Source organism: Thalassophryne amazonica, chromosome 7 (assembly GCF_902500255.1).
Source record: "Thalassophryne amazonica chromosome 7, fThaAma1.1, whole genome shotgun sequence".
Classification (NCBI taxonomy): domain Eukaryota; kingdom Metazoa; phylum Chordata; class Actinopteri; order Batrachoidiformes; family Batrachoididae; genus Thalassophryne; species Thalassophryne amazonica.
Genome location: NC_047109.1, coordinates 110,836,879 through 110,908,967, shown reverse-complemented (window position 1 = coordinate 110,908,967; position 72,089 = coordinate 110,836,879). Strand labels below are relative to the sequence as shown.

Genomic DNA, 72,089 nt, shown 5'->3' with positions numbered 1-72,089 from the left:
GGAAAGTGGTTGATGTCCAGCTCTTGTGATAACCAGAGAAAGTGAACACGACGGTCCCGGCTCCACAGAGCCATCCATTTAGAAATGATCCAGTGGTCTGTGGCTCTCGATGGCGGCACGGAGCGCGGTGTGCTGAGCGTCCTTAAAGCTGTAGTAACAGTCCTTATTCTCTGTGAAGCCCGTAAAATTTTCACCGAAAGCCAGATAAATTTTTCGAATGGATTCCAGCTGCCAGTCTCTAACAGTTTCTGAAAAAATTCTGATGGAAAAAAGCCCAAATCATTCCGCCATTTCCTGACAATGAAAATCCGCCGAGGGGGCTGGACCAATCCTCACTCAAAGCCTGCTCACAGGCGAATGACGTAACCGACAGGTGCGGAAAAACTCACGCATGCGCATGGGGGTTCAAGCTTGTCTGACGCAATCACACGTGATTCAAATCCATATGGTTTTTGAAAAAAATAATAAGGTCAGATACTTTTCTAATAGACCTCGTATATGCATTCTGATAAAGGAAAACCAACAAAATAAGAACATTATACAAATGTAACATTGACATGTGCTACAAAAAGGTTCGTTAACACAAAAAAATGTACCATATTTCAAACTTAATGTCCCCAAAAAAAAAAAAGCCCAACTGGTGGTCCAGGAAACAGTAACTGGCCCTGCTGGCCAATGGGTGCAAAAGGTTAATGTCAATCTGTGATGAGTACATAAAGTTGTCACTGTAGGCAAATAAAAAAATTACTACATGGGAGGACAGAAAAATAATTCACATTTTCTGTCTATCTTTCAGTGTGTCTCTCTCTTATGAGAAACTGTATGTGTAAACACATCATGAAAACCATCATTAAACAAAATGCATTGAAGAAAAAAAAATTGCATCAGGAGCCATTTCACCTCCGTACACTTTCATGATGATATGACAGCAGTGTGTGCCTGGCACATTCCAGTTTCAAGTTAAGGACAGGTGCCTTTCTGATTGGTTGATATATTACAGTGGGGTAAAAAAGTATTTAGTCAGTCACTGATTGTGCAAGGTCTCCTACTTAGAAAGATGAGAGAGGTCTGTAATTTTCATCATAGGTACACTTCAACTATAAGAGACAAAATGAGGGAAAAAAAATCCAGGAAATCACATTGTAGGATTTTTAAAGAATTTATTTGTAAATTATGGTGGAAAATAAGTATTTGGTCAATAACAAAAGTCCAACTCAATACTTTGTAACATAATCTTTGTTGGCAATGACAAATATCAAACGTATCTCAGACAAGCCCAGCACAGTGTCACAATGGGTTTCAAAACATGGATCTAACAACAGATTTTGTCCTTTCCTTTCATGTGGCCATGAGAAAATCTTAACAAAGCATGTTTCCTCTCCTGAAAGCGTGGAACCGGCTGTCTTTGTGGATTGTGTCTCAGCATTGCATCGCACTAAGTTAAGCTAAGATGCTATATGTGGGACACTATCTCGCTGAGGAAGCTGCTTCTGTGATCATGGAGTCGGACAGAATGTGATGATGAGTGACTGCTGTTAACAGGACAGCCATAATGTGACCCAGCTCACCACCCTTTGGGTTATTGGCTAAGCTGAGTTAAACTGATGGCTTAGCTAAGACCCAGTAACACCAGCAAGTCTGTAGAAGTCTGTTTATGTTGTTGTTTTCCCACTTCACTTTTGTCTTAGGTGACATGACTAAAGGTCACATCAACAGGGGGAGTTGTTGGGGCAGTATGTCTCGTGGCTAATTTGCTAACATCATATAATACTAATAATAACTTCATATCTCCTCACACAGATAATGATAGTAATAATAATAACTTTACATTATATGCCATGATGCATACTGTTGTTCTGCTTACCATGCTACATAGACAGAACACCGTTTTACTGTTTACAGGGCTGGATCCAGAGTGAAAATCTGACAGATGCATTTTTGCCCAATGATAAAATAAAAATCGTACGCGTCTTGTTATTCAATAATCTTCATTCTTTTATTCGTGTGCAACATACACTGTCACACTTCATTTAATATATTTATTATACTTCATGGACCATAGGGAACACTTCTTATTTGTATAAATATGATGTCCTAAAAAAACACGATAACAAAAATTGACTGTAAACAGGATAAAATTTATTGCCCAAATCTTTCAATTACGAGGGCTGTCCGTAAAGTATAGGTCCTTTTTATTTTTTTTCAAAAACTATATGGATTTGTCTTTGTGGGTCGTCTTTAATCCGGTTGTAATGGTCCTTAATCTGTGTGACGCCCAGAGTATCCTCACCGAAAGCTGTCTGAATCTTCCGAATGGTTTCCACCTGGCTGTCTCTCACAGTTTCTGGAAAAATTTGATTCAGCGCTCCGCCAATCGCTCAGCCATTTCCCTGACAATGAAAATCCAACGAGGGGGTTGGACCAGTGCTCACTCAAAGCCTGCCCACAGGCGAATGACGCAACCGACAGGCGTGAAAAAACTCACGCATGCGCACGAAGGTTCAAGCTTGGCTGATGCAAGCACACATGATTCAAATCCATTTTTTTTTTTTTTTTAAATAAAAAGGTCGGATAGTTTTCTAACAGACCTTGTAAAATCCTTCTGAATGTAGTAAAGTAAATCTGCAAGTCCAGATCTGTCATGCAACAGAGAAACTTAGTTTAAAAATGACAAATTTACAGCTAAAATTTAGCCCTCCGCAAAACTGTCAGCACATCCGGCACGCTGCCAAGACGTCAGAGAGAACACCCTATCCCAGCATGCATTGCGCGCACCAACTGTAATTTGTGGATTTACGTCAGTTTGCATCTCTTACAAAAGCACCTTTTTATTGTCTTATACAGAAGGATCAACTTTTTTTTAAACTTCATATTGTCTTGCGGTATGTTTGTTGAGTACCGTTGCGGGGTACGGATGCGGGACCCACAAAGAATCCAAGTCACTGAAAGGATACAAATGTCTCTCAGCGGCCACGGAGCTCTGCGGCTGCGATTACCGAGACTGTGCGGCGCTGTGGATTTTTCCGCAAGAAGTTTATCCTTGCGGGCGAGCGGCCAGAGTGCTCTGCATCAAAACAGTGAGTGTAGTTTCTGGACTTGTCTCTAACCGTTTTTCCCCACTCGACGATACACTCGCCGAGGATCAAACTCTGGTTATTGGCGACTCTGTTTTGAGAAATGTGAAGTTAGCGACACCAGCAACCATTGTCAATTGTCTTCCGGGGGCCAGAGCAGGCGACATCGAAGGACATTTGAAATTGCTGGCTAAGGCTAAGCGTAAATTTGGTAAGATTGTAATTCACGTCGGCAGTAATGACACTCGGTTACGCCAATCGGAGGTCACTAAAATTAATATTAAATCGGTGTGTAACTTTGCAAAAACAATGTCGGACTCTGTTGTTTTCTCTGGGCCCCTCCCCAATCAGACCGGGAGTGACATGTTTAGCCGCATGTTCTCCTTGAATTGCTGGCTGTCTGAGTGGTGTCCAAAAAATGAGGTGGGCTTCATAGATAATTGGCAAAGCTTCTGGGGAAAACCTGGTCTTGTTAGGAGAGACGGCATCCATCCCACTTTGGATGGAGCAGCTCTCATTTCTAGAAATCTGGCCAATTTTCTTGGATCCTCCAAACTGTGACTGTCCAGCGTTGGGACCAGGAGGCAGAACTGTGGTCTTATACACCTCTCTGCAGCTTCTTTCCCCCTGCCATCCCCTCATTACCCCATCCCCGTAGAGACGGTGCCTGCTCCCAGACCACCAATAACCAGCAAAAATCTATTTAAGCATAAAAATTCAAAAAGAAAAAATAATATAGCACCTTCAATTGCACCACAGACTAAAACAGTTAAATGTGGTCTATTAAACATTAGGTCTCTCTCTTCTAAGTCCCTGTTGGTAAATGATATAATAATTGATCAACATATTGATTTATTCTGCCTAACAGAAACCTGGTTACAGCAGGATGAATATGTTTGTTTAAATGAGTCAACACCCCCGAGTCACACTAACTGTCAGAATGCTCGTAGCACGGGCCGGGGCGGAGGATTAGCAGCAATCTTCCATTCCAGCTTATTAATTAATCAAAATCCTAGACAGAGCTTTAATTCATTTGAAAGCTTGTCTCTTAGTCTTGTCCATCCAAATTGGAAGTCCCAAAAAACAGTTTTATTTGTTATTATCTATCGTCCACCTGGTCGTTACTGTGAGTTTCTCTGTGAATTTTCAGACCTTTTGTCTGACTTAGTGCTTAGCTCAGATAAGATAATTATAGTGGGCGATTTTAACATCCACACAGATGCTGAGAATGACAGCCTCAACACTGCATTTAATCTATTATTAGACTCTATTGGCTTTGCTCAAAAAGTAAATGAGTCCACCCACCACTTTAATCATATCTTAGATCTTGTTCTGACTTATGGTATGGAAATAGAAGACTTAACAGTATTCCCTGAAAACTCCCTTCTGTCTGATCATTTTTTAATAACATTTACATTTACCCTGATGGACTACCCAGCAGTGGGGAATAAGTTTCATTACACTAGTCTTTCAGAAAGCGCTGTAACTAGGTTTAAGGATATGATTTCTTCTTTATGTTCTCTAATGTCATATACCAACACAGTGCAGAGTAGCTACCTAAACTCTGTAAGGGAGTTAGAGTATCTCGTCAATAGTTTTACATCCTCATTGAAGACAACTTTGGATGCTGTAGCTCCTCTGAAAAAGAGAGCTTTAAATCAGAAGTGTCTGACTCCGTGGTATAACTCACAAACTCGTAGCTTAAAGCAGATAACCCGTAAGTTGGAGAGGAAATGGCGTCTCACTAATTTAGAAGATCTTCACTTAGCCTGGAAAAAGAGTTTGTTGCTCTATAAAAAAGCCCTCCGTAAAGCTAGGACATCTTTCTACTCATTACTAATTGAAGAAAATAAGAACAACCCCAGGTTTCTTTTCAGCACTGTAGCCAGGCTGACAAAGAGTCAGAGCTCTATTGAGCTGAGTATTCCATTAACTTTAACTAGTAATGACTTCATGACTTTCTTTGCTAACAAAATTTTGACTATTAGAGAAAAAATTACTCATAACCATCCCAAAGATGTATCGTTATCTTTGGCTGCTTCCAGTGATGCCGGTATTTGGTTAGACTCTTTCTCTCCGATTGTTCTGTCTGAGTTATTTTCATTAGTTACTTCATCCAAACCATCAACATGTTTATTAGACCCCATTCCTGCCAGGCTGCTCAAGGAAGTCCTACCATTATTTAATGCTTTAATCTTAAATATGATCAATCTATCTTTGTTAGTTGGTTATGTACCACAGGCTTTTAAGGTGGCAGTAATTAAACCATTACTTAAAAAGCCATCACTTGACCCAGCTATCTTAGCTAATTATAGGCCAATCTCCAACCTTCCTTTTCTCTCAAAGATTCTTGAGAGGGTAGTTGTAAAACAGCTAACTGATCACCTGCAGAGGAATGGTCTATTTGAAGAGTTTCAGTCAGGTTTTAGAATTCATCATAGTACAGAAGGTTACAAATGATCTTCTTATGGCTTCGGACAGTGGACTTATCTCTGTGCTTGTTCTGTTGGACCTCAGTGCTGCTTTTGATACTGTTGACCATAAAATTTTATTACAGAGATTAGAGCATGTCATAGGTATTAAAGGCACTGCGCTGCGGTGGTTTGAATCATATTTGTCTAATAGATTACAGTTTGTTCATGTAAATGGGGAATCTTCTTCACAGACTAAAGTTAATTATGGAGTTCCACAAGGTTCTGTGCTAGGACCAATTTTATTCACTTTATACATGCTTCCCTTAGGCAGTATTATTAGACGGTATTGCTTAAATTTTCATTGTTACGCAGATGATACCCAGCTTTATCTATCCATGAAGCCAGAGGATACACACCAATTAGCTAAACTGCAGGATTGTCTTACAGACATAAAGACATGGATGACCTCTAATTTCCTGCTTTTAAACTCAGATATAACTGAAGTTATTGTACTTGGCCCCACAAATCTTAGAAGCATGGTGTCTAACCAGATCTTTACTCTGGATGGCATTTCCCTGACCTCTAGTAATATTGTGAGAAATCTTGGAGTCATTTTTGATCAGGATATGTCATTCAAAGCGCATATTAAACAAATATGTAGGACTGCCTTTTTGCATTTACGCAATATCTCTAAAATCAGAAAGGTCTTGTCTCAGAGTGATGCTGAAAAACTAATTCATGCATTTTATTTCCTCTAGGCTGGACTATTGTAATTCATTATTATCAGGTTGTCCTAAAAGTTCCCTAAAAAGCCTTCAGTTGGTTCAGAATGCTGCAGCTAGAGTACTGACGGGGACTAGCAGGAGAGAGCATATCTCACCCGTGTTGGCCTCTCTTCATTGGCTTCCTGTTAATTCTAGAATAGAATTTAAAATTCTTCTTCTTACTTATAAGGTTTTGAATAATCAGGTCCCACCTTATCTTAGGGACCTCGTAGTACCATATTACCCCATTAGAGCGCTTCGCTCTCAGACTGCAGGCTTACTTGTAGTTCCTAGGGTTTGTAAGAGTAGAATGGGAGGCAGAGCCTTCAGCTTTCAGGCTCCTCTCCTGTGGAACCAGCTCCCAATTCAGATCAGGGAGACAGACACCCTCTCTACTTTTAAGATTAGGCTTAAAACTTTCCTTTTCGCTAAGGCTTATAGTTAGGGCTGGATCAGGTGACCCTGAACCATCCCTTGGTTATGCTGCTTTAGACGTAGACTGTGGGGGGGTTCCCATGATGCACTGTTTCTTTCTCTTTTTGCTCCGTATGCATTACTCTGCATTTAATCATTAGTGATCGATCTCTGCCCCCCTCCACAGCATGTCTTTTTCCTGGTTCTTTCCCTCAGCCCCAACCAGTCTCAGCAGAAGACTGCCCCTCCCTGAGCCTGGTTCTGCTGGAGGTTTCTTCCTGTTAAAAGGGAGTTTTTCCTTCCCACTGTAGCCAAGTGCTTGCTCATAGGGGGTCGTTTTGACCGTTGGGGTTTTTCATAATTATTGTATGGCCTTGCCTTACAATATAGAGCGCCTTGGGGCAACTGTTTGTTGTGATTTGGCGCTATATAAAAAAAAAGTTGATTGATTGATTGAAGTTGGCCGCACCTCCATTCAGTAGACAGGGAGGTGGTGCCAGAGTTGGCTGCAGCTCTGCACAGCAGACACGGGGGCAGCATGAGTGGCCCGCTGCGGCGTTTACCGAGCCTGCAGACTCAGTAAGCGCATCGGAGGCAGTGAGAGCAAGGCGTAAGGGTTGGGGAAGAACGTCGCCCGCTGTCGATGTCGCTGCTGATCTGAGCATTATCTCGCATTCATTGCAACTTACTTTTGGATGTTGAAACCAGGATGTGTGTAATAGTAACATTAGTAACAGATAAAATCAATTTCAATGTGGGATCGGACTGAAGGCGCTAGCGCTCCGTCCTCTCCCTCACGTCACGGCAATGTCCCGGATGTACAAACAGTTTTCACTGAGGGCCAAATTTTAAAAAATTTCCGCTGAATTACAAATTTGGGCTTGCAGATTTACTTTACTGCATTCATAAGGGTCCTATAAATACATATCAGCTATTTCTTTCTGAGATCTGACCACATTTATTTCAATGCAGGTCTACTTTAAGGGGAACAGCCTGCCCGTCTGGGGGCAGAGCTGAGTGCTGAGTGAGGAGGTGAGGATGCAGCCTGCATGTTCTCTGCACAGAGATGTCAGAGTGCACAGTTTGGCTGCAGACAGACTGTGCACTCTGACTTCTCTTCTACTTTATATGTGTTCTTCTGCTGAGCTGCAGGTCTGCGCTCTGAGTTCTGTTATAGTTTATCTTTCCTCCTTTGACCGCGAGAAGCGCACGCACATGAACGAACCATCTGTGAGTAAATGTGGAGGTGTCTGGAGTTCTACTTGATGTTGACATGTCCTGTGTCTGGCAATCAGTCTGTGAGCAGGACTAATGTCCTTTTTTGTCCTTTTTTTAACTGTGATGAGAGAGTTTGAGCGGAAAACAAGGAACTAATTGCCTGAATCCAGACAGTTTTATTTTCTTTCTTTTTTTTTAAGTTCACATGTGCACGCGTGAACGAATCGTCCGTGAGTGGACTGGAGATGTCCGGACTTTTACTGGATGAGGACATTTCCTGTCTCTGGAAATCAGTCTGTGAGCAGGACTTATGGATTTTATGTAAACACCTTTGTGAGAGTCTTCTCACAAAAGTGTTTAAACATGTTTGCTCCTGCTCCTTTGTGAAAAGGAGCAGCAAGGAGGAGCAGCTGCTGTAATCAGCATTTTTTTTTTCTGTGTTTTATGAGCGTGTAGTTTAACTGCATTGTGTACACGGTATAAAAACAATCCTGCGTGATTTATACTGCGGGAACAATGGAACACAGCAGGAATCATAAATTGGCATTGGGTAACGTTGTCTTGTGAGGGTGTGGCTTTCAGTCACGCTGAGTACCGTCCTGTTGCTCTGACTTGCGCTGAAACCACTTAATTCTGCGTCGAGCAGAAGACGCAAAAAAATTAAACATGTTTAATTTTCGTTTGCGGCCCTCGTGCAGTTGTGGCGCCGAGCTGCATCGTCTCGGCACTGAGTTGCTTCCACGCGGCGTCGTCATAACGACGCACGACGCAACCGGGAGCAACTGGGAGCAGCCCCGGTGTGAAAGGGGTTGGAGTACACTCCCCGTCATCTCGGAAAAAATTGGAAATTATAACCCAACAGACAACAGTGGGACATTGTTTTTCTGTGGACGAAACACAGCACCACACGGGGGAACAATAATTCTACATGGCTCTGTGTGTGAACAAAACAGGAGTGAAATCAGTTGTACATGCCGATAACTGCGGGAAATCTCACTCCCATAAAATCCCTGGAGGACTGTCTTCTATCAGTGAGAAGTTGGATGACTAGTAACTTCCTACTTTTAAACTTTGATAAGACTGAAATGATGGTTCTTGGTCCAGCGAGACATCGGCATCAGTTTGACCAGCTGGCACTCAGTCTGGGTTCCTGTGTCATACATCATACGGACAAAATAAGGAACCATGGGATAATTTTTGATCCCACGTTGTCTTTTGACCTCCACATCAGGGATCTTACTAGGACTGCTTTTTTCCATCTGAGAAATATAGCGAGGATCCGCCCCATCCTGTCCATGGCTGATGCTGAAACCCTGATTCATGCTTTTGTTTCTTCTAGACTAGATTATTGTAATGTTCTATTTTCAGGGTTACACAGTCCAGCATTAGGGATCTTCGGCTGGTTCAGAATGCTGCCGCCAGAATTCTGACACGTAGCAGAAGGTCTGAACATATCACACCCATTTTGGCATCTTTGCACTGGCTCCCTGTCTCTGTGAGAGCAGATTTTAAGGTTTTGTTATTGACTTAAAAGGTTGTTCATGGACTGGCGCCATCTTATCTGGCTGATCTGGTGCAACTCTACGTGCCGGCCCGGGCTTTGCGGTCGCAGGATGCAGGACTTCTCTGTGTTCCCAGGGTGAAGAAGAAGTCAGCAGGTCAAAGAGCCTTTTCGTATCGTGCACCCACCCTGTGGAACAGTCTTCCTGCGACCGTGAGGCAGTCTAAGTCTGTGGACATTTTTAAGTCAAGACTCAAAACCTATTTTTATTCTCTTTCTTTTCTTTTCTTTTTTTATTTTTATTTGTTTTATTCTTTTACTTCTGTTTTTATTTATGTGTTTGAATTTTTTATTCATTTTTAATTATTTATTCAATTTTATGTTGACTTGTTTTATGTAAGGCGCCTTGAGATGGCTTTTGCTGTGATTTGGTGCATTATAAGCTAATTAAATTTAATTAAATCAGCGACACTACTTTCATGCATGCAATCATTATTATTCAGTCTTATTGAGACGTATGCGATGTTGTTTTTTTTTTTTTTTAATACACCGTGGGTTACAAGAGACGGACATATGTTGATCACAAAATACAAGAATTTGATTTAAAAGCCAAATTAAAGCCATATTACATTTGGACACAAAAAACATTGAATCAGTGGTTGCCCCCTGCAGACTGTTTGCTATTTGCTAGTGCAGACCAGTGGCGGGCACACTTCCGATAATCCGATAACAGATAATTATCGAAGATAATGTTTTCATTATCGGATTACCTTTTTAGATACCTTTAAAAACCATTATCGGACCAATTATCTTCCGATTAATTTTTGTCCGATAACTTTTAAACCGATAAAGTAAACTAAGCTGAACAGCGACAAGCATTTTTAAAATCAGTTCAGCACCCACCTGTTAAAAGTTTTGTAACAGACACACAGTTATAACCTCTGCAAACAGAAGAGAACTGCTTGTATGAAAAGCATCTCAATCCTCTGCAGACAAAGGAGAAATGACCAAAAAAAAAAGAAAAAAAAATTTTCCTTTAACACCATACCGCTGGCAATATCACCTAAGTCATCCAGAGGCATACATTTTTAACTTATGGTTCAAATTTTAATTTTGGACAAGTTATTTAAAATTACTGTCATGTCTGAAGTTTTATAAAGTAAAAATATCAGATATATGTTTTAGTTTTAAAGTAATGTGCTAATTTTTAAGGTTTTGTGAGCACATGTTGTGCCCCGCAGTGCATTATGGGTACGATGATGTAATCTCAGTACGTCACAACAGGACAAATGCATTTCAGACACTCCACGGACAACAGCATTAAACTCTAGTGCCTAAAACTCTCTTGAATATATTCTCTGTGTTTATAGACATTGGTTTTGTATTTGCGTTTGTTAAATTCCACGCATTTTAAATGTAGCAGACAGGGATTATCTGGAATTTTGTTTTCAAGGCCTCTACTGCCATCTACTGCCAGTAGTGTTCATGGCAGTATCCGCCCTAAGTACTAAGCATCTGGGAACCAGTAGATGGCAGTGTTCTATTTATTTTGACCCGGGTTATATCAGATGATTGTCAAATCAACTTTTTGGCTTTGCAAATGGCTTTTTTTTTTTTTTTTTTACAAATGAAGTTTAAAAACAAAACAACGGCAAAATAATAATAATAATAATAATAATAACATTACAAGCCAGCTCTGCAGTGTTTGCACAGGCACAGCGCAAGCGTTTGGATGCTTGTAGCTTTTCAGCAGCAGGAAACCCTCACGACGGCCGCCGACCACAATAATATATCAAACAGGTTTGATTCTCATTCGACCATACGATCGGCGATCAGGAGGTGGTCGTCAGATGTTGACCGCAGCTTGATACTCCATGTACACTACACGATGCAGGATGCACGATTAACCTGAAACTCGGTTCAAAAAATTCCTGCATGAAAAATCATCTCGCACAGTGTAAAGCACGTTTTACAACATCATAAAACGTGTGCACATTCTCTCCACATGCAAAACATTTTGCGATGACACTTCCAGGGCTCTGTAATGCCTGTTTTTACAAATAAAAAAATGGAATATTTTACAAAAGCACATTTATCTTTAAGCACCAACACATGACAGACGTCACATTAACGTGTTGGTTTACATAATGAATGACTGAACCAATCAGTGTTTAGCAGAGGCACTTTTACTCAGAATCCTTTGCGATCTGTCTGTTTGTTACAAAACCTCAGAATTAGTGCATTATTCAACATTAAAAGATATATGTTATATTTTAACTTTGTACAAATGACAGAATTGACGTTAATGGAGTTATTCTATCGGTATTAATGTTATTTATAAATGACAACCATAACTCAGCATGACTTTATTTTTCAAGACCTCCACCTAGCGTTGTAATTGAGAGAGAGCTGGCTTTATGGCTGCCCTGCCCCGCCCCCTGTGCTGGGAGTGCTGTAGTAAACAAGAGCTTCCAGCAGGGGTAGAATGTTGAAAGAAAAAAGTATGGTCTTATTGTTTGGGTCTGTTGTCATTTTTAATTTTACTAGAAGCTATTAAATTTGTTTTACTCGTAGTTGTAAATGTACCAGAGATAATATTGGAATTTATCGGTTATCTGTAACTTCTGATACATTTTTGGGTGGTTTATTGTTTTATCTTTATCGAAGATAACTTTTCAGTTATCTGATTATCTGTTATCGAAGTTAATTTTTTGGTTATCTGTGCCCACCACTGGTGCAGACTAACAACTTTGAAAACCCTCATTATTGTGAAATGAAGGATCATACACAGTGAAGGCAAGAGTGCATGAATCCTCCCTGTCAAAAAAAAAAAAAAGCAAAACTACGAAGGGGCTTGGTTTCAGTATGGAAGGTTCGGGGTTCAAACCCCACTCCTGCCATATTTCTCCATATGATGTGTAGGTGCGTCAAGAAGGGCATCCAATGTAAAATGTGCCAAATTAACATGCAGATCCACCTTGGATCTGCTATGGCAACCCCAAGTGAAAACAAGGGAGCAGCCAAAGGGTCTCACTATGAAGGAAACAAAATCATGACTGGTGAAGACAAAAGTCAGTCTCACCACTAGACAACACTAAATCCTGAACACTGCAGATGTAAGGCTGTAAACTCATTATTTGGACCTTGCCAGAGATGTATACATTGGGGGCCTTTTAAGTTTTCATTGGAACAAGCATTTTCTGGAACTTTCCTGAACAGTAAACGCCTCAAAATATTTTTAACACAAGCTAAGCTTTGAAGCATGTTTCATCACTCATCACTGATATCTAAGATGATAAATCGACGATTAAAGATCCAAAGATATATGAATTTTTTTAGCTTGCACCCACATGATACTGACAGACAAGTCTGCTTCTCTCTGCACCAAATATTAAATACATCAATGCATTACGAACAATATTAACTTGAATGTTGTTTTGTACCAGTTGTAACAACACACGAAATACAGTATGGTCAACGACCCCTTTTGTGCAATCATTTGCCTGGCATGTGGAAAACTCTCAGACCACAAAGAATAACATGTTACACCTTGACTCAAATCTAACCCAAATAAAACAGAGTGGAGGTTTGAGACTACCAGGTTCAGCTGCCCAGTTATTTCATGGTTCTGACAGGTGGGAGGTCAGCGCAGCTCGAAGGAAAAAGTGCAAGCAAAGAGAGATGTTCTGGAAAATCCCACTGACCTAAACGCCACACACACACACACACACACACACACACACACACACACACACACACACACACACACACACACACACACACACACACACACACACACACACACACACACACACACAGACCTGTGAGCGTGCACACAACTACATACAGTGCAGGAGGTTACACAAACATTTATTTACATTCATAAAACCCCAAAATGTTCAACAAATGAAATGCAAGAAACTGTTCACTCTGCAACATCCAAACACAAACATAACAAATAAAACCATCTTTCAACAAATAAAACCCTGCTCATATTGCACACATTCTTTCACATAAAAGGCTTTTTAATTGTCCCCCACCCCACCCATGATTGCATATTATTCATCATTCCTTCCACAATAAAGTGCACAAAAAAGTCAGTTGACTGCAGGTACTGTGTATGAGTGACACTCGAACCAGCACACCCACAGCCACCACAATATCTTTTGCGGCCTGCAAATTGTTTATGGTAGCCGAGGTTTCCATAGCAACATTGTATATAAGAGAAAAGACCAAAAACAAACACTTCTTGTGGTTTGGTGTAGGATGGTTTTATGTGCGCCAACACTTAATTTTTATCAGCCATTTAAACCTTCTCCTGCAGCGCTGTGGTTACTGAGGGAGGAAAATAAGCAACCTTTTTCTCCAAATACTTGTGTTGGATTTCAGCGTCATTCCCTTCAAAACATTAGGACTAAAAAGACTTTTTATTTTATTTTCTCAAATACACTGGGCTTATGGTTTTCCTTGCTGCTTTGCAGTGTTCTACACGGTGATCCCGTTCTGCGCCAGGTCGAAAAGCTGTATCAACACGAGCAGCGGTTCCGATGTGTGGTGATTTATTTGGTTTAAGTTTCACAGTGTCAGACGCTGGCAGCAGCCACACAGCACAGCAGAGAGGAAAAGAAAGGTAGACTTTCACTGGATTTTAAAGAAAGAACCAGGAGCTTCACCCTGTGACATTTTCACATCGGGCACATGGCGTTAACAACTTACGGTAACACGCAAACTGATGCCAGGAGCTTAAGGTTCTGCTCTTCGCTCAAGGACACTATTTACTATAAGACATACATTTATTAGGTACACCTTGTTGGTACTGGGTTTGACCCCTTTTTGCCTTCAGAACTGCCTTAATTCTTCATGGCATAGATTCAACAAGGTGTTGGAACCGTTCCTCAGCGATGTTGGTCCATGTTGACGTGATGGCATCACGCAATCACCCATTTAACCAGTCTGTCCATTGTACTCTGACCTCAGACATCAACAAGGCATTTTCGTCCACGCATCAGCCGCTCACTGGATATCTTCTGTTTTTTGGACCATTCTCTGTAAACCCTACTGTATGAAAATCCCAATAGATCAGCAGTTTCTGAAACACTCAGACCAGCCTGTCTAGCACCAACCATGCCATGGTCAAAGTCACTTAAATCTCTTAGTGGGGCAGCATAACTTTTTTTTCCATAGGTATTGTGCATTTGGTCGGCAGGGGTGGTGGCTATGGTTAATGCGCTTGGTTTCAGTGCAGAAGGTTCCGGGTTCAAATCCCACCCCTGCCACATTTCTTCATGTAATGTGGAGTTGCGTCAGGAAGGGCATCCAGCATAAAACCTGTGCCACTTCAACATGCAGATCCACCTTGGATTTGCTGTGGCGACCCCGAGTGCAAACAAGGGAGCAGCCGAAGGGACTTACTATTGTGCATTTGGTGATAAATGCACCAAATTTGGCACAGATGTAGCCAAACATAGTACAAAAAAAAAAAAAAAAACACAACACAATGCAATATTGCGCTCTTGCCATCACACTGTTTTGCCAAGTTGTCTGGATGTTGAACCATCAGAATTTTCATCATGGTTTCCATGGTGAACAGTTTTCAAAATGAAAATTGAAAAATGCACCAGTCGTATTGAAAAATATACCACATTATTTGTCTGATCACAATGACTACAAAAAAGTATAGTTTGGACAATTTATGACTGAGTGTTATGGAGTTAAGTGGTAAAAACAGCAAAAAGGTAAATTTCAGTTTGTACTGGGGTCAAGAGTTAAAGTTGCTCCAATTTTGGTAAAAAAAAAAAAAGTGATGCAAATTATTGGTTGAGTTAATAGAGTTTTAAAAAAGAATAGTTTGCACCATGTGTCATGGTTAGTTATCAAGTTACAGGGTAACATATGTCACACATCATAGAATCCAATGGGCGTCAACCTTGTTTGATCTTTACTTTGGAGACGAAAGATTCAAAACTATTCCATTCATTAATCCTAATAGCTCAACCAAGAATTTGCATCTCTTTTTTTCTTTTTCTTTTTTAACAAAATTGGAGAAACTTTAACTTTTGACCCCTGTACAAACAGGGGTTTGTACAAACAGGGTACTGACCCAGACCTGATTGATTGCAAGCCACCATGAGGGATGGAAACAGATTTTTCTTCAAACCATTGGCATCGCATACCTCAGACACAATCTATTCCTCTTATCAAGGACTGATTTTTTTCTGAAAGTTTGACATCACATCTGACATCCTGGTGCCAAACTCTGCAGCAAGTAATCAATCAATCAACTTTTTTCTTATATAGCGCCAAATCACAACAAACAGTTGCTCCAAGGCGCTCCACATTGTAAGGCAAGGCCATACAATAATTATGAAAAACCCCAACGGTCAAAACGACCCCCTATGAGCAAGCACTTGGCCACAGTGGGAAGGAAAAACTCCCCTTTTAACAGGAAGAAACCTCCAGCAGAACCAGGCTCAGGGAGGGGCAGTCTTCTGCTGAGACTGGTTGGGGCTGAGGGAGAGAACCAGGAAAAAGACATGCCGAGAAGGGGGGCAGAGATCGATCACTAATGATTAAATGCAGAGTGATGCATACGGAGTAACACAGAAAACATCTGTAATGATCCTGAAAACCTGTGCAGGCCCACATTTTTCCACAGAGAAAATGGATAAGGCAGCAGTATTGACATCACTGAAGTTTATCAATTCCCATTCCTACGCAGCATCTTGCTCAATTAAGAGACAAGATAAGACTTTATTGATCTCACAGTGGAGCGATTCACATGTTACTTCAGCTCTTAAAAAAGACTTCAAAGCACTTCATGTTTTCACCCTGTGCCTTAATTTGCATTCAGATTATATACCAAACAGTGACGTGAAGTTGATCATGCACCAAATGTACATGTGCTACGTGCCAGGTCGAAACTAACTCCATATGTAGCTCAGTGATAGCAAACACAGTTGTGGTAAAGTTTACATAACCTGGCAGATTTTTTTGATATATTTTGGCCATTTTTCAGAGAATATGAATGATAACACAAAAACCTTTTTTTTCATTCATGGTTAGTGGTTGTGTGAAGCCAGTTATTGTCAAACAACTGTGTTTACTCTTTTAAAATCATAAACATAAACTAATTAAATGACCTTGATCAGTTTACATGCCCTGGTGATTTTGGCCTGATAACACGCACACAAGTTGACACAAACAGGTTTGAATGGCCGCAAAAGGTAACCATCCTCACCTGTGAGCTGACTGCTTGTAATCAGTGTGAGCATGTGTATATAAAAGGTTAGTGAGATTCTGGGCTCCTGACAGACCCTTGCATCTTTCATCCAGTGCTGCACTGACGTTTCTGGTTTCTGAGTCATAGGGAAAGCAAAAGACTTGTCAAAGAAAAGGTAATTGAACTTTATAAAACAGGAAAGGGATATAAAAAGATATCCAAGGGACTGAGAATGCCAACATTCAAAATCTAATTAAGAAGTGGAAAATGAGGAATTCTGTTGGAACCAAACCACGGTCAGGCAGACCAACAACAATTTTAGCAATAACTGCCAGGAAAATTGTTCGGGATGCAAATAAAAACCCACAAATAACTTCAGCTGAAACACAGGACTCTGTAAAAAAAGTGGTGTGGCTGTTTCAAGATGCACAATAAGGAGGCACTTGATGAAAAATGAGCTGCTTGGTTGAGCTGCCAAAAGAAAGCCATTATTACACAAAAGTACAAACACACAAAGTATCTTGCTTACAATACACCAAACAGCACAGACAACAAAGTTATTTGGAGTGATGAGACCAAAATTGAACTTTTTGGCCACAACCATAAATGTTAGATTTGGAGAGGAGTCAACAAGGCCTATGATGAAAGTTACACCATTCCTACTGTGAAAAACGAAGGTGGATCGCTGATGTTTGGGGGTTGTGTAAGCTACAAAGGCACAGGAAACCGTCAAAATTGATGGCAGGATGAATGCAGCATCTTATAAGAAAATACTGGAGGAAAATTTGCACTCATCAGCCCAGAAGTTGCTCATGGGATGAATCTGGATATTCCAACATGACAACAATCCAAAACACAAGGCCAAGTCAACCTGTTATTGGCTACAGAAGAATAAAGTGAAGGTTCTGGAGTGGTCATCTCAGTCTCCTGACTTCAATAGCATTGAGCCACTCTGGGGAGACAGATCAGGGAGACAGATACCCTCTCTACTTTTAAGATTAGGCTTAAAACTTTCCTTTTCGCTAAGGCTTATAGTTAGGGCTGGATCGGGTGACCCTGGACCATCCCTTGGTTATGTTGCTTTAGACGTAGACTGTGTTTCATAATTATTGTATGGCCTTGCCTTGCAATGTGGAGCGCCTTGGGGCAACTGTTTGTTGTGATTTGGCGCTATACAAGAAAAAAGTTGATTGATTGAGTTGGGGAGATCTCAAACCTGCAGTTCATTCAAGACAGCCCAGGAATTTACAGGAACTGGAGGCTTTTTGCCAAGAAGAATGGGCAGCTTTACCATTAGAGAAAATAAAGAGCCTAAAGAGCCTTCTCCAAATTCTCACTGGCTACATTTACATGCCGTTAATATTTGGGATAAGGTCAATATTCCGGTTTCTGAATCATTAGGAATAACCCATTTACATGCTTAAGCAGACAGAGTTACTCCTGCATACATGGTCATTGGTATCATTTGGAATATCCCCATCTAAACAGCGACACACATCTTCCACCGGTGCTTGATTTGGTCTGGCGTTCATGCAAATCCTGCTTCACGTAACTTTTCAGCCACCTTCTTGTAAATGGTACTTTCTACTGTCAATAAAAGACATTATATTCATGTCTTTCATGATACTAATGAAGTACTCGGTTTCCTCCTCGCTCCAAAAGTGTGGTGCTGTGCTGCCGCGCCTGGATTTCCCCATATATTCCGGGTATGAAAGGGTTATGAAAGGGTTACTGGCTGCATGTAAACGTAGTAACTTATGTTAAAGGGGGCAATACACGATATTACGAATTGGGGTATGTAAACGTTTGATCAGGGTAGTTTCTGTTGTTATTATGATTTAACAAGAGTAAGCACAGTTGTATGACAATAAATGGTTTCATACAACTACTAACCATGAGTGCAAAAATCATTTTGTGTTATCAAAAAAAAAATGGTTCAAAAAATGGCAGGGTATGTAAATTTTTCAGCACACCTATATATATATATATATAATACAAATAATGGATGGTAAGGAGTCCAATATTTCTCTATGTTGGACGACTTGCCATCCATCAATTGTTATGTTCTCCACCCCCTTCCCAAATTAAGCAAACAACAAAGAGTCAAGTAAATTAGATCAATTTATTTTGTGTGAACAGCATATGATTGATTCTGATGTGATGATGCTTCTAAAACATCAGTAGCGTGCTTGTCTACCTTCTTAGTGTTTTTGGTATCCTTGGAGTTCAATATTTCCACCAGTTCCTCCTCTGTGAACTCAGCAAACCTCGCTGGCAGACGATTTTCTGCTGTTGTTGACATGTTTCTTGCCATTTTTTCAACCAGCGTCTGTCAGCTAGTTCCTGACCTTCGTTGGCAGTAAGCTCTAATGCTATTGGTCAGTGGGAACCGATCCAATATAACTTTTGGTCCTAATTTTCTGGCGCCAAGCATGCCAAAATACAGGCAAATGATGGACAGAAAGGCTAATCTGTGATTGGGGGGGGGCAGAGTGCCACCTGTGCGCCTGGACTAAACCATTGTACAACCATGCAGGGGTGGAAGGGCCCTCAGAGATCTTTCAATATTATTGTTAGAGCAGAATTATGTTTTGCAACATTTATACATTCATTCTAATTATATTCTTTTACAACATGAATTGTATGGACATTAATAACATACAACACAAAAATGTATTTAATGCCAGTTTTTTGTGGGCCCTCCCATGCTCTGGGCCCTGGGTACATAGTACCCTTTACCCCCCCGCCCCCAGTCCAACGCCCCTGACTGCACCATGCCCGCTTTGACACATATGGCGTGAGTCCGGCCCATATGTTGGTTGGTTGTCCAGTACCGGCAGGGACTGTGCAAAGGGAGGAACACAGCGCTCCCTCCCACTCCGGTCCCGTGTCTGCCATCCAGACCTTTGAACATCGGGCAGTCTGACAGCAGTATGCGTCATCTACCTGTTGTCCATATACACTTTGGATGCCATCGTGCAGGTGTGGACAAGATAATCTGGATGCATTTTGACACTGCTGACCACGCCTCTTTTCCTCCCGACTGTGCCGGATTATGGCAATATTGACCGTGTCGGGCTGGTTCCTGCATCCTTCCTATGTGTGACGGGGACACAATGCAGATACAGTATCTGACATTTTCAGATATTTCTTTTAAATCAGTGTAAACTATGCCATATTTTCAACTTCCATGTCCCTTTTACTCTTTGGCAAGTGAAACTGGATGCCATGTTTAAATCTGACAAAACATACCAATATTTCGTGGACATCTTGGCAGATATTATATTTCTGGGGAAAAAACACTGTATTTCATATATACTTAAAGGACCAAGATACGGATTGTGTGGCTCGCAAATATGGGAGTGAGGTAAATAAACGAGATGTAAGAAGGTAAGAAGGATATGCATAAACATTTTGACGGCCCACCTTCAAATTGCTGGGTTTCAAGTATTAATAAGAGGGTCACCCCCCCACCATCAGTAACCCACACAATTCAAACTATGCTCAAGTCTGCAGAGTAATGGAGAATGCATGACTCCAAAATGCACTTTTAAAGGCCTCCATGTGAAGCGGTGTTTCATATTAGCTTTTTATGATCCTTTCAAGAGCAGGAAAGGAAACGTGTCACAGCTGCAGGGTTTGCCATCGAGGCTGTGCGAGCGAGCCCGTTTGGCAGTTAAGCGTCATTAAGGATTTGGAGCGTTCCAACATTATTATTTTCATTTTATTTTTCTGCAAAGAATAAGAAATGGAACTCACACGCATAAACACAAACACTAATAAAATCAACTGCACACATCAAAACACGCTGTTCTTGGCCCCTCCGTTAGCGCGTGCTTTTTTCTTTCCTCCTTTCCGGTACTGTTAAGCGTGACGACCCCGTAAACACACACAAACATGCAATTATACAACAACACCCACGCATGTGTCAAATCATCGGAGGACGACTTTAGGGTCACAAGCTGGACTAATAAGGAAATAAGGAGCTGCATGAACCGCTCAGCGGAACAAATGTTTTTTAGAACTTTGGCTTCTTCCGGCTTATCAACGGGATGATACGACTTCAAACGCGGCCATGGATAGGTGGTAGGAAGCCGTGTGACAGGCCGTTCAGTCACCCCTTTTACTTCCTGGGTCAACGGCCTTCACCGCTTCCAGACGAGGATCTTAAAGAGGATGTTGTGTGTTCGAAGATGTTCTGTACTTTCTCAACCAAAGCTCAAAGCTAAGTCCACAACCTTTTCTGTTTACAAGCCTGAACCTTCTGTGTGAGGGCACGGGTCCCAAACTACTGGCCCAGGGTGAAGATCTTGGTTGCAAAATGATTGTAGCTCTCCGATGTGCTTACAAAATGTTTTATTCTCACATTTTTGGAGTACTACTTTGATTTTTCTTAAAAGACAGGGATTTATTCTTTCACCGTGTTTGGTTGTTTTTTGTTTGTTTGTTTGTTTTTGATCCAGTGACAGGAGAACCGGGCCCTTGGTGTCCAGGTCACTGGAGTTTGAGACTTCAGCTTTTGGGACTCCTGTGAATGTTTTCTTTGCTCAAGACTGCCATCTAGAGGTACCAAATTCTGAGGTTCTGAAATGACAAATAGTATGTGGAGTTTTACCTGGAAAAAAGAATCCAAATGCTCTCTGCTGATTAATAGAAATGTATCAATACAGTTACAGTTTAATTTGATGTACTTTTTAGCATAATGAACTACATTTTTTATCAGTGGCTGATTCCCTGTATATGGATTGATTGATTATCATGTTCACTGGATTAAATTGATGATTTGACATGATTCCAGTTTTCCCAGTTCTTCAAAACAGTTGAACTGGTTGCCACAGCAACATATCTCTAAATTCATACCTGTTGAGAAGCAGAATTATTCAGTTAGAGTAAGATGACATTAAAAGAGTCATTTCAGATCTCTGTTCTCATATGACTGACAATAAAACCTGTGTTGCGAGACAGTCCTGATCCTTTAGTGTAACCTGCGTTATTGCTTTTGCAGTGGTATAGCTTCAGTTGGCAGGGGAACATTACAACATGTAACTGCTATGATGCCATATTCAGACCTATCTCCAGTTCCTTGGTGTGTTGCACTTGTTTTTAATATTGAGAAATAAATGACAACCCTGTATACGTGATGAGATTGTTAATCTGAGTAATAATGATTGCTGACTACTGTCTGTAGGTGCCTCCCAGTTCTGTACCATCCCTACAGGGACACAGGGTTCAAACTTTCTGTCACTACCCATCATGTCCCAGAGTGGCCAGAGGGCATTTAGATCTCAATGCTCACCTCTCTTCCTCCTGTGGAAAGAGAAGGATTTTCCTCCCATGCATAAGATTGTTGTTTACCACAGAGAAAACTGGAAAACAGCATGTAACTGCTGATATATTACAGCTTACAGGCCTTTATTGCTTTGGACAGGACCTGCACCTGGATAGTACCCATGGCATGGAGCAGTGCATGTTGAAATCGCAAGTTTCTGTGGCCTTATAGACACTATCTCCATGCTATAAACCAAGGTGAGTCTCTATGATAAGGCTGTGCAACCACACCAAAGTGATTTACCTGCACAACAAACTGAAAGAATGAAATGTGCTTGTGCAGTGTTTATTGTCCAGTTAGTGAGCACAGCGAAAAGGTGGCCACTTGTGCAGTAAGAGACACAAAGGTTACAAACTATAAAGGACACACGTCACGTTTCATTGTTTCCTGGTTTTCAAACTCTCATTCGTAGTAAAATGTCATCATCAGTTTTAAACTGAATTGGTGCTGGAATTCCAAACCATCAAGCAGATGAGAATCTGTGATTCCTCCTGGACAGGACACCAGTCAGACAGAGGTTACTTCCCAAGCCGAGACGGCACCCATTTACAGATGGGTGGACTGAGACAGTGCAGGAGACTTGTCTCGTCCAAGGACACAAACAGGTATCGTAACTGTGAATCCATCCTGTCTACATATTGGCACATGAGGACAAACATTCAAATCCAGTGAATTTGATGTAGTAGGTCAATAGTAAAATCAACTTGGTTTTGCACATGTAATATGCCATAGATGTGTCTGCTACCTGCTGGGTGGTTAGTGGATGATGGATTGATGTATTAGGAGCAGGTGTGGTTGTTAGTGAGAGAGAATATATTAAAATTCTATCAAATCAAATCATTGATTGTTTAACAGTAGTTACTTACTAAAACTCATAACACGCACAACCCTGCAGAAAGGATTATGTGTGAATGAAGCTGAAGCACACTTCTTTCTTCACTCTGTCTCTCTCAGTATATGTATGTTTTTGAATTTACATGCAGCTTGAAATGAGCTTCATCACACATCACTGCTGCTTATTCAGCAATTTGTAGAAAAGGGGATTTACATAAAATGAGGGAACAGATCACTCAGGTGCTCAATTGTTAACTACATCTCAGTATGAAGGAAAATCTGTTCTTTAACGGCACTGTGTTGACGTCACAATCACCATCTTTTGAAGGTGGAAAGGGAAGCATCACCAGACATTAGGGGGTCAGAATCCAGCCCCTCGATCGTGTCGTGACACCTGGGTAATGGATTAAATAGGGGACTGCCTGATGGGATGAAATAGGGTGGAAACCCTGTGTGTCATCAGGCCACTGTGGTAACCATGAAGGCCCAGCAGGAACCCTAAATACAAGACAGATAACAGGGCTCTGGCGAAACAAGAAATCCTCAATTGCAGATCAGGCAGGAGATGATGGCTTTTAAACCAATGACTGTGAAGGCAGATGAAGGCCCTGATCATGTGGGATTTCCCAGCCATCAGGGCAGGCTAAGGATTTGTCAAGTTGGCGAGCAACAACATTCCTACATTAAACAAACTCTTGCACAGGTGTCTGTAAGAAGCAGTGCACCTCATGACTGGCCGTGTTCAGTCATCTGCGTGTCCACCACCCTGTCCGGAAATCAATCAAGAGACAATCTTCCTCAACACTAAGGGATTTCCATGACGAAACACAAATCATCTCAAGACTTTCAAGTGCTCTGCATTTCACCTTCTTTCTTCGTTCTCCGCACTTTTTTTTAACCTTGATTCTGTACAGTTTGGGTTTCATGCAGCTGTGTGAGGTGGGACTCCTGGTGGTGATTTGTAGCACTTTAATGGTTCTTCCTCTGCTGTGCGTCTCCTCCCACAGTGTGAGACAGCAGCTCCTCTTACATCAATTTAACACTCAGAGGGGCTCTGGGGGCTTCCCATTGTGGATGAGGGCACTGAGGTGGCCTGAGGGCAGAGGAGGCAGGGTGGGAAACGGTGCAGGTGTCCAAACTCCGCTGGCTCCAAACAAGTGCGCTGCACCTGTGCCACGTGTTCAGATGTTCACATGTGTTTGTGTGAAGCCTGGACACTCCTGGGTGCACAGCAGTGTGGTTTCTCCCTTGCCTTCAAGCACTTTCCAAAACACACCCAGTTTTCATTCATACTCCAATTCAGCCGGGTGCAACATTCGCTCATACGTACACATTCCATCATGCACACCACACACCTCAGTGAAAACAGATCACAGCGTTTGCTGGGGTCACAGGTCAGCAGACCTCTAATCACCTACAGTCCATCAGTGGTGAACAGATATGGTAAACATCGATCATTCAGGTCTATTCAGGACTGATTCTGAAGAAATTTGTGATGGATTTACTCCATCAAGGCCCGAGAAGATCTGCTTGTGTGAGCTGTTGTTCCGCCGCTAATGACGCCAGTGTGGTGGAGTTATTTTTGGTTTGGTTTAGCCTGTAATGTTGCCAATCATCTTGAATGTTTTTGTGTTAGAGCTTTATGGTTTTGAAGGCTTTGAACCAGCTCTGAAACTTTTTTTTTCATGTTTCCGAAACAGAAACGGTATTTTGAAATAATGGTCACCATCAGTAACATTTTCTCATTTATTATGCATATGACCGACAGAGAACTGATCTGGGCCAGTGCACATGGATTCAGTGCTTTCACCAAATGACACTAATATGCACTCATTGGCCACTTTATTAGTTACACCATGCTAGTACCGGGTTGAATCCCCTTTTGCCTTCAGAACTGCCTTCATTCTTTGTGACATAGATTCAACAAGGGGTTGGAAACATTCCTCAGAGATGCTGGTCCATATTGACATGATAGCATCATGCAATCTGTACATTCTCCTCTGACATCAACAAAGCATTTTCATTCACACAGCTGCTGCTCACTGGATGTTTCTCTTTTTCGGACCATCCTCTGTAAACCCTAGATATGGTCGTGTGTGAAAACACTCAGCCCGTCTGGCACCAACAACCATGCCATGTTTAAAGTTACTTAAATCCCTTCTTTACCATTCTAATGCTCAGTTTGAACTTCAGCAAGTTGTCTTCACCACGTCTGGATGCCTAAATGTATTGAGTTGCTGCCATTTCATTAGTTGATTAGCCATTTGTGTTACAAAGCAACTGAACAGGTGTACCTAATAAAGCAGCCGGTGAGTGTAGTAGTTCCTGATGTGTGTAGTTGCATATCGGAAAAAACTGCAATAATGCCCAAAACACCAGTATCACCCAGTCAAAGCTCATTGCTGGTGTGACGCACTACATTATCACAGCCTGTTTGACAAACAGTAACAATAATAATGATGTCACTAAGGCTGGTGTGCAACATCTTGGCGCTGTACAAGTCATCTGTGTAAGTTAAACGTCTTGCGCTGTCCCGTCTGATTTAACAGTCTGAAGGTCACTTTCATACAGGGGAGTTTAATCAGGGGCCATCGTTCCAAATCGGTGGCTCTCACCTCCTACATGGAGTTCCCCTTTGAGAGTGGAGACACCTGGAATGACAGCAGGACTTTCCTCCCTTTTAAACACTATCCATGGATAAAAAAAAAACCTGTCCAGGCAAAGGAAGCATGTCCACGTCCCATATGGTTCCCTTGAACAGATGTATAGAACTCTATGATTCCTTCAGGTCTTTCCCAGACATAATAATTGCAGCGTGCATGACTCCGCCCAAATGTCTTTTTTGAAAACCTCTATTCATGGACGTTTTGATCGATTTAAGCAGGATGAGTGATGATGCAAAACCCAGAGACGGACGTCGTGTAGAGATAAGGTATATTTTGTTTCTGCCTGCTATTATTATGAGGATTAGAAATGTTACCTCAAAAAAAAAAAAAAAAAAAAGGTTTTTCACTCTTGTCAGTTTGCTAGTTTGTTAGAAAGATAATTAACCAAGTTTCAATCAACCTAATTACAGGGTCAAGTCTGACTCAGAATAGAAATTAATGATGTTTGGGCCCTCATCAAGTCACCTCAAAACTTTTTATTATTATTATTATTACTAGAGAGTGCATGTTCACACAGATTTTTTTTTAGGAAACCAACTAGTTGAGCTTTTTTGGCAATAGATTCCATGTTTGATTTGTTTGGATAATAATGTGGAGATGAGATTACCCAAGAAAGGTGATTTTATTAACGACCACATTTAAAAACAACAAAAAATACACAAGCTTTAAAATGGATGTGTTTAGTTCAGAAAAAAGTAAAAATGTAAAATAAAAAATTGAGACCGATTTTTATGAATTGGCAGAACCAAGGGCCCCCCCCCCCTTTTTTCTTTGTAAATTGTGACATACTCTGGACTCAAGTGTCATTAGAAGCGTGTTGTAGAATGTTGATGAGGGGCTTGCTCTTCTGCTGACAACAGAAGACCAACAACTGTCCACTATCATCATTTGACTTAAATATGACAATCATATGACTTAAATAATTAATTTGCATTTTATTGCATGAATAAGTATTTGATCCACTAGAAAAACAGAGCTTAACAATTGGTACAGAAACATTTGTCTGCCATTACAGAGGTCAGATGTTTCCTGTAGTTCTTGACCAAGTATTCACACACTGCAGCAGGGATTTTGGTCCACTCCTCCACACAGATTTTGTCCAGATTTTTCAGGTTTGGAGTTTCAGCTCCCTCCAAAGATTTTCTACTCAGTTCAGGTCTGTAGACTGACTCGGCCACTCCAGAACCTTGAAATGCTTCTTACGGAGCCCCTCCTTAGTTGCCCTGGCTGTGTGTTTGGGGTCATTGTCATGCTGGAAGACCCAGCGATGACCCATCTTCAATGCTCTTACTGAGGGAAGGCAGTTGTTTGCCAAAATCTCGCAATACATGACCCCATCCATCCTCCCTTCAATACTGTGCAGTCGTCCTGTCCCCTTTGCAGAAGAGCACCCCCAGAGTATGATGTTTCCACCCCCATGCCTCACTGTTGGGATGGTTTTCTTGGGGTTGTTCTCATCCTCCAAACATGGCAAGTGGAGTTGATTCCAAAAAGTTCTACTTTGGTCTCATCTGACCACATGACCTTCTCCCGTGCCTCCTTTGGATAATACAGATGGTCACTGATGAACTTCAAATGGACCTGGACATGTGCTGGCTTGAGCAGGGGGACCTTGCTGCCCTGCAGGATTTTAAACCATGACGGCATCATGTGTTACTAACGTAATCTTTGCAAATGTGGTCCCAGCTCTCTTCAGGTCATTGACCAGGTCCTCCTGTGTAGTTCTGAGCTTTCTCAGAATCATTCTTACCCCACAAAGTGAGATGTTGCATGGAATCCCAGACCAAGGGAGATTGACAGGCATCTTGTGTTTCTTCCACTTTCTAATAAATAATCATATCAGTTATGGTCTTCTCACCAAGCTGCTTGCCTGTTGTCCTGTAGTCCATCACAGTCTTGTGCAGGTCTACAGTTTTGTCCCTGGTGTCCTTAGACAACTCTTTGGTCTTGGCTATGGTGGACAGGTTGCAGTGTGACTGATTGTGTGAACAGGTGTCTTTTATACAGGTAACAAGTTCAAACAGGTGCAATTAATACAGGTAAAGAGTGCAGAATAAGAGGGCTTCTTAAAGAAAATCTAACAGGTCTGTGAGAGCAATAAAATGCAATAAAATGCAAATTAATTATTTAAAAATCATAAAATGTGATTTTCTGGATTTTCTTTTTTAGATTCTGTCTCTCACAGTTGAAGTGTACCTACGATAAAAATTACAGACCTCTCCATTCTTTGTAGGTGGGAAAACCTGCAAAATTGACAGTGGATCAAATACTTATTTCCCCCAATGTAAGTGAAGAGCGAAGCAGTTTTTGTCTTGTGGAATCATTTGATTTTTCCTGATGATGCACGACAAAATGGCACTGTGGGAACTGTAAACAATGCACGCCGCAAACGACGGCGAGGCGGGTATCGTGTGATTGTCCTTGGAAGTCTTCCCCTGTGAAGACGGGTGATTTGGGAAGTGCGGTGAAAAGCAAAAGGGAGAGGCGTGCTTCATAAACACAGCCAGGGACCAACGTTGATGCAGGCCTGAAGCGTGGCTCTCAGGAGATGAATAATGAGACCGGGCTGGATGTAAACTGTGGCTGGTAAACAAGAAGAGCTGCTGACTAACTATAGCAGCGTGTGGCGAGGTGGGGATGTCCTGCCATCTGGTTTCGAGGCATCGCTCTCGCTTAAACACACTGCATTTGTGCATCTGAAGCAGTTTTTGCACTCCCGAGTCTGACAGGCAACATCTTGAACCTCACAGGATGATATCAATGACAAGAAATCAGTATATTAAAAGTCGGTCTGGCGTAACGAGGCCTTTCGTTTTTTCTCAGGCAGTCGCACAAACTGACACTTACACTGAACCCATTTATTTGAATACAAATACAAACAATTATTTAAAAATGGAAATCTTATAAAAAGGCAGGACTTCTTTCTTTCTTTTCTTATAAGTCAACTGAGACCTAACCGGACCATTTCTGTCTGGCTTTACCTTTTCACTGAGGTTCTGAAGGGATTTCATCTCATCTTCCTCTTGAGTCGTACTTCATTCAGTCTAAAATTTGGCCATTTGGTTTATCTTCTTTGCCAAACCTTTTGTTAACTCCACTAAAATACTTTTCTCTAAAGGCGTTGAGCTTATGGTAGGCACTGAAGTGCGGCTCAGACAGGCGATCCAGGCTGTCTAATTCCTGCAGAGACATAAATGTACAGGTTACGATGTCAATAAACACCAGCTCGTTCAAAAACACTTGTCAGAAAATGTTTCCAAACTCAATACATTAAAATAGAGACGAGCAGGCAGAATCCTCTCCAGATGCCCGAACCACCTCTGCTGGCTCTTTTCAATGTGAAGAAGCAGCAGCTTGAGTCAGAGTTCCTCCTGGATATTCAAACTTCTCACCCTGTAAACCTGGACACCGTACAGAGAAAACTCACTTCTGCCACTTGTATCGGCAACCTTGTTCTTTTGGCCACTACCAAAAGTTCATGATCATAGGTGAGGACAGCAGCGTAAATCAAGACTACACCTTCCGGCTCAACTCTGTCTTCACCATGAAGGTCTGGTACAGTTTCGACAGGACCTCAGGGGAGGTGATGGTCTAGTGGTTAAAGCGTTGGGCTTGAGACCAGAGCATCCTCGGTTCAAATCCCAGCCTGACCGGAAAATCACTAAGGGCCCTTGGGCAAGGTCCTTAATCCTAGCTGCTCCCGGTGTGTAGCGAGTACCTTATATGGCAGCACCCTCACATCAGGGTGAATGTAAGGCATTATTTGTAAAAGCACTTTGAGCATCTGATGCAGATGGAAAAGTGCTATATAAATGCATTTACCTCATTCGCTGCACCATCTACTGATGTCATGCTCCATCTTACCCCTACTCTTGAACAAGATCCCGAGTCACTTGAACACATTCACTTTGGGCAACAACTTCCCTTGACCCAGAGGGGACAACTCACCTTTTTCTTAAAGAGGCCAGTACTCTCAGATATTGGAGGTGCTGATCCTCATCCCAGTCACTTCACACTTGTTCTCAAACCTACTCAGTGCACATCAGAGGTCACTGACTGGTGACGTCACATCATCTGCAAAAAAGCAGAGATGCTATGCTGAGGCCACCAAACTGGACACCCTCACAAACAGGATCGGCGACAAGGTGCAGCCCCAGAGTCCAACATCCACAGAGAACATGTCTAATGAAAGGGCGAGAACATGGACACAGCTCTAACTTTGGTTGTCTGGAGACCTGAATGCGCAATGCAGTGGACCCAATACCCCCATACTCCCATGACACCTCAGAAGACCTGGGCATACGCCTTTTCCAAGTTCATAAAACATATGTAAACTGGTTGAGCATACAACAAAGTACTCTCCAATATCCACGTCAGGGTAAAGAGAAGGTCTATTGTTCCATGACTAGGACGGAGGTTCAAGTATCTGTCAGAATGACCTCTCTAGCACACCTGGCATAGGCTTCTCTGGGGAGGCTGAGAACTGTGATTCCTCAATCATTGGAACACACTCTCTGGTCCCCTTTTTATAAAAATGGGAACCACCACCCCAGTTTTCCAGTCCAGAGGTACTGTCTCAGGCTTCAATGAAACATCGTATAGGAGAGTCAGCCATGACAGCCCAACAACATCCAGAAACTTCAGCATCTCAGGGCGAATGTCAACCAGCCTGGCAACTTGGCACTGTGGAGTTCTTTGACTACCACAGTGAAGTCCGGCCAGATCCGCCCAAGCCTTCATCCCTGCCTAGCATGTGAGTAGGGTTGTGGACATCCTCAAATTGCTGAAAACAGCTTGGGCTAAGAATTTCCTTCCTTTCTCGAGTCATCTCACAATTTGCCAAAATCACTCTGAGGCTGAACAAACGTCATTCTCCATGGCCTTGCCAAACTCCTCCCACACCCAAGGTTTTGCCTCAGCCAACCACTGAGGCTTTTAGGGACATTTGGACAAATCCACAAACTGAAAACAGAGGGGAAAAAACACTCAGCCTGCACCAATAACCAGGTGGAGGCCTAAGAATGTGTGTTGAATTACCCCAAAAACAAGAAATGTATGACAAACACATTATGTCACACCCTATAAATGAGAAAAGGGTTTTTAAGTATTGTTCAAGTGGAAAATGTTTATGTGCACTCAGCAATTAGGCTGCCTTTTTATTCTCCTTAAACAACACAACAGTAACATGGGGCACATGCATGTACCACACACACGCACGCACGCACGCACGCACGCACGCACGCAGCGTTAAGCTGTGAATTGTGTTGAATGAGAAAGTGGGATTGTATTGAATGCTAGAGAGGGAGATGGAAGACAGGGCGAAAAAACCCTGTGATCTGTGTATCTGTGTTTTGTACGATCAAATAATCGTGTGGGTGCATGCAGGAGTGTTTGTGCATGTCATTTGCAACCCTTTATGGGAGTAATTTGAGGTTTTGAAGTGGAATGAATGTCAAACCCAAAGATGGACTGTTTTCCACACGACATGTGATTAAGCCATTTATGCAGAATCCCATTTGAAAAGAAAGGATCCAATCACAGCCAGATGGTGAGAGTTTATCCCAGACAGACACGGAGACACCATCAGTGTTGACGTCTAAGTGACATGTCAAAAAAAACATACATATGTTGTATACACAGACATGACACGCAAAGTTGTGGCTACATACACAAACGCACATGTAATTACATATGAAAAACACGCAGGGGCATACACGTTCTGGATTTAGCATGAATTTGGGTCATTTGAGATTTGACAAAAAGCTCATACTGGTCAGTAAAATATGTCATCGATTGGTATAAGTGACATCATGATGAATTGACTATATATATAGTTAAAAAAAAAAAAAAAAAAAATCAACTCATACCTCATTAAATGTACTGCTGACAATGACAATAGTAAGATTTTTCAGCTTCTCCCTTTTTGCTTGGGGTCACCACTGCAGATTTGATATGGATCCACATGTTGATTTGGCAAGTTGTATGCCAGATGCCCTTCCTGACTAACACCACATTACATGGAGAATGGGCAGGGGTGGTTTTGAACTGGGAACCTTCTATTTTGGGAACACGTTCACTAACTACTTGGCCACCAAATTTATGCATAGGATTTATTTATTGATTTTTTTTTAACTCTTACTGGTGAATTCATATCAGTGTCTCATTATGTTTCTAACACCATAAGGGTTCAATGGTGTTTTTCACTGGAGGGTGCACAAGACAATGCCAATCCCAAGTAAGTATGGAAATTAAATTTATTACTGCAGCACCTTTCAACATCCAAAGTCACAAATTAAAAGAAAATACAGACATTAATTAATTATCTTCATGGCATCGATCCACAGACACCTATGCGTGGATTTGCTTCACGTGGGAATGTCGTTGCATGCCGACAAGCACACAGTCATCGACAGATCATTAGCCTGGTCCAACAGCTGAGAAATCACATACGATCAGGGTCTGAAGACCTGCTGCATCCTTCATCCACCTTCACAGGGGTTACAGGCCATCACCTCCTCTGCCTGGTCTGCCATTGTGGACTTCCTGTTTTCACCAGAGCCCCATTAGCTGTCTGGTATTCAGGGTTCCTGCTGGGCCTTGATGGTTACCACAGTGGCCCCAGGACACACAGGGTCTACACCCCATTTCACCCTAACAGGCAATTCCTTACCAGGTGTCATGCACGGTTGAGGGGTTGGATTTTGACACCCTTAGTGTCTAGTGATGCTTCACTTTCTACCTTCAGAAGGTCTGCCACTGAGGACTTCTTGTTTCACCAAAGCCCTGTTAACTGTCTCATGTTCAGAGATCCTGTAGGCCTTCAGGTTACCGTTGTGGGCATGGGGCACACAAGATCCAAATTTCACCCCATTGACAATCCCCAACTTGATCAGTTACTCAGGTGTCATGACGCAGACAAGGGGTTGGATTTTGACCAAGACATTAATACAGCAGTTAAAACATAACAGAAATACATAAAACCAAATAAAACTGCTGGTAAACCCTTGGAGATGGATGAAGAAATGGGTTACATCAGGAACGGCATCAAATATGCAGGTCACAGATTGGATTCACACGCCAGAGCAGCTGACGCCCGGTTTAACAACATACTTTAGTCCAAAAGGGTACTGGCAGAAACTATCCTACCCTTGTGCACTGGAGGAGACAGAGAGGGGGAAGGCGTGTTCAGAGCCAGCAGGAGATGAGGAAGGGCAAAAGTGTGTATGTGAGAGTCAAAACTTTGAATACTGGGATTATGACATGAAAAAGTAGAGCGGAAGGTAACACGATGGGCAGGAGAAAGGTCAACATACTGAGTGTACAAGAGACCAACTGGAAGGGGAGTAAAGCCTGAAGCAATGACATTGGGTTCAACTTCATCTGTCATGGTATGAACTGGGTGGAGAAATGGCATTGGGAAAATCATGAAGGAAGACTATATTAAGAATATACTGGAAGAGAGTGTCTAAAAGAGATAAATGTGAAACTGAAGAGGTGATGATATAATAGTGTCTAAAGTTAGAATGTCTTTGTCTTTACTGAAAGTAAATCCAAATTGATAAATACTTGGTGAAGGTGATGGAAGCTCTCATTCGTACAGTGTTTGTATAGTTGGAAGTTTGCTTGAATCAACATTAGACACCAATAAATATATACACAGAGTAAAATAAAAAGATGTCTAATGTAATTGCTTGAAAAAGACCAGAAATGGTCCTTGTTGCAAACACATGCAGGTGCATTCAGCACTCCCACACACATCAACACACACCTCAGGCTCCTTGATCTTCTCCATGGTGATGAGGCGTCTTGACATATGACTGGACAGTTCCTGCTCGCAGTTACTGATCAGCCTAAGACATGGGTGAGAGGGAATGATCTCCTCACAGTACCTGCAGAGATAACACACACACACACACACACACAATAAGTGGTCAGACGAAAATGTGAGCTGTACAAAGACAACGGGTGAGTTTTCTTCAACAGAACTCTATCACCTAAAATCATGAGAAGATGCAACCATTGAGACACAAACACCTGTTGGTATCTACTTCATCCATACACATTTGTTTGACCAACTGGAACGCTGGACAGTCAATTAAATGTGTGTATCCTCAGCTGTCCACATCTATAAAAAATGAAAGTGGAACAACTGACAGGTCTGTGGCAGACTGTGTTATCGCAGCCCAGATGAGTTCAGGGCTTGTTAACAGCTGATTATCTAGGCAGATGGAACTACCAAAGCAGCAAGTCCTCACTCAAAGGCAGATTTGCACATCACTGTTTGTCTGCTCTGTAGCCATGACTGCATTTGAGCCACGATCCTTGGTCATCATGGTGTCATTCGCTCTTAGCAAAAAGGAGACATTATCAGAGAGTCCAACCAGTTCACCTTTTCCCAAGAGATTATTCACAATAAAATGTCAAAATTGCTTAATATTTTCTTCCATGCAATTGTGTTAAGACCGAGTCATCACAGCACATTTTAGTATCTCAGTATCTTGTACGTCAGATTGTTATACAAAATAATTAAGTAGAAGAAATGCTGATATTGGATCTGAGGCTCACTTGTGTTGGTGTTTATTCCCAGATTCTGTACTGTGAAGCACTGGTCCACTGTAGGTTACTTCCAAAGTGAAGACCAGTCCCATGTACAGCTAGGTGGATAGAGATGACACAGATGAAGTGTAATTAAATGCTGGTAATCCCTGCAACTCAACAGTGCAAGACTGAGCATTTAAATAACCTGGGAGGCAAGTCCTTTCCTAGCGGAGGGACTCCTCACACAGCTTCTCAAGTGTTGCAATCAGAGCATCAACTGTGAAGTCAAGGTCAGTGAACCTTTCCTCAATGACAAAGCCACTAAAACTGCTGGTCTCCACAACCCTGTTAACCCAGTCCATGTAATGAACAGTGTAGGAACCAGAACATATCCCTGATGAATGCCAGAATCCACTCGGAATAAGTCAGATACTCTGTCCCCACTCCGCGCACTCAAAGTACCAGCTATAACATCCACTTACTGGGGATTGTGTGAATATTTAGGATGCCCCACAGAGCAGTCTGGTCAACTGAATCAAATTTTTGCAAACATCAACAGAAGTTGCAAAGAAGCACTGCCGATATTCACCTTTGCATTAATAGAGTAAAAGTAAGCCATTTTTAATACAATGTTTCCAACATGGTTAACAAAATAGAGGAACCTGAACTGGTATTTTTATAGAGCTTTTCCATCCAATGCAACAGCTCAAAGTGCTTTAAAATGATGTATCACACACTGACCCCAAGAAGCCTGTTGAATTTGGAGTCAAACAGTCAAAGCTCAAAGTCACTGGAGTGTACGTCACAACAATCTTGTGAGCACAGTAACTTCTTTCCTAATTGCCTGGTTGCCACCAAACCTGATATGCATGTTAGGCATAGTGACCCCAAGACGCCTATTGTTTGGAGGGTCTAAAGGTCTGAACCATTGACCTGTACTGTGCAAAAGCCTTCTGCAGAAAAGCATCACTCGTCAATGGTAAACATTTGCTCAGGGCACCGTGGGTTAATGCAGACTATGCGCTTGTTTTATCAAAGAAAGGGAAGAGTTTGAAAAGCCTACGTTTTCCCGCGACAGTATTTTTGCAGACCGGATTTTAGATTACCAGTCATCACACATGCACACACAAGCACCTACAAACAAGCAATCCTCACCGTTTCTAACACTGCCAAGGCCAGAGATACCCACGTGTGTGTGTGTGTGCATATGTATTGGGGGGGTGTGTGTGTGACAGAAACCAAACACCTCCCCTGTACAGCCCCAGATTAGGCCCAGGAGACAGTGAACGTCTGGGCTGCAGGTCAGCTTGTTAGCCGGTGGAGACAGACAGCTCACATATCTAACTGGTCTGGCCTCAGACGTTTATTTTGGCACAGCGCTCTGACAGGCACAGTCGAGCACTGGTCGATGAGCAGCAAAGACAAATGTGTGAACATGATGATACATGTATGCATGCGATCACGCGTGAGACCACACACGTTCACACTTACACTGATGGATATATGTACATAAACACATGGGGACCTCAACGACATGGAGGCCGTCCAAAACCTAGTCAAGTTTTTCCACTTATACACTTTTAAAAAAAGATGACACAGAAATATACCATCCCCTTCCAGCCTTAAAATCAGTGACCAAAGGGAGTTCTATCCCCAAACGTCTGTTGTGATTCACACATTACAAACACCTGCACCCAGAGTCAGCACTTCTGTTTCTGCTAACGTACGGCTCATTGCACAATGCCCAACTTTGTTTCAGAAGGTTTGGCGTTTTTTTTTTTTTTTTTTAATGTGGCCAACTTGTAAAGAAGCTTCATGCTGTCAGTTGTGGTTTATTGTGTGCCAGCTGTATGGGCAGGAAAACCTCAACACACCTGCACAACACGGTCATTCAGACAGGTGAGTGTTTTATGGGAGGAGGAATGGAAGCACGCTAAATGGAAATGCCAGGAGGGCAAAAAAATGCAAATGGAAAGTGTGGCGGCATAACGTCTTGTGTGTCAGTCCAGTTTTCGGAATCTGAAAGAAACTCCATTAAAGCTTTCAGCAGCTCATCAACTAACCTGAAAAGAACGATTTTACTGTGGACTACATCAGGCCCTCCCAAAAATATTTCATATAGCAAGGGAGAGCATTATGATAATTTCAGGTGGGGGAGAGGGCAGAATCAGACTGCATATTCAATTACACAAACATTCTTAACAACAAACACCACATATTCTTGTCAGTTGAACAACACAACACTTCCACATAATCAAATACAACAATGGGTGAAACAAGAGACAATATGGCTTGGCATTGGTAATGAGCGCCCTCTGCTGATGGATTATATTAATAATCTGCCATCAAATAAATCACATTCTGTTGAATATTTTAAATCTATTCTTAAAATACACCTTCATACTATTGTTTTAGAATTGTCCTGTATTTAAATTTATAAATATTTTAAGTTTATAGTTTGTATATACAGGGTGTTTGGGGTTTGTTTTTGTTACCTATTTTTTTACCTTGTACACCAGCAGCACCACAGGGTTTTATAAAATCACCTGTGTGTCTCTGTGAAAAATAAGTGGGAAACGTGAGTACATTTTCATCAAAGTTGGTAGCAATATTCCTTGGGAGAGTCTCTAGATCAGGGCTCTTCAACTCATTCCAGAAAGGGCCAAGAGGTTGCAGGTTTTCTTTGCAACCACCCACTCCACCAGGTGATTTCACTGATTAACTGGTTCCATCTGCTCAAAGTGATGTTAATCACTGAAGTCACCTGGTGGAGTGGGTGGTTGCAAAGAAAACAACACACCCTCTCGGCCCTTTCTGGAATGAGTTGAAGACCCCTGCTCTAGATGATTAACGTTTGGAGCAGATTTGTCAAAGATCAGTATCAACACAACAGTAGACAGAAAAAAAATGTCCAAAAACACATTTTCCTGCATATCTCCACAATCAGTGGGGCTAAAAACACAATTTGAAGCTCACAATAATCAGTAAATCATTTGCAATCAAATGATGTAAGTGACACGATGATAATGTCACAAAGATAATAATAATAACCTTTATTTAACCAGATAAACCTCACTGAGATCAAAATCTCCTTTACAAGGGTAACCTGGCCAAGACAGGCAGCAGCACACGTCATAATAAACAGGTTAACATCATCATGAGAATGTTGTTAATGAATAAGATACAATCATCTTCATCACTGTAAATTGTAATAATGTATAATGATGTAGCAAAAAACAAATCTGAATTTAGAAACAGTCACTGTGCACAAGAATTCTGTTTGTGATTTCTTAAAATAGTGCGGAAGGCATTCAAAGAAATCAACCCTGGCAGTTTCAATTCAGATTGGAGGACATTCCAAACAGAGGGAGCAGATTATATTACAAAAAGTTGTAAGAGGAAATGACTGCGTAGCAGCCGGCTTATCATGCTGAAGGTCATCACGATGACATGATGATCCGGTCAGTCTCTACACTCACTCGGGTCTGAAGACGGGCAGCCAGTAGACGAGCCTCCCGCCCATGAGCAAGTGATAGGCGGAGAACTGTAACAAATCCATGAACATGTTACTCAGGTGGTACTCCTGCGAGACAGGAACGTGAGACTCTGTGTAGCTGCGGAACGAAAAAATGCACCAATATGGAATACATTTTGCAACTTTGGAAAATTTGTTGAGACTGTACAAGTGCATTTAAATTTTTACTCAACGATTTCAAAATAATAATAATAATAGCACACAATAGTACACACAAATTAAGATCACATATGCACACAGAAACACTTCATAAGGACCAACATTTATGGCCCCTTCACACATAGAGCGAAGTTTGGACGGTGTTCGGACGAAAACGGTGAAACAGTTCGAAATGAACGCACGAAACATCGCCCACAAAACATCACGCCGACGGGCAGGCGTGCACAAACCCAGTGCGAGAGTTTGTGCATGCGCCGGTGTCTGTAGAGCAGGAACAGTGCCAGGTGCACCACATGGCGTCGCTTATGTGGAAGGAAGAAGAAAAAAAAAAAAAAACACCACCTGGGACGCGAACTCATGCCTTTCAAAACCTCTGATTGCCAGTCAGAGTCTTTACTACTGAGATACCGAGCTGTTTTTGAAAGCTGCCTCAAATCAGGAAGGACATGGAAGTATTACAAAAAAAAAAAAAAAAAATTAAAAACATCATAAAAAACACCGCATTTATCAAACGAGCAATACAAATATGATCCGTCTATTCCTCTGGTGATGACCCATGGTCACAGATATACAGTTGTGAAATGACATGAATGAGAAGCAGTGTGCTCTGATGTCCACATCTACTGGTCAGGTTCAGTCGGCCGCGTATGTGTTCTGTCCAGCACGGTGTCACAGCACAGAAACCGTGTCATGTGGAACAGAGCTCACGTGGGTGACATGACGGTCAGATCACCCGCTGCCGTGTTCTGATCTGACGGTCCGTTTCAAATTGGTGGGCTGTCAGTGTCCCCTCCGTGCGTGCGCTGGCTTACTGCAGCTTGTCACCACCACAGCGATATATGTTTTTATTTATGTCCACATAAATATAGCAATCAGACACACGCGCCTCACAGTGGACAGTTGGTAGTCCATGACTGTCCAAACACAGTAGGTGTTGTGTAGCTGGAATGGCCAGAATGACAGATCACCACAGCTGCTTCTGTCAGAAGCAACGCCTCCCGTGAGTGGAGCGCACACACCCATGTGTGTGTTTGCAAAGTCACACTTGTGGGGAACTTAGACAAATTTCACAGCAGTACGACAGTGGTTGTCTGCAGTCTGTTGTCGTGCCAAGAGTGTGACTGGCAGACAAATTTCACAGCAGTACGACAGTGGCTATTTGCAGTCTGTTGTTGTGCCAAGAGTGCGACTGGCCACAAATTTTCTAAGTGCCATGCGAGCGGTGTTAGATGTTCATGTGTGTCACCTGGAATTTATTTGGCCGACATCTGCCGTGAGAGGGTGCGATGGGTTCACACAGTGTATACTTTGTCTTTCAGGCACTTGTGTGTGCAAATAGTTGTAGCAACAGGTGTACGAGACATTGGAGGCAGCGACGACATTACACGGTTTGCACACGATTTCTGCATCATGCACACTAAGTGTGCACTTCATCCAAACTTCGTACTATGTGTGAAGGTGCCCTTAGTAAAGTCTAAAAACTCACAAGTGCAAATTTAACTTTGATCTACAGTGAAATTTGTTTTTTACTTATACTATTGTTGATTAGTAATTAATCTTTGTAACAAATTATGCAGACATTTCAGCAATGTAGAACTACAGCTGACAAAGTACAGCAGAATTTAGTAGAACTTACGTGCCATCCGGTGGTTTAGTTATGTCTTTGTGGGAGCCTGTTCTTCTTGTGGATTCACGGATACCGTATGGCGCTGACAGCACAAACAGCAAATATGAATCAGAAGAAAGAAGAACTGTAAATACAATCTCTCAGAAATATATTTAAATAGGTGGTATTATGATTAAAGCCGGTGCAGTGGTGGTGGCCAAGTGGTTAATGCGCTTGGTTTAAGTTCAGAAGGCTCCGGGTTCAAATCCCACCCCTGCCACATTTCTCGATGTAATGTGGAGTCACGTCAGGAAGGGCATCCGGCGTAAAACCTGTGCCAATTCAATATGCAGATCCACCTTGGATTTGCTGTGGCGACCCCGAGTGCAAACAAGGGAGCAGCCGAAGGGACTTACTTTATTATGATTAAAGCCGGTCTCACATTGCCCATTTGTGGACAAGATTGCCTTCCCAACTCCAAAAATTAGGAAATTGGGTCAGATTGTCCAGATTAATGTGTCATCTCACTCATCTTCAACCGCTTATCCGGGATCAGGTCACGGGGGCAACAGCTCTAGCAGGGGACCCCAGACTTCACTTTCCCAGGCCACATTGACCACCTCTTACTGGGGGATCCCGAGGCATTCATAAGGCCAGTGTGGAGATATAATCCCTCTACCTAGTCCTGGGTCTTCCCCAGGGTCTCCTCCCAGATGGACGTGCCTGGAACACCTCCCTAGGGAGGCGCCCAGAGGGCATCCTTACCAGATGCCCGAACCACCTCAGCTGGCTCCTTTCAACGCGAAGGAGCAGCGGCTCTACCCTGAGGCCCTTAGGAATGAATGAGCTTCTCACCTTATCTCTAAGGGACACACCAGCCACCCTCCTGAAGAAAATAATTTTGGCCATTTGTACCCCTGATCTAGTTCTTTCGGTCATGACCCAACCCTCATGACCATAGGTGAGAGTAGGAACGAAGACTGACCAGTAGATTGAGAGCTACACCTTTTGGCTCAGCTACCTTTTCGTAACAACAGTACGGTAGAGCGAATGCAATACCGCCCCTGCTGCCCCGATTCTCTGGCCAATCTTACGCTCCATTGTCCCCACACTCGTGAGCAAGACCCCGAGGTGCTTGAAATCTTTCACTTGGGGCAAGACTTCATTCCCTACCCGGAGTAGGCAATCCATCCGTTTCCTGCTGAGAACCACGGACTCAAATTTAGAGGTGCTGATCCTCATCCCAGCCGCTTCACACTCGGCTGTGAACCGACCCAGTGAGTGTTGGAGGTCACCGGTTGATGAAGCCAACAGGACCACATCATCTGCAAAAAGTAGTGCTGAGACCCTGAGCCCAACAATCCGAACACCCTTCTTCCCCCCGACTACGCCTTGATATGCTGTCCATGAATATTACAAACAGGATTCATGACAAAGCGCAGCCATGGCGGAGGCCAACCCCTACCGGAAACATGTCCGCCTTACTGCCGAGCACCCAAACCCAGCTCTCGCTTTGTGAGTACAGAGATTGGATGGCCCTGAGAAGGGACCCTCTCATTCCATACTCCCGCAGCACCTCCCACAGTATCTCCTGGGGTACCCAATCATAAGCCTTCTCCAAGTCCACAAAACACATGTAGACCGGATGGGCATACTCCCAGGCACTCTCCAGGATCCTTGTGAGAGTGAAGTCGCTAGTCGGTTGTTCCACGACCAGGACGGAACCCGCATTGTCCCTCTTCAATCAGAGGTTCGTCTATCAGCCGAACCCTCCTTTCCGGCACCCTGGAGTAGACTTTACCAGGGAGGCTGAGTAGTGTGATGCCCCTGTAATTGGCAAACACTCTCATACTATTATATACCAATGATAGCTGGTTAGTGCACACTACAGGTGAATATGAACGTGGCCCACGACACAAGCACTTGTGCACACAAAACACGTGTGCCCAGAAGATCGAGCCAAATGCACAAAAAATATTCCATACAGCCTGTGCACTAACCTGGTGATCATTACCACACTTTAACACAAAGTTAAAATGTTAATATCTCAAAACTGTCAAATGCTGAAGAGCGCAATATGCATTTCATGGGATGTATGTTGCAGAGGAGATGCAGAAGATCCCAAGTGGATATGTTGGGGTGACCCAGAGTGAAACAAACAAGAAGCCGAAGGGTTCTTACTACTTACTAATTGTAGACTGGCATCAAAATAACTGAGCAGTCAAATCCACATTCAAGCAGAAATGATTTATTTCAAGATGCATTAATGAAATAAAAACCAAAACCATCTGTAAAATTACAGTAAAAGGTGCATATTATCCCTGATCTGCACAAACTGCATCCAATTATTCATTCCTGCTTGGTCACACCAATCTACAACAGTATTACTATCAGAAATTACACACATTTTCATGCACTGACTGGATGTCCAACTGTATTTTGTGTACACCTTTAGGTGTTAAAAAAAAAAATCAGTAATGGAAGATTATCTTAAGATGTTATGTCCAGTTATGAAGCAAGGACCTACGATCTGTGATGATGGCATCAAAGAGAGGTGCCTTCCTCCACACAGGCTTGGATGCATCAGACACCATCACGTCCACATAGGACTTCTCTGTTCCGTACTGCCGTAGATTAGCTCTAATATTCTCATCGGGCCCTCGCCACTTCTGGTTTTTGCGGCTTGACCTACCTGGATTATTAAAGTTTTTACACAGCTTGAAGCATACTTGAAAGTGGAAATATTATGGCATTTCATCAAATAGAAATGATAAGCAGTGAGTGGACAAGAAGCACCTTTTCCATGAATCGTGTTGTAATCAATATCAGTCCCACAGACATAGGCTCCAAAATGTGAGCATGCGACTAACACACTGCCTAAAAAAAGAGAGACAAAAACCTGAAAACGCAAACTTTCACACATTTCCATAAGCACGTGAGAGCACGAGACAGACCTGTACCAACAAACGGGTCAAAGACAAGGTCGTTTGCTTTGACTTTAGCCTGGTTGGCCATGATGAATGACAGACCAGCATCCATACTGGTGTTGCCTATAAAGTGCCTGTTCTTCACACTGTGGGAGCGAATCAGTTCTCTTTGTCCATCTGCTATCTGATGAAAGATGAGAAGACCATAGTACTGGATGGTTTTAACAAACACAAACCGCTTTCTTCAAAATGGTGTAAGGAATAATGCAACATACCTAAATGAAGTTTGGTTTTACTTTTGTTTCTTGTATTCTACTTCTTTTAGAGCATTCTATTTAATTTTATTTATGTACAAATCACAGCATCGTCCTCAAAAATAAGGTGAGCAAACTTTTTATCACCAACAAAGGCATATAAGCTGCTGGTTTCCACAACAGGATCCCGGCACCCAGTGACGTATGCATTTATTCCATTTGCAGACTCAATGGATACTGACCAATACAGCTTGGGACTCGAAGGCAGCACAGTTTTCACTGCTGCAGCCTTCAACCCCCAAGCTGGGCGGCACAGGCCCCTCCTGCTGCGGCCTTCACCAACTTTGCCTCAATTCTGAGGTAATTGGAGTGTTGGTAAATGGATTGTCTGAAATCTGCAGCACTTGAGGAGCTGAGTGAGGAATCTGAGTGTCTGAGTTTGTGACTGTCCTGGACCAAGACTGATATCCAGCCTTCCACTGACTTCCTGGATTCAGCCATCAGAGGTCTATTGTAGGGCTGTCACAACTACGCTGACTATTGAAACAATCGACAACTAATTTAGTAGTCGACAAGTCATTTGCTTTGAACCTTGAACCAATGAAGCAGTGCTTCGATCCACTGCTTCACTAGATATTTGCTTCACTCCTCTTCAGAAGTGGCAACTCTGCTTCTTATCCCCTCACAAAGCCATTAAAATATGTCAATCGTGAGTCACTTTTGTGCTGATTAAAGGGACTAACTGGGACTCCTGTCTTGTGAGAACAAAACAAGAATCTTCCTCCGTTCTGTTGCTCCAAATGCTGCGCCGCCGAGTCAAGTTAGAAAGATAGAGTCCGCTCGGAATTAATAGCTTCAAAGCAAATTGGCATTTAAATCAAATGACACCTCTTTCCAAACATTGTAATACAAACAATAAACTGCAATCGATCATAATGGGTTTTTTCCTCCCAAAATGAGATGTCCTGGCTGATGTGCAGCAGCCCAAGACTGCATGGCTGCAGACCTACAGAGTCCAGCAGCAAGCTGAGCTCAGCTCAGATGTATGGAGTGACATCCATGCCGTTAAGGTCTGAAAGGAAATGCTTTTGACCAAAACTACAGATTTTTTTCTACCTATGTCCAGACATCAAGGATCCAGTGACCAATTTCATATTTATTTACTTTAAGACTCAATAAAATGTTGTTGACACAGAAAACCTGTAAAGCCTATGTGTAGCACGCAGAAGATTCACAGGAGGTATTGATAAGGGATTGGACTGATAAGCGGAATCGATATTGATAAAATGTGATAAGCCGCAATTTCCGTATGATCCGACTAGTCGCAAAAATAATGATGTTGTTGTGTGTCAGTTTCTGGGCTCTTGCTTGCCTCTACTGGTGGTTGGCTCTCACTGCGGTATTGTATCACTTCCTGTTCCAGAGCACAGCAGTGTTTTGCTGTATCTGTTAGCTGTTTAATCTGCGTAGTTAGATTGATCTAGATAACTAGATAACGATTTGTTTCACAGTGTAATCTTCACGTGCCTTAACTAAAGCACTCCCTCTGCTGAATCACCTCTAAATTATTTACACATTATTCACTTTGTGTGTTTTTAGGAATCCGCTAGCATAGCGCAGCTACTAGCTCTTAGCCGATTTAGCATGGTGGCTTCTCCTGTCTCTCCCGCACTTTTCTGCTCTGGGTGTGAAATGTTTAGTTATTCCTCGGCCTCCTTTAGCAGTAATGGTACTTGTAATAAGTGTAGCTTATTTGTAGCTTTGGAGGCCAGGCTGGGCGAATTGGAGACTCGGCTCCGCACCGTGGAAAATTCTACAGCTAGCCAGGCCCCTGTAGTCGGTGCGGACCAAGGTAGCCATTAGTTCCCTTCCAGCAGATCCCGAGCAGAGGGGAAAGCAGGCCGACTGGGTGACTGTGAGGAGGAAGCGTAGCCCTAAACAGAAGCCCCGTGTACACCGCCAACCCGTTCACATTTCTAACCGTTTTTCCCCACTCGGCGACACACCGTAGAGGATCAAACTCTGGTTATTGGCGACTCAGTTTTTAGAAATGTGAAGTTAGCGACACCAGCAACCATAGTCAATTGTCTTCCCGGGGCCAGAGCAGGCGACAGTGAAGGAAATTTGAAACTGCTGGCTAAGGCTAAGCGTAAATTTAGTAAGATTGTAATTCACGTCGGCAGTAATGACACCCGGTTACGCCAAATCAGAGGTCACTAAAATTAACATTGAATCGGTGTGTAACTTTGCAAAAACAATGTCGGACTCTATAGTTTTCTCTGGGCCCCTCCCCAATCGGACTGGGAGTGACATGTTTAGCTGCATGATCTCCTTGAATTGCTGGCTGTCTGAGTGGTGTCCAAAAAATGAGGTGGGCTTCATAGATAATTGGCAAAGCTTCTGGGGAAAACCTGGTCTTGTTAGGAGAGACGGCATCCATCCCACTTTGGATGGAGCAGCTCTCATTTCTAGAAATCTGGCCAATTTTATTAAATCCTCCAAACCGTGACTATCCAGGGTTGGGACCAGGAAGCAGAGTTGTACTCTTACACACCTCTCTGCAGCTTCTCTCCCCCTGCCATCCCCTCATTACCCCATCCCCGTAGAGACGGTGCCTGCTCCCAGACCACCAATAACCAGTAAAAATCTATTTAAGCATAAAAATTCAAAAAGAAAAAATAATATAGCACCTTCAACTGCACCACAGACTAAAACAGTTAAATGTGGTCTATTAAACATTAGATCTCTCTCTTCTAAGTCCCTGTTAGTAAATGATATAATAATTGATCAACATATTGATTTATTCTGCCTTACAGAAACCTGGTTACAGCAGGATGAATATGTTAGTTTAAATGAGTCAACACCCCCGAGTCACACTAACTGCCAGAACGCTCGTAGCACGGGCCGAGGCGGAGGATTAGCAGCAATCTTCCATTCCAGCTTATTAATTAATCAAAAACCCAGACAGAGCTTTAATTCATTTGAAAGCTTGACTCTTAGTCTTGTCCATCCAAATTGGAAGTCCCAAAAACCAGTTTTATTTGTTATTATCTATCGTCCACCTGGTCATTACTGTGAGTTTCTCTGTGAATTTTCAGACCTTTTGTCTGACTTAGTGCTTAGCTCAGATAAGATAATTATAGTGGGCGATTTTAACATCCACACAGATGCTGAGAATGACAGCCTCAACACTGCATTTAATTTATTATTAGACTCAATTGGCTTTGCTCAAAATGTAAATGAGTCCACCCACCACTTTAATCATATCTTAGATCTTGTTCTGACTTATGGTATGGAAATTGAAGACTTAACAGTATTCCCTGAAAACTCCCTTCTGTCTGATCATTTCTTAATAACATTTACATTTACTCTGATGGACTACCCAGCAGTGGGGAATAAGTTTCATTATACTAGAAGTCTTTCAGAAAGCGCTGTAACTAGGTTTAAGGATATGATTCCTTCTTTATGTTCTCTAATGCCATATACCAACACAGTGCAGAGTAGCTACCTAAACTCTGTAAGTGAGATAGAGTAACTCGTCAATAGTTTTACATCCTCACTGAAGACAACTTTGGATGCTGTAGCTCCTCTGAAAAAGACAGCTTTAAATCAGAAGTGCCTGACTCTGTGGTATAACTCACAAACTCGCAGCTTAAAGCAGACGTAAGTTGGAGAGGAAATGGCGTCTCACTAATTTAGAAGATCTTCACTTAGCCTGGAAAAAGAGTCTGTTGCTCTATAAAAAAGCCCTCCGTAAAGCTAGGACATCTTACTACTCATCACTAATTGAAGAAAATAAGAACAACCCCAGGTTTCTTTTCAGCACTGTAGCCAGGCTGACAAAGAGTCAGAGCTCTATTGAGCCGAGTATTCCTTTAACTTTAACTAGTAATGACTTCATGACTTTCTTTGCTAATAAAATTTTAACTATTAGAGAAAAAATTACTCATAACCATCCCAAAGACGTATCGTTATCTTTGGCTGCTTTCAGTGATGCCGGTATTTGGTTAGACTCTTTCTCTCCGATTGTTCTGTCTGAGTTATTTTCATTAGTTACTTCCTCCAAACCATCAACATGTCTATTAGACCCCATTCCTACCAGGCTGCTCAAGGAAGCCCTACCATTAATTAATGCTTCGATCTTAAATATGATCAATCTATCTTTATTAGTTGGCTATGTACCACAGGCTTTTAAGGTGGCAGTAATTAAACCATTACTTAAAAAGCCATCACTTGACCCAGCTATCTTAGCTAATTATAGGCCAATCTCCAACCTTCCTTTTCTCTCAAAAATTCTTGAAAGGGTAGTTGTAAAACAGCTAACTGATCATCTGCAGAGGAATGGTCTATTTGAAGAGTTTCAGTCAGGTTTTAGAATTCATCATAGTACAGAAACAGCATTAGTGAAGGTTACAAATGATCTTCTTACGGCCTCAGACAGTGGACTCATTTCTGTGCTTGTTCTGTTAGACCTCAGTGCTGCTTTTGATACTGTTGACCATAAAATTTTATTACAGAGATTAGAGCATGCCATAGTTATTAAAGGCACTGCGCTGCGGTGGTTTGAATCATATTTATCTAATAGATTACAATTTGTTCATGTAAATGGGGAATCTTCTTTACAGACTAAGGTTAATTATGGAGTTGCACAAGGTTGTGTGCTAGGACCAATTTTATTCACTTTATACATGTTTCCCTTAGGCAGTATTATTAGACGGCATTGCTTAAATTTTCATTGTTACGCAGATGATACCCAGCTTTATCTATCCATGAAGCCAGAGGACACACACCAATTAGCTAAACTGCAGGATTGTCTTACAGCCATAAAGACATGGATGACCTCTAATTTCCTGCTTTTAAACTCAGATAAAACTGAAGTTATTGTACTTGGCCCCACAAATCTTAGAAACATGGTGTCTAACCAGATCCTTACTCTGGATGGCATTACCCTGACCTCTAGTATTACTGTGAGAAATCTTGGAGTCATTTTTGATCAGGATATGTCATTCAATGCGCATATTAAACAAATATGTAGGACTGCTTTTTTGCATTTGCGCAATATCTCTAAAATTACAAAGGTCTTGTCTCAGAGTGATGCTGAAAAACTAATTCATGCATTTATTTCCTCTAGGCTGGACTATTGTAATTCATTATTATCAGGTTGTCCTAAAAGTTCCCTGAAAAGCCTTCAGTTAATTCAAAATGCTGCAGCTAGAGTACTGACAGGGACTGGAAGGAGAGAGCATATCTCACCCATATTGGCCTCTCTTCATTGGCTTCCTGTTAATTCTAGAATAGAATTTAAAATTCTTCTTCTTACTTATAAGGTTTTGAATAATCAGGTCCCATCTTATCTTAGGGACCTCATAGTACCATATCACCCCAATAGAGCGCTTCGCTCTCAGACTGCAGGCTTACTTGTAGTTCCTAGGGTTTGTAAGAGTAGAATGGGAGGCAGAGCCTTCAGCTTTCAGGCTCCTCTCCTGTGGAACCAGCTCCCAATTCAGATCAGGGAGACAGACACCCTCTCTACTTTTAAGATTAGGCTTAAAACTTTCCTTTTTGCTAAAGCTTATAGTTAGGGCTGGATCAGGTGACCCTGAACCATCCCTTAGTTATGCTGCTATAGACGTAGACTGCTGGGGGGTTCCCATGATGCACTGAGTGTTTCTTTCTCTTTTTGCTCTGTATGCACCACTCTGCATTTAATCATTAGTGATTGATCTCTGCTCCCCTCCACAGCATGTCTTTTTCCTGGTTCTCTCCCTCAGCCCCAACCAGTCCCAGCAGAAGACTGCCCCTCCCTGAGCCTGGTTCTGCTGGAGGTTGTTTCCTGTTAAAAGGGAGTTTTCCTTCCCACTGTTGCCAAGTGCTTGCTCTCAGGGGGTCGTTTTGACCATTGGGGTTTTTCCGTAATTATTGTATGGCCTTGCCTTGCAATATAAAGCGCCCTGGGGCAACTGTTAGTTGTGATTTGGCGCTATATAAATACAATTGATTTGATTTGATTTATTGTATGGTTGTGAGACCTGGATTCTGGAGGATCCCAGCAGCTGGAAAAGGCAAAGGGGACTTCTATGTTTCTCTTGGCTGCAGCAGATAGATGGCTAATTTCTAAAGGTGGGGATGGACTGGTTGTCTAATTGGGTGACTGCCATCCAGGACCCAATTGGTGTGGTAGATGCAGCAACACACGCTACCAGCACATGCTCCCAGACCTGACTTGACTTGGTTAAAACTGTAGAAATCATTTATTGGGCAATTCTACGGTAATGGAATTACAATCTGAGCTAATCTGTCATGGTTAGACGCCATATGTCCAGATTTTGCTGCTGTTGTAATTCCATTACCATAGAATTGCCCTATTGATGCTTCATTCCATCTGAATTAATCACGTGGTCATTTACAGCCATGTACAACTCACCCAGCGCCCAAAATAGACATAGTGTGGTTCGTCTGGAATGTCGTTGGGGTTGCTGCCGTAATCTTCTAACAAGCAGAAGATGTGCTGAGGGTTCTTCAGGCTCACTGTTCCCTCAAATGGAAGATAGTCCAAAGCCTGAACACAACGTGTGATATTTTATATTTTTCCTGTACTTTTGTGCTTTCACGTGCACTCACTCATTCACATCCACACACAAACACACCATTCACTTACATCAATCTTTTTGATTCTCTCTGTAAACTCTAGAGATTTGTTGAAGGTGCGGATGCTGATCTTGTATGTGGATCCTGCGCACAAGAATGGTGACTGTGGAGGAATGTGTGAGAAAGAGTACAAAAAGAGAACTTTACAGTAGTGGTTTTCATACAAGCAACATCCATGCTAATCCATGTGCAGACTCTACACTGAATGCAGTCTTGGAATATGAAATTCATAATTTGACATGCAGGCACATTTGTGAACCTTCCAGCAGGTTCCAGTGGCCACCAGGTGGCAGCACAGCATGTAATGTCTTCTTTTTCATGCAGACTTGTGCTTCAAAGCTTTCAAAGTGTTTGGAGTTTTCCTGTACTAATTTGCAGCAACAACAAAAGGTTTTGACACTGTCCCCAGCATATCGTCAGGTATTTGCTCATGAAGTAGGCATCATATTTCTACCCACAGTTCCTAACATAAGAGCGCTTGTTAGCTATCTAACGCTGACAAAAGGGGTGGAGCAGACACATCCATGAGACACTACATAGGCAAACAATGTTGTGTTTGGGTTTGAACTGGTGCACAAAACTCATCACAAACTAACCAGTTCATCTGTGTTGTTACTGTTTTTGTCTATATGGCCTGGGCGGGATGGACTACCTCACTCACTGCCTTATAATTTTACCATCCAAAGCCCTATGCTGTTACCAGTGCAAGAAAAACAGTAGAATCTTTTGTAAAACTTTTGGCCTTGCTCAGAAAACATCACAAGACAAACAGTGTTCAACATGGCTCCCTAACTTCAATGCATTTGGTCCGCCAATGTTCAAGAATTGCTTTTCTATGAAAGAGGTAGGTCATATCATATTGTACACCTTAAGCTATATGACATCATCATTACAAAACAGGGTGGCGGGTTTGCAGCAATTTCCTGTCCATTTATCTTCGACTGCTTCTTTGAACTGCTGGTATTCAAACGGTTGGAAAAAAAAAAGACAAAAAATGTTGAGGGTCATGTTTTGGTCTAATCTAATGACTCAGAAAAGGTCTGATTGGGAAATCAATCAGTATTTCAGTTCTTATGGAAAGTGAGGCAGCAAACTTTCCAAAAGAATGTAGAATATTTACTACTTTTAAAACTGTTGTGGAAATTTGAATAAAACTGCTGAGGAGAGTGAATTCAGCACATTACAACAGATTCTTAAATGTACTGTACCATCTTCTCTGTTGGGTAGTTCAAGAGGGATGTTCTGAGTTCACTGTGTGTTCGTCCGTGGCCCCACAATTCAAAAGCAGACCTAGAAGAACGACAACTTATGAACAGAAACAATTCTCAAAGCAAAAGCACCACGGGAAACTAGAGTAGTAAAACTGAAACATTTTCCCCTCTTTCACAAAGACTCATTTGATCATTCAAAACAACTCACCCCAGTGGGAAACGGTACTAGTTTTTCCACACTAAAATACTTACTTTGCACAAACAGATCGAGTTGTGATGCTGCGGACATCTTCCTCACATAAACCATCCAGACACCAAAAAGGAGACTAGAAAGATGTGGCAAGGAAAGGGAATACGGGGGGAAAATGTAGTTCTAGAACATTCTGGGTGAGCAGCCAAAACAGGCATTATTCAACAAATGCTCGATTACTGTCAAATGACTAAAACAAACAGTTACAAATTACAATATATGTTTGACTTACAAACCTTTTCTCTAAAGCTGTGACAAGGATGGAAAGCTTTTCCTGTTAGAGCCAGCAAAGCCTTAATCTCCTAGAAAATTGACCACACAGAAAAGGAAATACATAAGTTTCACTCACACATGCAAAAGATAGAAGATTTTGTTTAATTAGAAAATATAAAGAGTATAGAAACCCAGTTGATTTCTCACTATCTACTGGCCTGGTGATAGAGTTTTATGAACAACACAGTGGGCTGAGTTTCAGAGAACATGCACAGAGTTGGCATCCACAAGAACAAATGCTGAAAGTAAGTCCTATACACACGCCCGGTCATGCTATTCTCCATGTTCCGTAGCATGTAATGTTCTCGTGTAAATGAATTTGTATTTTAGATGATGTCTTGTTAGTGTAGAAAAGCTCAACCAGGGACGTGAGTTGAAAATTAGCAGGAGCTATACTCTGTGTGCATCGCATCAGCTGCAGGCTTTGTTTTGTAACTACGGTAAGTTTGATTGCATCGTCCCTGTCAAATAAATAAATAAATTAATTAAGTGGATGAGAGTGACTCCCCTTGGACGAGACCCCAGTCAGACACAGGCTGCATCCCCAGCCAATGACAGTACCCATTTACAGTTGGGTGTGCTGAGACAATGCAGGTTAAGCATCTTGACCAAGTCAACCCAGGTCTACATATTGGCAGGCTAGGTGGTGCATACAGAGCAAACACGAGCATCCCTGTGGTCTTTACCAGTGGCTGTGATCCTCCACACGGAAGCACCTGCATGCTCGATCATGCTCAGAGAATCGGCTCACATGGTTGAAATGTTGCTAATGTTCTCTCACAATACCAATGGTGTTACTCATCTGTTTATAAGTAACTGTTCTTTCCAATGGTACTCAAGGATCCTCTGAAGGGAAGTACCAAGGACATCCAAATGTCACCTTAGGTCACTGGGGATCTGGATCTGGGGGTTCTCCCCCAGAAAAAAATTGAAATCTTAGATGCATTCTGGTGCATTTTCAGGTCTATTCACCTACAAAAAAGTCTAAAAACTGAATTTTTTGTTGGATCAGGTCAAGTGTTGCACCCTAGTCTTTTCACACAACATGTGTTGTGCTACCGGCCTTTAATCCAAAAAACATACAGTTGTGCTCAAAAGTTTACATACCCTGGCAGATTTTTTGGGGCCATTTTTCAGAGAATATGAACAATAAAACTAAAACATTTTTTTCCACTCATGGTTAGTGGTTGGGTGAAGCCGTTTATTGTCAAACAACTGTGTTTCCTCTTTTTAAATCAAAATGACAAGAGAACTACCCAAATGAACCTGATCAAAAGTTTACATACCCCTGTTCTTAATACTGTGTATTGCCTCCTTTAACATCACTGACAGCTTAGAGTCTGTTGTGGTCGTCGTGGACGAGGCTCTCTGATGGTAAAGCTGCCACTGAATATGTCTTGGACTTTATTTACATCAATTACAAAGAAATACAAACAGTATGGCACTCTATGGTAAGTCTGCATGGAGTAGACAGTTCTCAAAAACTGAGTGACTGTGCAAGAAGGAGAAGAGTGAGATAAGAGAAAGCTCTGTGGGTCACAGAGTTTTATCTGAGTTTAAAAGCAGGAAATTAGAGGTCATCCATGTCTTTATGTCTGTAAGACAATCCTGCAGTTTAGCTAATTGGTGTGTGTCCTCTGGCTTCATGGATAGATAAAGCTGGGTATCATCTGCGTAACAATGAAAATTTAAGCAATGCCGTCTAATAATACTGCCTAAGGGAAGCATGTATAAAGTGAATAAAATTGGTCCTAGCACACAACCTTGTGCAACTCCATAATTAACCTTAGTCTGTAAAGAAGATTCCCCATTTACATGAACAAATTGTAGTCTATTAGATAAATATGATTCAAACCACCGCAGCACAGTGCGTTTAATACCTATGGCATGCTCTAATCTCTGTAATAAAATTTTATGGTCAACAGTATCAAAAGCAGCACTGAGGTCTAACAGAACAAGCACAGAGATGAGTCCACTGTCTGAGGCCATAAGAAGATCATTTGTAACCTTCACTAATGCTGTTTCTGTACTATGATGAATTCTAAAACCTGACTGAAACTCTTCAAATAGACCATTCCTCTGCAGATGATCAGTTAGCTGTTTTACAACTACCCTTTCAAGAATTTTTGAGAGAAAAGGAAGGTTGGAGATTGGCCTATAATTAGCTAAGATAGCTGGGTCAAGTGATGGCTTTTTAAGTAATGGTTTAATTACTGCCACCTTAAAAGCCTGTGGTACATAGCCAACTAATAAAGATAGATTGATCATATTTAAGATCGAAGCATTAAATAATGGTAGGGCTTCCTTGAGCAGCCTGGTAGGAATGGGGTCTAATAGACATGTTGTTGGTTTGGATGAAGTAACTAATGAAAATAACTCAGACAGAACAATCGGAGAGAAAGAGTCTAACCAAATACCGGCATCACTGAAAGCAGCCAAAGATAACGATACGTCTTTGGGATGGTTATGAGTAATTTTTTCTCTAATAGTTAAAATTTTATTAGCAAAGAAAGTCATGAAGTCATTACTAGTTAAAGTTAAAGGAATACTCGGCTCAGTAGAGCTCTGACTCTTTGTCAGCCTGGCTACAGTGCTGAAAAGAAACCTGGGGTTGTTCTTATTTTCTTCAATTAGTGATGAGTAGTAAGATGTCCTAGCTTTACGGAGGGCTTTTTTATAGAGCAACAGACTCTTTTTCCAGGCTAAGTGAAGATCTTCTAAATTAGTGAGACGCCATTTCCTCTCCAACTTACGGGTTATCTGCTTTAAGCTGCGAGTTTGTGAGTTATACCACGGAGTCAGGCACTTTTGATTTAAAGCTCTCTTTTTCAGAGGAGCTACAGCATCCAAAGTTGTCTTCAATGAGGATGTAAAACTATTGACGAGATACTCTATCTCACTTACAGAGTTTAGGTAGCTACTCTGTACTGTGTTGGTATATGGCATTAGAGAACATAAAGAAGGAATCATATCCTTAAACCTAGTTACAGCGCTTTCTGAAAGACTTCTAGTGTAATGTAACTTATTCCCCACTGCTGGGTAGTCCATCAGAGTAAATGTAAATGTTATTAAGAAATGATCAGACAGAAGGGAGTTTTCAGGGAATACTGTTAAGTCTTCAATTTCCATACCATAAGTCAGAACAAGATCTAAGATATGATTAAAGTGGTGGGTGGACTCATTTACATTTTGAGCAAAGCCAATTGAGTCTAATAATAGATTAAATGCAGTGTTGAGGCTGTCATTCTCAGCATCTGTGTGGATGTTAAAATCGCCCACTATAATTATCTTATCTGAGCTAAGCACTAAGTCAGACAAAAGGTCTGAAAATTCACAGAGAAACTCACAGTAACGACCAGGTGGACGATAGATAATAACAAATAAAACTGGGACTTCCAATTTGGATGGACAAGATTAAGAGTCAAGCTTTCAAATGAATTAAAGCTCTGTCTGGGTTTTTGATTAATTAATAAGCTGGAATGGAAGATTGCTGCTAACCCTCCGCCTCGGCCCGTGCTACGAGCATTCTGGCAGTTAGTGTGACTCGGGGGTGTTGACTCATTTAAACTAACATATTCATCCTGCTGTAACCAGGTTTCTGTAAGGCAGAATAAATCAATATGTTGATCAATTATTATATCATTTACTAACAGGGACTTAGAAGAGAGAGACCTAATGTTTAATAGACCACATCTAACTGTTTTAGTCTGTGGTGCAGTTGAAGGTGCTATATTATTTTTTCTTTTTGAATTTTTATGCTTAAATAGATTTTTGCTGGTTATTGGTGGTCTGGGAGCAGGCACCGTCTCTACGGGGATGGGGTAATGAGGGGATGGCAGGGGGAGAGAAGCTGCAGAGAGGTGTGTAAGACTACAACTCTGCTTCCTGGTCCCAACCCTGGATAGTCACGGTTTGGAGGATTTAAGAAAATTGGCCAGATTTCTAGAAATGAGAGCTGCTCCATCCAAAGTAGGATGGATGCCGTCTCTCCTAACAAGACCAGGTTTTCCCCAGAAGCTTTGCCAATTATCTATGAAGCCCACCTCATTTTTTGGACACCACTCAGACAGCCAGCAATTCAAGGAGAACATGCGGCTAAACATGTCACTCCCGGTCCGATTGGGGAGGGGCCTAGAGAAAACTAATTAATTCTGTTAATTAAAGCCATAACTTATGTGTTGTTGTTCAGATAATTTCTTGATTAACATTATAACGTATAAAAAAGCATGAAAAGCAATGTGTACATTAAACAAAATGAAATATGAAACAGCGCTGTGGTATTTTCTTTGATTATTAAGTTATTTAAAGTTGAAACTTTTCATGCAGTTATGACAGTAACAATTAAAAACTGTGTAGCTTTATATGGTAATAACAAAAATAGGTCAAACAATTTATGAATAAAAAAATGCTCACTCAGCTCGACAGTGACTGATTTAACTTCCTGCAGCTAAAAGCTAACATCAGCTGATAAACTTCAGCAGCACATTAGTCATGTGTCATTTTCAATTACTTACTCACCTCAGACAAATTTTTGTGCGTTGCACAAACTCATTAATCTTGTAGTTTTCACTCACCGACAGAGTTAATCTCTCGTCTGAATGCTAACGGCATTATCATTTTTAGCAGCTGAAAGCGCCACCATTTAGCTCCATTTAATGTATCATTACTGGAAGACATACGCAGCTCATAACTTTTAATACCCACAACAAAGTAAACTGTTAGGAAAACAACTGCACAGTCCCCAAAAATATGACTTAATAAACTCCCAAAACAAAATAACCCTTCTTCTTCTTTGAAGATTATTGGCAGCTTGCAAACCAACATAGTGCATTACTGCCACCAACTGTTTGGATGTGGAACTGAATGTAACTGAATGAATGGATTGTGACGTATGCTATCAAAAATAACCCGGAAATGTTCACCATGTGAGTAAAAACCTGGATTTCCGGTAACTTACGGAAAACTTTCATCACTGATCACCAAACGGAAGTGGGTATATAGATGACTGTTGTGTATGCACTGGGCTTCTATAAATAACAAGGTTGCTCGATTTAATAAGCGAAGTGCTGTGCAGGGGCTCAAAGCTCGCTCTACAGTAGACAAAGGCACAAACTGGAAATGGCACAAAAAAATCTGCCCAGCGGAGAAAAAGCCACAAACCAGACAACACTGTCGTAAAAAGCCACAAACCAATGGCAGACGAAGCCACAAACTGGAAATGACATGGTGAGATGCTAAAGAGCTTCGCTCATTCATGTCCGCAACATATGCATACAGTGGGTAGGGCTGTCACGATTAGGAATTTCTGGAGACGATTAATTGTCAGACAAATAATTGCGATTGATGAATATATTGTCTATTTTTTTCCCTTCTTTATATTGTACTATCGTAGTACAAGGCTACACAACTCTGGATGAACGTTTGGCTTCTGTGAGTGGAGAAACTGGGAATAGTGCAACATTTTTATTTTCATCTTCATTTTACATACAGTCCCAACTTTTTCTGATTTGTGGTTGTTTCTGCTGCATTTCTGAAATTGTTTCTCCTCATCAGTCACGTTTTGTGCTTAAACACTACATTAAGCTCAAGAATGAACAAATAAATACCTTTGGAAAATAACAGCTGTTAAAGTTCAGAGTTCTCACCTGCTTTTTGTGATCTGTGCATCTGAACATCACCACAGCTTCTCCACGTTCATTCATATATTCCCATTTTTTAAATAGTATGTTTTTAAAGATATTTGACCGTTTATTTCATCTCATGATCTCATAAATTCAGTATACGAGGTGCACATGGTGTGAACAGGGCAGTAGCGGCAGAATCACACCGGGAGAGAAAGTTCAGAGAGAAATTAAGGCAGCTCCACGTTTTGGTTTTGTTTTTTTAACATGTTCACTCGGGTTAAAATCCTCTCTCTGCTCTGCGCTCGCTGTCTCACGTGCACTGATGGTTCAGCAGCGTGTCGTGCCTCCATTCAGGAATCTCCCACCCCTCCCTCGCAGTCTGCAGCCTGTTGACTCCGTGCGCACACACACAGACACACACCGACAGCTCCTTCGGTAAACTCTGTATTTTAGGCAGCTTTAAAGAAGACGGAAACTGTTTCAATCAGCCGTCTTATCCAAATGGCAGGACGGATCGCTCCTCAGTCTCCATGTTATTGTCCTGCCTTAAGACGAGAGCGAAACAGAGTGAGTGAGGCTGCAGCACAATGACGTCAGATTCGGTGTTGTATTATGCTTTGTGGATAAAATAAATAATTCAGGGTAATCACGAATATGAAAAATAATCGCGATTGGCGAATATTGTAATAATTGTGACTGCCCTAACAGTGGGCAAAAAAGTATTTAGTCAGTCCCTGCTTGTGCAAGTTCTCCTACTTAGAAAGATGAGAGCAGTCTGTAATTTTCAACATAGGTACACTTCAACTGTGGGAGACGAAATGAGAAAAAAAATCCAGGAAATCACATTGTAGGATTTTTAAAGAATGTATTTGTAAATTATGGTGGAAAATATGTATTTGGTCAATAACAAAAGTTCAACTCAGTGTTTTGTAACATAATCTTTGTTGGCAATGACAGAGGTCAAACATTTCCTGTAAGTCGTCACCAGGTTTACAAACACTGTAGCTGGTATTTTGGCCCATTCCTCCATGCATTTTGGGGCTGTCCCTGGGCAACATGGACTTTCAACTCCCTCAACAAATTTTCTATGGGGTTGAGGTCTGGAGACTGGCTGGGCCACTCCAGGACCTTGAAACGCTTTTTATGGAGCCACTCCTTCGTTGCCCGAGCGGTGTGTTTGGGATCATTGTCATGCTGGAAGACCCAGCCACGTTGCACCTTCAATGCTCTCACTGATGGAAGGAGGTTTTGGCTTAAAATCTCATGATACATGACCACGTTCATTCTTTCCTTAACATGAATCAGTCGTCCTGTCCCATTTGCAGAAAAACAGCCCCAAAACATGATGTTTCCACCACCATGCTTCACAGTAGATATGGTGTTCTTGGAATGCAACTCAGCATTCTTCTTCCTCCAAACATGACGAGTTTAGTTTTTACCAAAATGTTGTATGTTGGTTTCATCTGACCACATGATATTCTCCCAATCCTTTTCTGGATCATTCATATGCTCTCTGGCAAACTTCAGACGGGCCTGGACACGTACTGGCTTAAGCAGGGGGACATGGCTGGCACTGCAGGATTTGAGTCCGTCTCTGTGTAGTGTGTAGCCTTTGTTACTTTGGTCCCAGCTCTCTGCAGGTCATTCATCAGGTCCCTCTGTGTAGTTCTGGGATTTTTGATCACCGTTCTCATAATCACTTTGACCCCACGGGATGAGATCTTGCGTGGAGCCCCAGATCGAGGAAGATTATCAATGGTCTTGTATGTCTTCCATTTTCTTACAATTGCTCCCACAGTTGATTTATTCAACCAACCTGCTTGACTATTGTAGATTCACTCTTCCCAGCCTGGTGCACATCTACAATTTTCTTCCTGGTGTCCTTCGACAGTTCTTTGGTCTTGGCCATGGTTGAGTTTGAAGTCTGACTGTTTGAGGCTGTGGACAGGTGTCTTTTATGCAGATAACGAGTTCCAACAGGTGCCATTAATACAGGTAACAGGTGGAGGACAGAAGAGCTTCTTAAAGAAGAAGTTACAGGTGTGTGGGAGCCAGAAATCTTGCTTGTTTGTGGGTGACCAAATACTTATTTTCCACCATAATTTACAAATAAATTCTTTAAAAATCCTACAATGTGATTTCCTGGATTTTTTTTTCTCAGTTTGTCTCTCATACTTGAAGTGTACCTATGATGAAAATTACAGACCTCTCTCATCTTTCCAAGTAGGAGAACTTGCATAATCAGGGGCTGACTAAATACTTTTTTACCCCACTGTATTACAATCATTTTGTGAGCAGATGACAATGGCACAGATATACATTTCATACGGTAGTAATGATTATTCTTTGTTCCCCATCTTCAATTTATTTATATAATACCAAATCAAAGCAGTGCTGCCTCAAGGTGCATCATACGAGGGAATCTAACCTTACCAACACCCCTGAAGAAGCCCACAAATAACAGTGGTAAGGGAAAAACTCCCTCTGGCATTTTTGAGGAAGAAACCTCAACCATATCGGACTCAGAGGGGTGACCCACTCCTTAGGCCCCTCTAACAGTTACATAGCTACAACCAGTTACAAACAAATAGTAAAGCATGCAAAGTAAATTTTAAGGCCAAACCCAAGGTGAATTTAATGTTATTCCAAACTTCACCGACACACAAGAACTATGTATCTACATAAAGCCTCTCTTCATTGGCTTCCTGTTAATTCTAGAATAGAATTTAAAATTCTTCTTCTTACTTATAAGGTTTTGAATAATCAGGTCCCATCTTATCTTAGGGACCTCGTAGTACCATATCACCCCAATAGAGCGCTTCGCTCTCAGACTGCAGGCTTACTTGTAGTTCCTAGGGTTTGTAAGAGTAGAATGGGAGGCAGAGCCTTCAGCTTTCAGGCTCCTCTCCTGTGGAACCAGCTCCCAATTCAGATCAGGGAGACAGACACCCTCTCTACTTTTAAGATTAGGCTTAAAACTTTCCTTTTTGCTAAAGCTTATAGTTAGGGCTGGATCAGGTGACCCTGAACCATCCCTTAGTTATGCTGCTATAGACGTAGACTGCTGGGGGGTTCCCATGATGCACTGTTTCTTTCTCTTTTTGCTCTGTATGCACCACTCTGCATTTAATCATTAGTGATCGATCTCTGCTCCCCTCCACAGCATGTCTTTTTCCTGGTTCTCTCCCTCAGCCCCAACCAGTCCCAGCAGAAGACTGCCCCTCCCTGAGCCTGGTTCTGCTGGAGGTTTCTTCCTGTTAAAAGGGAGTTTTTCCTTCCCACTGTAGCCAAGTGCTTGCTCACAGGGGGTCGTTTTGACCGTTGGGGTTTTACATAATTATTGTATGGCCTTGCCTTACAATATAAAGCGCCTTGGGGCAACTGTTTGTTGTGATTTGGCGCTATATAAAAAAATTGATTGATTAACAGAAATCATAGTATGTACAACCAACTACATTTTAAAATAAATCATGAATGCATAATAATGTGAGGTTAAATAAAATGTAATCACATCATTTTCACATCGCTCACGCCACTTTCGTTATTCAATCTGATGGAAAATGTCACAAAACTGAGCAAATGCAAGTGGAGACCTTGTCCATCTGTGTAAGATGCTAGTACATTCATCTAACTTTGACCTGTTCCTACATCAGTACGCTGAGCATACAGCATTACGTACACAATCACAATCTACAGAAGCCCACGAAGTGCACAGCTTCGTGTATATAGCCTTGGCCTCACCAGACATCTCTGCTGAATGACGTCAGGGAGTCCAGTCTGGAGAGATCACAGCATTGTCCTCCTGAAGTCAAGGTCAGTAAACATGTCCTGACCAACAGCACCTAAACCACTGGTTTCCACAGCGCAAACAACGTGGCAGCAGGCTGTCCTTACTGTACTACTTTAATTATGGACATAACTTTTATTTTGAAATCAGATTTCGTGTTGTACTGAAGAAAACACAAAACCCCCACAAGGGAACTGAGGTCCTTAGGACTTTCACACAGTACTGTACATATAAGTCTGACATAGCAGATGTAAAAAAAAATAACTTAGTACACGTTATGATCATGATAAAGACTTTTTATAATCTATCTGAAAGTCAGAATCTAAAAAGGTTAGCACATCAGCGATAAGCTAACAGAGAAACCAATGAAAATATGCATCTCTCTCCGAAAAAGAAACACAGGGACATCTACAGTCAGCAGTTATTTTTTGAAACATTACCGGTAACCTGAAGTCGAGATTATCCTGAGCAAGATGAAGTAAATACTGCAGACACGAGCGGCCAGTAAAGGTTGCCATGTTGGATGCGACCTCAAAACAGGTCCGGACTGAAACACCGGGATCACAAACATAGAACCGCTGAAGATGCATGTAAATTTACACTTGACATTCGCGTACACCTTGCTAAATTTTGCATACGTATCGTCATGTTATTCCGTACGTCACTCCCCAAATTGATTTATTTTGCAAAAAAAAAAACAAAAAAAACATACGCGGCTGTTTTATCTGTGTTGACCTTCTACAGTACCTGTAATCTGCTTTACTTCGCTTGTCAATTGTCTCCACCCTCTTTGCACTTGGGCTATGATTGGCTGTTCGAATCTAACTTCTAAAACACTATTGGTCAAAGCACATGTCCATCAGCAGTGCTGCAACGACGTTGTGCGACTACAAACACACGAGACGAGTAAGTTTGTTCATTATTTGCTTCTATTAAAAACATCTGCCAGCTATCGTTTACCAGTTTTGTTCGAGTTTGACGTGGATTTGTGACTTATCTAATGGTACAGGGGCATAGCAAAGAAAGTTTTTTTTTTTTTTAATTGGGCGGGTACTGTTATTCAGCATAAGTTTTATTACTTACTGCACCCATGCAAAGTAACATTTTATTATATACTGAATGTTTCGTTGAAATTAGCGCATCTGTGTGTCATACTTCCACAGGAGGGAATTTCCTTGTGTCTAGGTAGATCGTTCCACTAAAATTTGTTTTGATCAGGGGTGGATCCAGATATTTTTAGTGGGGGGGTCTGATTCATTGCAGTTGGCCAAGCTGCTCATTCATGGAATAACAGTGTAATATTGTCACTGATACTATATATATATATATATATATATATATATATATATATATATATATATATATATATATATTCTGATGGTAAGCAATTCTTTCTGTCATGTATACTAACATAAAGTCAAATCAATTGTGGCTAGCATTAGGTTATTCAACTTTGTTTTATTTATTTTTATCTCTTCATATTTTTTTTACTTTTTTTTTTTTTTTTGTCTGATGCGGAGAGGGGGGTGCATTTCCCCCCTTGGATCTATCCCTGTTTTTGATGTAATCCAGACAGACGTGATTGAAAATGTCACCTTTTGTACACTGCAGCTGAAGGAGCCACATTTTAGCAGTGCTGCACATAGACTCAGGCAGGGTCCAGGACTAGCATCTGTTGATGTCAGAACAGGGAGGATGCGATACAGAAGAGTGATCAACTGTCTGTCCGTGCGAAGGAAAAAAATAAATAATCGGTGGAATGTTTGAGAGTCACAAAAGGATTTGAGTTAGACAACACATGGTTAAGTCAAGGTTGCATGCCACTGTTAAAATTTGGGCCTTATGCTATTATGACATTTTCACCTTTGACCTCAACAACCCAGGTCAGATTTTGACATTTGATCCCAGTAACCTTGACCTTTGCAAAAATAAACCATTTAAAGGCAACTCTGGGATTGACTGTTGATGGATGGAAATTGGACATCATCACTGCCACATTGTACATTCAGTGACATTCCAGAGAGCCTGTTATGATGCACCTTAATATTTATTTTGTTATGTACAATGTATCTATGCTGCTGGAGGGGAACACTGAACAAAGTTTCATTGTATTATTTATGTGCAATGACAATAACACGTCTGTCTGTATCTTATGGGCTCCGTCAATGAGGGCGCCACCATCATGGAAACCAAAGACTATGCCCCAGCACCTGGCCAGCTCAGCGGTGATGCACCTGTGCACATCACTTCTGTGAAAGACTTGAAGGAGAACTGGCAGAAGTGGTCCAGCGAACACAAGGAATACCAGAAACATAACCCCTTCAGTCATGATACCAGGACCGAGGTCCCGGTCCTTGTCGCTCAGAAGGGGGAGGATGAATATGGAAGGCCTCCACAAGGCTCGATGACTGAGAAAAGGGGAAAGGATGCTCACACGCATGTTAGCAGGGAAGTGCGGGAGCTGTGTGAGGCCATAAGGAAGATTGGAGACTGCGGTGGCAGTGGGAAAGTCATCAGGGTGGAGTTTGGAAAACTGTTTCAACATTATGTGACTATTTCTAATAAAGTAGTGGGAATTCTGCTACGAGCAAGAAAGCAGGGTCTGCTTGACTTTGAGGGGGAGATGCTTTGGCAGGGACGCGATGACCACACGGTCATCACTTTGTTGGAGTGACCAAAAGCTAATGTGACACACATATCACAACAGGCATAAACTCTGCTTTATTCACAGGGTGCCACTTATATCATCATGTATTCTTTTGTCTAAACAGTGGCCAAATCTTTCTTCTGGTATTTCTTTCAAGGTGTGCATGTGACTTCAATCACACCTGCTCCTAATTTCCATCATCCATCCATGATCCACAAGGCAATCACACCTGCTGATAATTTCCGTCATCCATCCAGGAGGTGGTAGTGTTCAGCAGGTTGCAGGAAGGTCTATGGGATAAGAGGCTTTTGGTTTGATGTAGTGCATTAAAGTTCACCAAATTTGTCAGTTTATCCTCATTACCATATTTTCCAGAGTAAAATGCTGCATTCTAAATACAAGGTTGGAGATTCCTGCCTCTAACTCTGGGGAAAAATAGCTTTAACACTCAGTTGGAATGAAATTTCCGCTCAGAAATTTCATGAGCAATGAAGCAATGAAGCAACCTAAGGATTGTAAGTTGACATCAGTCTTGGCAGCCACATTTGTGACTGGTTTGACATCAGTGTTACTAATGTTGAAAATGCATCTTTAAAATTATATCTTAAGAAGACATTACTATTTGTAATATATTCACATTCCATGTCCACTTAGTTTAGCTGGAAACACCACACATCAGCAAAGAAAAAGGTTCTGACGATTTCATTTAGCCCAAAGATAATGTGAGCCTAGCTCTACTGTGATAGGCTAAGTAGTTGCCTCCAAGGTAGTCTTGTGAATGCACTTTTTCTGGAAGTATGGATTTTTTTATGTCTGATTTTTCCGAGCTTCTGAGGGTTCTGAATCCAGCAAAAGCTGCGTGTTTCCTAGTTTGGGAGGCCCTGAAACCTATCCGCCAGTGCAAATTGTATACAGAAAAAATAAGTTTGTTTATAATGATGCATATTTATTTCAGACGTCACCAGAATTAAAGCACTAAACAAAATAAACTATAATAATAAAAGAAGTGCTAATAAAAAGTACACTACAGCAGTGTACAAAAATCCCAAATTAAGGATCTGATAATACAAAAAAAAAAGGTGTGATTTATACTCTAGTGTGACCTATACATGGGTTCTTCCTTTTCAAGAGGCATTATTTTAAAAAGTGTGATTTATACTCCAAAAAATACAGTATATGCTCATTTACTTTGGAGCGTTCTAGAGTATGGCACTTGTTTTTGAGTCACTGTTAAGAACCAGGATGTATGCACTTAATCATTTATATATCAATTCATTCACCCACTCGCTGCACTTCACAGAGTAAATGGTTCGGCTTTTCCAAAGTCCAGAAAGTATATTAATGTGCATTTTTAAAGCTACAGTGTGTATGCTTTAGGATCATCTAGTGGTGAGACTGCAGACTGTGTCGTGGCCGGTCACAATACCGTGTCACCACAGTGGTCTCCGAGAGGTGGACCACTCCAGTGTCTATGCCTGTGAAAACACATTGATTTGTTGTTGCAAGTAATTTAACACTAATGAACAGATAATAATGAATGGTCTATTCCATTTCTGCTTATAAACACCACTAAATCCTGCACACTGTAGCTTTAAGATTGGGGGGAGTTTGTTAAACCAATGAAAAGGCGACTTCAGATTTGATTTATTCCAGCTTGGACACATTCTTAAATGTGGTTAAATGTGGTCTATTAAACATTAGGTCTCTCTCTTCTAAGTCCCTGTTGGTAAATGATATAATAATTGATCAACATATTGATTTATTCTGCCTTACAGAAACCTGGTTACAGCAGGATGAATATGTTAGTTTAAATGAGTCAACACCCCCGAGTCACACTAACTGTCAGAATGCTCGTAGCACGGGCCGAGGCGGAGGATTAGCAGCAATCTTCCATTCCAGCTTATTAATTAATCAAAAACCCAGACAGAGCTTTAATTCATTTGAAAGCTTGACTCATAGTCTTGTCCATCCAAATTGGAAGTCCCAAAAAACAGTTTTATTTGTTATTATCTATCGTCCACCTGGTCGTTACTGTGAGTTTCTCTGTGAATTTTCAGACCTTTTGTCTGACTTAGTGCTTAGCTCAGATAAGATAATTATAGTGGGCGATTTTAACATCCACACAGATGCTGAGAATGACAGCCTCAACACGGCATTTAATCTATTATTAGACTCTATTGGCTTTGCTCAAAAAGTAAATGAGTCCACCCACCACTTTAATCATATCTTAGATCTTGTTCTGACTTATGGTATGGAAATAGAAGACTTAACAGTATTCCCTGAAAACTCCCTTCTGTCTGATCATTTTTTAATAACATTTACATTTACCCTGATGGACTACCCAGCAGTGGGGAATAAGTTTCATTACACTAGAAGTCTTTCAGAAAGCGCTATAACTAGGTTTAAGGATATGATTCCTTCTTTATGTTCTCTAATGCCATATACCAACACAGTGCAGAGTAGCTACCTAAACTCTGTAAGTGAGATAGAGTATCTCGTCAATAGTTTTACATCCTCATTGAAGACAACTTTGGATGCTGTAGCTCCTCTAAAAAAGAGAGCTTTAAATCAGAAGTGCCTGACTCCGTGGTATAACTCACAAACTCGTAGCTTAAAGCAGATAACCCAGAAGTTGGAGAGGAAATGGCGTCTCACTAATTTAGAAGATCTTCACTTAGCCTGGAAAAAGAGTCTGTTGCTCTATAAAAAAGCCCTCCGTAAAGCTAGGACATCTTTCTACTCATCACTAATTGAAGAAAATAAGAACAACCCCAGGTTTCTTTTCAGCACTGTAGCCAGGCTGACAAAGAGTCAGAGCTCTATTGAGCTGAGTATTCCATTAACTTTAACTAGTAATGACTTCATGACTTTCTTTGCTAACAAAATTTTAACTATTAGAGAAAAAATTACTCATAACCATCCCAAAGACGTATCGTTATCTTTGGCTGCTTTCAGTGATGCCGGTATTTGGTTAGACTCTTTCTCTCCGATTGTTCTGAGTTATTTTCATTAGTTACTTCCTCCAAACCATCATGTCTATTAGACCCCATTCCTACCAGGCTGCTCAAGGAAGCCCTACCATTATTTAATGGTTCGATCTTAAATATGATCAATCTATCTTTATTAGTTGGCTATGTACCACAGGCTTTTAAGGTGGCAGTAATTAAACCATTACTTAAAAAGCCATCACTTGACCCAGCTATCTTAGCTAATTATAGGCCAATCTCCAACCTTCCTTTTCTCTCAAAAATTCTTGAAAGGGTAGTTGTAAAACAGCTAACTGATCATCTGCAGAGGAATGGTCTATTTGAAGAGTTTCAGTCAGGTTTTAGAATTCATCATAGTACAGAAACAGCATTAGTGAAGGTTACAAATGATCTTCTTATGGCCTCGGACAGTGGACTCATCTCTGTGCTTGTTCTGTTAGACCTCAGTGCTGCTTTTGATACTGTTGACCATAAAATTTTATTACAGAGATTAGAGCATGCCATAGGTATTAAAGGCACTGCGCTGCGGTGGTTTGAATCATATTTGTCTAATAGATTACAATTTGTTCATGTAAATGGGGAATCTTCTTCACAGACTAAGGTTAATTATGGAGTTCCACAAGGTTCTGTGCTAGGACCAATTTTATTCACTTTATACATGCTTCCCTTAGGCAGTATTATTAGACGGTATTGCTTAAATTTTCATTGTTACGCAGATGATACCCAGCTTTATCTATCCATGAAGCCAGAGGACACACACCAATTAGCTAAACTGCAGGATTGTCTTACAGACATAAAGACATGGATGACCTCTAATTTCCTGCTTTTAAACTCAGATAAAACTGAAGTTATTGTACTTGGCCCCACAAATCTTAGAAACATGGTGTCTAACCAGATCCTTACTCTGGATGGCATTACCCTGACCTCTAGTATTACTGTGAGAAATCTTGGAGTCATTTTTGATCAGGATATGTCATTCAAAGCGCATATTAAACAAATATGTAGGACTTCTTTTTTGCATTTACGCAATATCTCTAAAATCAGAAAGGTCTTGTCTCAGAGTGATGCTGAAAAACTAATTCATGCATTTATTTCCTCTAGGCTGGACTATTGTAATTCATTATTATCAGGTTGTCCTAAAAGTTCCCTAAAAAGCCTTCAGTTAATTCAAAATGCTGCAGCTAGAGTACTGACGGGGACTAGAAGGAGAGAGCATATCTCACCCATATTGGCCTCTCTTCATTGGCTTCCTGTTAATTCTAGAATAGAATTTAAAATTCTTCTTCTTACTTATAAGGTTTTGAATAATCAGGTCCCATCTTATCTTAGGGACCTCGTAGTACCATATCACCCCAATAGAGCGCTTCGCTCTCAGACTGCAGGCTTACTTGTAGTTCCTAGGGTTTGTAAGAGTAGAATGGGAGGCAGAGCCTTCAGCTTTCAGGCTCCTCTCCTGTGGAACCAGCTCCCAATTCAGATCAGGGAGACAGACACCCTCTCTACTTTTAAGATTAGGCTTAAAACTTTCCTTTTTGCTAAAGTTTATAGTTAGGGCTGGATCAGGTGACCCTGAACCATCCCTTAGTTATGCTGCTTTAGACGTAGACTGCTGGGGGGTTCCCATGATGCACTGTTTCTTTCTCTTTTTGCTCTGTATGCACCACTCTGCATTTAATCATTAGTAATCGATCTCTGCTCCCCTCCACAGCATGTCTTTTTCCTGGTTCTCTCCCTCAGCCCCAACCAGTCCCAGCAGAAGACTGCCCCTCCCTGAGCCTGGTTCTGCTGGAGGTTTCTTCCTGTTAAAAGGGAGTTTTTCCTTCCCACTGTAGCCAAGTGCTTGCTCACAGGGGGTCGTTTTGACCGTTGGGGTTTTACATAATTATTGTATGGCCTTGCCTTACAATATAAAGCGCCTTGGGGCAACTGTTTGTTGTGATTTGGCGCTATATAAAAAAATTGATTGATTGATTGATTCTTCAAAGCTAAAGGCTTAATTGATTAATTGATTTTTATGCTGTTATACAGACAAGGCTTTCAGTCAGTGTGAAACTAAACCAAACATGACCCAGATAAACTGAACCCCACTTCATTTATTGGCTTCTGCACGTGGGGAAAGTGATCAAATGAACCCGTCATGGTTCGTGAGACAGAACGTCAGCCAAAGACAACATGAAGCTGCATGTGACAGACGATACGATGTGAACAGACAAACCGGATCCAACTTGGCCCAGGTCCTACATGTCCTGTATTTTTCACAAGTGTGCTTTGTAATTTAGGCCAGCTTGTTGCTTGGATCACACTGAACTCTTATGCCCGATAAACTAACACACTGCCCCCCCCCCCCCCCACAAAAATCATATCTGCTGCTACTGTGATTTATCTAACACATATCTGTTGATTTTCACATTATTAAACATAAAATAGTAAAAAAAGTTTGTTGTGTGTGAGCCAACAATAAAATCAAAATATAAGTGACGCTATAAAGTGCACTGGAACAGATATTTAGAAGAAGCAATCTTTATTTAAATTAACATGTCCAAAAGTGCATATTTTACTAGAGTATATATTTACATTCCATTAATATATAAAGTATTATGCAGCAATTCATCCATATTACATCAAACCTCATCAATTGAACATCATGTGTTCACAAATACTCTCATTAATAACACAAATACACTAGTTCATTCTGAAAGTGTGGGTCACTGCACCATGGTGGGCTGTGAAAGTCATTAAAAATAAATATTGGACATTTTTTATTTATTTATTTTAAACTTCATTTTAGTCTCATGTTGACCTAAATTTCAATTAAAGGCCTGGATGGGCTGCAGAGAGTTTGGGGGATTTGAAAGTGGGCTGTGGTCCTCTTTAAGTTTTGCTGCTGCTATATAATTTTATAGCATCTTTTAACTGTGTTTTAGCCCTCATCAACCTCACACCTAAATGGCCATCAGGAAAGAAGAGAAATACTGTGTGCTGGTCTGTGATGTATGATTTATAGTGAATTCATTTCAAAATTTGTTTTCAGAGTGTGCCATACATTGATATGCCCCCCCCCCCCCAAAAAAAAATGAGGTGCATTGTTCCAGGCCCAATATCTGATCTGCAGAGCACTAAGGCAACCATACTTTGCAAGAAATCAATCACCCAAAGGTTTATACAGTTTGTAAAATAAAAATATGGAGATCAAACAAGATCTCTCAGCGCAGCTTGTTTCTATTCAGCAGAGAAAAAACCCAGTTTTTTTTAAAGGCTTCTTAATGATATGATCTATAGTTTAGCCCAGTTAATTTTTCTATTGTGGTGTTAGCGATAAACATCAATTATACTATAAAATGAAAAATAAAGAGCTTAGCATCGTAGCAAGTGTTTATGTTTCAAAGTACACGGAAAGAACTTCACTTTCAAGTTCAAAGTGTGGCATCAGAGGGTCTGGATCCAGATTAAGTGATTAACTGGTCTCTCCTTTAGAGTTAAGAAGTTCAATCAGCTGGTCTGCCTGCAAAACATGAATGAACACGACAGCACACATTAGACTGACAATCCAAATGAGTGTACTACTGCCTGTGTGAAGACATGAACACTCAGCTGGCCTTACAAACTCCATCTGGTGTCTTAACGTCACAGAGAATCAGAAAACACAACCACCATATATTGCGTAAAGCTTAATTACAAATGTGCTTCAGGTTTGTGGAGAAAACCTGAACAAATGCAGGATGAGTGACTTCTCAGTCTGCACACCTCTTTAGTTGCTTGGATTAGTTTAATTTTATTGGTATTCTCATTTTCATGGATATGAATCCCAGAAGATCATGGTCTATAACCAGGAAAAACCAATGCCGAATGTTCCCCCCTAAAAATCCGTCGGTCCTGCCTTCACCCTGCATGCGTCATTAGCCGCGGTTCATAGATTATCACCTTGTTTGTGCTTCAAACTGCTTCCAGTCATCATCTATCTCAATGACAGATATCTGAAGCTTTTGTACAACAATCATTTCCACATAAATTCAACATTATTTCATCATAAAAGATGGAGGAAGCGATCAGAGCACAGCTGCTAGCTGATGTGTTCAATCCGCGTCAGTCATTTCAAAGCGTCACGAAGTATTGCCTCGTTTCTGCTTAAAACTGACTTTAGAATGATTTAAGAGGTTTTACCTTTATCATCTGATGGTTAATAATTCCATTAACCCTCTGGGGCCGACACCGTCACATATGACGGCTAAGACCAAGCTTTACTAAATTATAAATAACTTTTGAATGATATGAGATAGAAACGTACTTTTATTTGCTGAAAAGTTAACGCTGCGGACTTTCTAGCCAGCCATCGGCCATCTTTGTACTCCTCACAGAAGCTGTGTGATGACATGCGCAATGTGAGTGTCCAATCGGAATTGGTTCACCGTCACATGGTTTTCCAAAATCCAATCGTAGGGCAGATTTACCTCGGTGAAAAGCCAAAGATTGTTTTCAGGAGTGATATGTTTCTAGTTGGCCGGTTTGAATAGCCCCCTGGGTGCTCCAATGAGTACATACTATTAGTACATACTCAGTGCACCCTGCGCCATTACGATCAGTTAAAGCAGGAGCACACGGAGAGCCTCTGATGACAATCTCACGTGCTCAAACAGTGTGTGTAACTACCAGGATTGCTCCACTAGTTTGCATGTGAATGTTACTGGATAACTCTGTTGCTTTCTCTGTGTAAAGCACTGTTTACCATATCAATGGACAACAAAACAAAAAGACCATTTTGTATATATTGTTCAAAATGTGCATGTGTGTGTTTGAACCTTTTTGTTGTACAGTCTTCCACACAAGACCTCAAATTACCTTTATAAAGTGTTAAAACAGTTGTTTATTATAGTTTGCTGTGTGTTTTGAATAAATGTGTGTGGAAAATTATTTTTCGCTTTATTTTTTCATTGCCTATTTTTGATTGTAAACCTTTATTACACTTATAAAATACAACAAAAACATATATATTCTGAAAGCACAGGTTGTCCTGAAAAAAAGAGACATAAAACTTGATTGTGGGATGCAGGGAGAGCTGTTAACAGCAATAATAAAACATTTATGCCAGGGAGTGAAGCTTGTGATGAAAAAAAAAAAAAAATCTAACATCTTGAAAATTCAACCATGTTGAAAACAAGACCATGCACCATGGGCTTCTGAGGTGCATAGTGTATTTTCCAGACTAAAAGTCACGGTTTTTTGTTTGTTTGTTTTTGTACTTGTTTGGTGGGCCGTGTGACTTATATTTAGAAACAACTTGTATAAAAAATACTGCATTATCATCTATGTCCACAAGATGGCACAGTCTACACTGCTCATGTGTACTAATCTGAATGAGGTACTGTCTGAATCACACTCTGGAGCAGAAGGTAGCAGTAATCCACCATTAAGCAGGATGCCAACTGCTGTAAAACAGGAAGAAGATCTGATTGAGGAGGACAGACTGGAGCATAGGGTCCTGTCCCACTGGCATTTAGGAGGATTTGCGTATGGATTGCGCACAAAATTGGCCCATATTCGCCAAACATCCGCAATATCCGTGTAACATGCCTGTATGAGTCGGCCGTCATCCGAACACGCCCGTGATCATCCGCAGAGGCACGCATGTCCGCAGCCAGGATTTTTCAGCTGTTGAGAAATCTAGATGCGGATAATATCCGCCTTACATACTCCATATATACTCAATTCATACACAATACATACTCACTCTATGCGCTGTACAACCCCTGGCAAAAATTATGGAATCACCGGCCTCAGAGGATGTTCATTCAGTTGTTTAATTTTGTAGAAAAAAAGCAGATCACAGACATGACACAAAACTAAAGTCATTTCAAATGGCAACTTTCTGGCTTTAAGAAACACTATAAGAAATCAAGAAAAAAAGATTGTGGCAGTCAGTAACGGTTACTTTTTTAGACCAAGCAGAGGAAAAAAAATATGGAATCACTCAATTCTGAGGAAAAAATTATGGAATCACCCTGTAAATTTTCATCCCCCAAATTAACACCTGCATCAAATCAGATCTGCTCATTGACATTGACCCTATGTGTCTTTTTGCAAGGAATGTTTTTGCAGTTTTTGCTCTATGGCAAGATGCATTATTATCTTGAAAAATGATTTCATCATCCCCAAACATCCTTTCAATTGTCCAAAATATCAACGTAAACTTGTGCATTTATTGATGATGTAATG

At 41.4% G+C, this 72,089-nt stretch overlaps 2 protein-coding genes across 2 annotated transcripts in view; both read right to left on the bottom strand.

Annotated features, from left to right (window-relative positions):
- Positions 1-28,420: 28,420 nt before the first annotated feature.
- On the bottom strand, positions 28,421-60,897 carry trmt11 (tRNA methyltransferase 11 homolog). The gene is made up of 13 exons (XM_034175343.1): positions 60,686-60,897; positions 50,798-50,863; positions 50,564-50,637; positions 50,309-50,390; positions 49,111-49,203; positions 48,877-49,011; positions 42,226-42,382; positions 42,068-42,148; positions 41,799-41,963; positions 39,302-39,374; positions 37,451-37,585; positions 33,202-33,322; positions 28,421-28,613 (listed from the first exon to the last, which is right to left on the bottom strand). The coding sequence occupies exons 1-13, from the start codon at positions 60,833-60,835 to the stop codon at positions 28,473-28,475; spliced, it is 1,473 nt and encodes a 490-aa protein (XP_034031234.1). The 5' UTR covers positions 60,836-60,897; the 3' UTR covers positions 28,421-28,472.
- Positions 60,898-69,122: 8,225 nt separating this feature from the next.
- Positions 69,123-72,089, bottom strand: part of hint3 (histidine triad nucleotide binding protein 3) — a 10,277-nt gene continuing 7,310 nt past the window's right edge. The window contains exon 5 of the mRNA XM_034175342.1: positions 69,123-69,381. Within this exon, the coding sequence (XP_034031233.1) occupies positions 69,334-69,381 (48 nt within the window). The 3' untranslated portion in view covers positions 69,123-69,333. The remainder of the gene's footprint in view (positions 69,382-72,089) is intronic.

What these genes read in the sequence shown, in the direction of transcription:
- trmt11 (XM_034175343.1), bottom strand. Translation starts at nt 60,835, where the DNA reads ATGCATCTTCAGCGGTTCTATGTTTGTGATCCCGGTGTTTCAGTCCGG. An exon ending in ATCTCGACTTCAGGTTACCG is followed by an intron (nt 50,864 to 60,685) that starts GTAATGTTTCAA and finishes TCAATTTTCTAG; the next exon opens with GAGATTAAGGCTTTGCTGGC. An exon ending in TGACCCGTTTGTTGGTACAG is followed by an intron (nt 42,149 to 42,225) that starts GTCTGTCTCGTG and finishes CTCTTTTTTTAG; the next exon opens with GCAGTGTGTTAGTCGCATGC.